The 72,089-nt window shown below is 43.0% G+C and overlaps 1 protein-coding gene across 1 annotated transcript; it reads right to left on the bottom strand.

Annotated features, from left to right (window-relative positions):
- Nucleotides 1-21,733: 21,733 nt before the first annotated feature.
- On the bottom strand, nucleotides 21,734-60,047 carry LOC126344799 (alpha-1A adrenergic receptor-like). Its single transcript, XM_050002053.1, has 4 exons — nucleotides 60,027-60,047; nucleotides 59,721-59,963; nucleotides 32,846-33,247; nucleotides 21,734-21,775 (listed from the first exon to the last, which is right to left on the bottom strand). Exons 1-4 carry the CDS (start codon nucleotides 60,045-60,047, stop codon nucleotides 21,734-21,736), a joined length of 708 nt encoding a protein of 235 aa, XP_049858010.1.
- Between the last annotated feature and the right edge of the window lie 12,042 nt (nucleotides 60,048-72,089).

Genomic DNA, 72,089 nt, shown 5'->3' with positions numbered 1-72,089 from the left:
TTGAAATTGAGGAAATTTGCGAAAATGTTGCACTCCTGTCACGTTGAACGATTCTTTTCAGTCGTCATTGGTCCCGTTCTTGTAGGATGTTTTTTCGGCAGGAGCGATGTCGGAGATTTGGTGTTCTACCGAGTTCCTGATATTCACGGTACACTCGTGATATTGTCGTACGGGAAAATCCACACTTCATCGCTACTTCGAAGGATCTTGCTAGCTATATACTTGGGCACCGACTATAACACCACGTTCAAACTCACTTAAAACTTGATAACCTGCCATTGCAGCAGCAGCAGCAGTAACCGACCTAGCAACTTATATAGGCGTTGCCGAGCGCAGCGCCGTATGCTGCCTATTTACATATCTCTGAATTTGAATACGCATGCCTATACCAGTTTCTTTGGCGCTCCAGTGTATCTGTTACAGTATTCACAACGCTGTATTTGATAAAAATATCCAACCCTTTCGTACTAAGTTGCATATTCACAACGATCTGTAATCCAGACACAAGATAAGCCATGTATATTACACTTTTAATACAAAATAATCACGAAATCACTTTCCTGATAAGTAATTACTCTGCATTGCTCAGATACTAGCTCCAGCACGCAACCACACGTGCTGCCTGCGAGGTGCCCTATTCACGACCTGCTTGCTATCTGCAAGGATATCACACAATAACAAACTCACTGCCAGTGCCGATCGCTTTTTCGACAACTGTTCGTGACTACGTAACAACGCAAATGTTTTTCTTATTTTACGGAGGTTACTGTTAGATTACTTTACCAAGTTCACTGAAGAGTGTCCTTTCACCCTTCCACTGTTTCTAATTTGATGTCTCGTTTGATTGATAAATCGTCTAGAATAAGCTGGTGACAGATATAATTCACAGAAAGGAAAATTGGTGATATCTAATATAAATATCTGTTTGAGGTAGGAAATCTAAAGGAAGAAGAGAAGCAGTTGTCATCTTGCAGTTGACCATGGAGGCAAGACAGATTCGCACAATTTTTCGACCTAAGGAATGCAAATGCGTTGAGCAACGAAAAATGGTGCCAGATTATTGAAATTCTCAGAGAGTCAGGTATAACCTATAGGGAAAGATTATGCACAATGCATAGATGAAAGACCATGAACGAAGTGTTCGGATTAAAAAGGGTGAAAAGCAGAGATGCAGTCTCTCTCTTCTACTATTCACCCTGAACAAAAAAGAAGCAATGACGGAAATAAATGAATGTTAAGGGATAAGAGATAACAATCAACTTAGTGTAAAAGTATATATTTGATAAGATTTTCTGACTACATTGCTATCCTCAGTGAATATGAGGTATAATTACAATTTGTGTCGCTTTGGATCTGAGGAAATTCTCTCTGGATTCCAGCGGCTATCTGATTTGGTGAAGGCTGCCGGTCTTGCTTACGAGATGAAGGCAGAGCTCACCATCTGCAGCATCGTTGACAGAACCGACTGCGGACCTTTGGTGCAGAGCCGGGTGGAGGGTCTGAATCAGAGGCTCAGACGGTTTTGCGACCGTATTGGCTGCAGATTCCTTGACTTGCGCCATAGGGTGGTGGGGTTTCGGGTTCCGCTGAATAGGTCAGGAGTTCACTACACTCAGCTGGCGGCTACACGGGTAGCGGAGGCTGTGTGGCATGGACTGGGCGGTTTTTTAGGTTAGAAGGCCTCGGGAAAGTACGGGATGGGCTGCAATGTCAAAGGGTGCTTGGCAATTACAGGACGTGCTTGGATCAAGGAACAGTCGGAATTATAGTTGTAAACTGTTGTAGTTGCGCTGGAAAAGTCCCTGAGCTTCAAGCGCTAATAGAAAGCACAGAAGCTCATATCGTTATAGGTACAGAAAGCTGGCTAAAGCCTGAAATAAGTTCTGCAGAAATTTTTACGAAGTCTCAGACGGTGTTCAGGAAAGATAGATTAGGCAGAATTGGTGGTGGAGTGTTGGTGTCTGTCAGTAGTGGTTTATCTTGTAGTGAAGTCGAAGTAGAAACTCCGTGCGAATTGGTGTGGGTGGAGGTTATACTTAACAGCCGAATTATGTTAATAATTGGCTCCTTCTACCGACCCCCAGACTCCGATGATACAGTTGCGGAACAGTTCAGAGAAAGTTTGAGTCTCGTAACAAATAAATACCCCACTCATACGGTTATAGTTGGTGGGGACTTCAACCTACCCTCGGTATGTTGGCAAAAATACTTGTTCAAAACCGGTGGTAGGCAGAAAACGTCTTCCGAGATTGTCCTAAATGCTTTCTCCGAAAATTATTTCGAGCAGTTAGTCCACGAACCCACGCGAATTGTAAATGGTTGCGAAAACACACTTGACCTCTTTGCCACAAACAATCCAGAGCTGATAGAGAGCATCATGACTGATACAGGGATTAGTGATCACAAGGTCATTGTAGCTAGGCTCAATACCATTTCTTCCAAATCCATCAGAAACAAACGCAAAATAATTTTATTTTAAAAAGCGGATAAAGTGCCACTAGAAGCCTTCCTAAAAGACAATTTCCATTCCTTCCGAACTGACTATGCGAATGTAGACGAGATGTGGCTCAAATTCAAAGATATAGTAGCAACAGCAATTGAGATATTCATACCTCATAAATTGGTAAGAGATGGAACGGATCCCCCGTGGTACACAAAAAAGGTCCGAACGCTGTTGCAGAGGCAACGGAAAAAGCATGCGAAGTTCAGAAGAAAGCGAAATCCTGAAGATGGGCTAAAATTTACAGACGCTCGAAATTTGGCACGTACTTCGATGCGAGATGCCTTTAATAGGTTCCACAACGAAACATTGTCTCGAAATTTGGTAGAAAATCCGAAGAAATTCTGGTCGTATGTAAAGTACACAAGCGGCAAGACGCAGTCAATACCTTCGCTGCGCAGTGCCGATGGTACTGTTATCGACGACTGTGCCGCTAAAGCGGAGTTATTGAACGCAGTTTTCCGAAATTCCTTCACCAGGGAAGACGAATGGAATATTCCAGAATTTGAAACACGAACATCTGCTAGCATGAGTTTCTTAGAAGTAGATACCTTAGGGGTTGCGAAGCAACTCAAATCGCTTGATACGGGCAAGTCTTCAGGTCCAGATTGTATACCGATTAGGTTCCTTTCAGATTACGCTGATACTATAGCTCCCTACTTAGCACTCATATACAACCGCTCGCTCACCGATAGATCTGTACCTACAGATTGGAAAATTGCGCAGGTCGCACCAGTGTTCAAGAAGGGTAGTAGGAGTAATCCATTTAACTACAGACCTATATCATTGACGTCGGTTTGCAGTAGGGTTTTGGAGCATATACTGTATTCAAACATTATGAATCACCTCGAAGGGAACGATTTATTGACACGTAATCAGCATGGCTTCAGAAAACATCGCTCTTGTGCAACGCAGCTAGCTCTTTATTCGCACGAAGTAATGGCCGCTATCGACAGGGGATCTCAAGTCACGGGCGCTATAGGTGTGTCATAGAGCATCACTGTGTAGTTTCCTGCTATAATTCTGACAAGGTACGATCCTAGAAGAGTCACTGTTCATATCGCTTCCTCCTACTGTACTTCGCGAAAAGACCTTGAAGATTAAATTGAATTCGAAGTCACTTGGAGGCATGTAAACCACCACCCTAGATAGTTCGTCAATGGGACAGGAGAGGATGAGTGGCTGTGGTACTCAAAATTCCCTCCGCCTACACCAAGAGCTGCGCCGATCGCGTAAGTTGCCGGTGCCACGGCCCACAGATATCCGGCCGCTGTCGATCACCGCAGCCCGCCGCTCGAATCTTTATCGGAGGACTTGGTGCGCATTTCTGCGTTTGAAATACAGGGCACGAAAGCGCGATGGGCAGGTTGACTGTGGGACAGGTTTCGTGTAGTGGTTCCAGGATGCGAAATTTGCGCGACGTGTGCGGGCCAACAATGAGACGACGATTGTGCAATTACTGCTGCTGGCGGATGGAATAGCTTCGGAAATGGTGCGCACCTTGGCTCGGATAAATCGCTGGATCATGAAAAAGGAAACTGATCTAATTCGTTTGGTGAGAAAACCCGAAACTGTTGTTCGACCAAGATGAGGTGCCATGTGGTTACTGTTCATCGAAACTGCGTCCGACGTTACGTTACTGGAGCGAAGTTAAATTTAACTGTTTCAACCTGCCGCCTTGCCTTAACCATGTACGTGCAATAGAATTTACAGTTGTAAGCAACTCCTTCAAATAGCTTGGCCTCAAGTACTGTCTCCTACCTATATCTCAAATCTCACTCACGCCGTTCTGTATTTCTCATTCTTTGCTACGTGATACTTTATTATTTATATATTTGTGGTATTCTGACTATAAAATTTTATTTAGGCCCCTATGTCCTTGGGCTGCGCCAGTGCCAAACAGTTTCTCATTCTGTGTTCTAGAATGAGCTTCCAGGTATCCTGTATGTTCCGGTGGTCTGTGATAGGACTGATGCCCGTGAGGAGCCTGAGACCGATTGTAATAAGCTGTAACCCAAGAAATATTGAAACTGTAATATTTGATCCATTCAAACCACCACCAATTGTGGTGTTATAGTGAGTGTTTTTGTCTTCCGTAATGGATTTGTACCCCGAATCTTATTAAATCAGAATTGTCTAATAATTTTAGTAATTAATTTTCAAGTAACCCTTTAATCATTGAATTTATTGTCTTTGAGTACATTATCTCTGCAATCTCTACTTTCATTTATCATCACTGCATTACCTTATTAATCTGAGTCGTTCAGCTCAACTCAGTTACACTACTGGCCATTAAAATTGCTACACCAAGAAGAAATGCAGATGATAAACGAGTATTCATTGGACAAATACATTATACTAGAACTGACATGTGATTACATTTTCACGCAATTTGGGTGCATAGATCCTGAGAAATCAGTACCCAGAACAACCACCTCTGGCCGTAATAACGGCCTACATACGCCTGGGCATTGAGTCAAACAGAGTTTGGATGGCGTGTACAGGTATAGCTGCACATACAGCTTCAACATGATACCACAGTTCATCAAGAGTAGTGACTGGGGTATTATGAGGAGCCACCATTGACCAGACGTTTTCAATTGGTGAGAGATCTGGAGAATGTGCTGGCCAGGGCAGCAGCCGAACATTTTCTGTATCCAGAAAGGTCCATACAGGACCTGCAACATGCGGTCGTGCATTATCCTGCTGAAATGTAGGGTTTCGCAGGGATCGGATGAAGGGTAGAGGCACGGGTCGTAACACATCTTAAATATAACGTTCACAGTTCAAAGTGCCGTCAGTGCGAACAAGACGTGACCGAGACGTGTAACCAATCGCACCCCATACCATCACGCCGGGTGATAAGCCAGTATGGCGATGTCGAATACACGCTTCAATTGTTCGTTCACCTCGATGTCACCAAACAAGGATTCTACCATCACGATGCTATAAATAGAACCTGGATTCATCCGAAAAAATGACGTTTTGCCATTCGTGCACCCAGGTTCGTCGCTGAGTACACCAGCGCAGGCGCTCCTGTCTGTGATGCAGCGTCAAGGTTAACTGCAGCCATGGTCTCCGAGCTGATAGTCAACGCTGCTGCAAGCGTCGTCGAACTGTTCGTGCAAATGGTTGTGGTCTTGCAAACATCCCCATCTGTTGACTCAGGGATCGAGACGTGGCTGCACGATCCGTTACAGCCATGCGAATAAGATGCGTGTCATCTCGACTGCTAGTGATACGAGGCCGTTGGGATCCAGCACGGCGTTCCGTGTTACCCCCCCCCCCCCCCCCTGAACCCACGATTCCACATTCTGTTAACAGTCATTGAATCTCGATCAACGCGAGCAGCAATGTCGCAATAGGCTACAAAAGTCGGAAACGTGATGGTACGCATTTCTCCTCCTTGCACGAGGCATCACAACAACGTTACACCAGGCAACGCCGGTCAACTGCTGTTTGTATGAGAAATCGGTTGGAAACTTTCCTCATGTCACGTTGTAGATGTCGCCACCGGCGCCCACCTTGTGTGAATGCTCTGAAAAGCTAATCATTTGCATATCACAGCACCTTCTTCCTGTCGGTTAAATTTCGCGTCTGTAGTACATCTTCGTGGTGTAGCAATTTTAATGGCATGTAGTGTATATTGTAATTATTTTGTTATTAACTAAATTATGAATAGCAAATATGCACCTACAAGGCCGCAATTAAGTATTTAATTTATTAAATTACATCTTGTATCACTGTCTGAAATATTGCATTAGATCTTTGGGCATCTGCGATTTGCTAAATTCAATTTTTTCTTTAATTGGCCGCGATACTGCCTTGATAAATTTATTTGGATATCAAAGAATTTGGTATAGCTGCACAGAGTGACAGATTTCCTTTATCTTAATAATGCTTGCTTTGAGTAATTGACTAATATTAAATTTTCCTTGATTGTCTTTCATTGCTGCCTTGTATGTTTTTAAATTAACTTCAAAAACTTTTCACTAATTGTAAGTTAATTAGTGCCCTACAGCTGTTGCAGTGAACGGCTTATGTAACTGTTCCACATAATCATTTATTATTTATTATTTATTTTTTACTGCTGCTTTAATAAAGTATTGCGAACAAAACTTGAGAAAATTTCTCTTTACACCTTCTGATGCAGTCCTCCCACTCAGCAGCCGATTGTCCAATTGTCCTGGGGCCAAAGTGGCGCATGGTTTCACACTATAAAGTGAATTGTGAAGTGTAAATGTAGAAATATAAGTAACACAGGACGTTAGATATAAGTATTCTGAGATGAAGATAACGATGTATGAGAATAAATCATGGTGCGCTGCATCAAACCAGACGGAAGACTTTAGGAAAGGCTTACCAGCATAATGCGATCCCGCAGGAGAAGCACATTCTGGGTATATGACCTGACTAACGGCCCACCACATGGCAAAAGTCTTTGAAACAGGCCAACAAACACAGAAGTTTCTCTGAGCCAGCACCACCGCTGAGTCGTTGGACATTTTAAGTTCAAGGTTTGTTTGTTATCATGATGTAATCTGCAGTGAGGATATGTGTGTGGGATCGTTTAATTTTCACTCAAACTGTGGTTAAGGTAACCCTCACGTCAATAACTTTGCGTCGTCGTTCCAAATACTATACAGGGTGCCTCCTGCGGTAGATCAAGGCCTCTTTTATAAACTCTTCTATGGTGTCGGTTGAAACACTCTTACAAAGCAGAAAGGTCCATTATCATTTCGAATGCTTAGTGCATTGTGTGATGGGGTAAGCTATCGCCAGCACACCAGCCGGCAAGGATAAAGCATGAAGATCAGTTAGAAGGCACTGGAGCAAGAGCACCTATGACGACAGAGGCCAGAGACGCACCCGCGAGCAACGCGCCGGCAAAGCCCTCTCCACAGCACGTATTTAGGCAGCTGCCGCTCACCAGATAGCCTCACTCAATCAACCAGTTTGGCGTCTGTCAGTTTACTCGCAGAGCAGGTTTAGTTTGTACTGAGCTACGACAGCACATGGAGACCAAATTAGTTACTATAGCAGGGCTAGTGTACCTTAACCAGTATTGTACTTTACTAGCAGTAAGAAACTAAAGTTTGTAATAGCAAGATTACCGATATTGACGTTACATCAGTTTGCAAAAGGACTATTACTGATGAGGTTGTACCACTAAATATGGACTCTATTCATGTTAGGTAAATGTTTTCAGTTCATATAAGGAAACATATTAATCCACATGTGCACTTGTGTTGTAAAAAGAGGATACCAACCACACATAACAATGTCCTCTCCCTTGCTTTCTTGCAGTATACCAATTCCTGGTTATGCGTTCAGTGCACTTTCAGCTTCTACTGTGAACGTTGTGGGTTGGCATACAGGCTGTTGCATTTTTCCTCCAAGAGATGGGCTAATTCTCAGTGGGTGTGAATGGAAACGTGGATCATTGGTTTTGATGATGATGGAATTTCCCCTGGAGATGAATTGCTGGATTTACAATGATGGTATGAAAAGAATAAATGTCACTGAGGAGTGTCTTCGGGTTATAGGAGTTTCGGATTGCATGTGCTTAATAAGAACGAAAAGGAAGGCACTGCTTTTCGAGGTTATGGATTGATTTCGGCTTGCATGCCATCGGTGTATGATGGGGTTAATTAAGTCCTTTTCGTTTTACCTTGGCGCTATCTTCTACTGGGCTTTATGTTGGTCTGATAATAGGTTTAGTTTTGAGAGTGGAAGGGAGTTTGTGGGATGTCTGTGTCCCAAGGTAACAGGTGTTGTTGCTGCCAGAGTTGTGGCTGCTCTAAGTGATGACGTGACTGTTACTGTTGCTGGCGATGCTGCGGCTGGCGTTACTGTTACGATGTTACGGCGGATACTGCGATATCTGGTGATAGCGCTGCTCGCATGTCGGCAGTTGGTGGCATTGTGGATGATGCTGGAGTGTTGTGGAGAGATACAGCGAACCTCCAACCGTGTCCTCATTTTTATGTCTTGGTCATCATAGTGCAGTGCGGCGGTGAAGATCTCGTCTGTCCACAAAGGATGACTTTAACCTCTAGGTGACGATGAAGACTCACAAGGGATGTAGTAACATCACTGATATTTCGATGTGGTGGGGGAGCGGTTTTGATAGATTTCAGATCTAGAAAAGTAGCTTCTAGCAGTTCGATGATAGAGTTAAGGGACCTCAACACCTTTTTGATAACGTTTATGTTTGTCATTAAGGTATATAACTGCTGTCATAGTAGACTCCTACAAGAACAACATTTCACCCTCATCAGTGAGTAAAGAACATGTACGAAAACATAAAAATCTTGGGTATATTCCATAGCACATTGCCCTCAAACGGTGAGTTGATACTGTCCAGTCTACAATGAACAGCAGTTGAAAGAAATGCCGACAACAGCCATCACTGTCTACCTATAGGTGCAGTTCGTGGTGCCTAATTACAATGCTGTACCTCTTTTGTCGGCTAGTTTAACCATATCATCCTAAACCAGTTTAACTTGCACACATGTATATTTCAGGTTTACTTCAATTTATGTAATAGGTCATTATATAAAATGGAAGTCAGAACTTTATAATTTCCTTCATTGAAATTTAGAACCACCACAAGATTATAAAAGATGTAAGCCACCATTTAATAAAACACATGCAATTTCAAAATACGTGTGCACTTATCTGTTTCACTTAGACCATTCAATTTCATCAAATATTCATTTGAAATTAAGTACAAACCTTATCCTATGTAATTCTGTTTGGTCACTCAACATACTGTTCAACTATTTTCTTAGCATGTGTGTGTATTTCTATTTTCTCTTGTAGAACCCAAATATTTGCTTCCTTTCTTGTATGCAGCATTTGTAGAGCTCTGTGAGCCTATGAAATATGTTGTCACTGTGAAATTATTGCTCTCTGTCAACCTAGTGTGCTCTTTAAACCTGGTGTTTAAATTATGTCTAATCTGTCCAATATAAAATTAATGGCATCTGTTACAGTTAATTTTCTAGGTCCCAGGCTTTAGAAATATATCCACCAGTGATCTAGCTATACAGCTCTCCACAGCAATGGGAATACATTTTGTCCTCATCTTTGAAGTAATTGTACATTGTTTTCCAATACTTCCAACATCTCATGTACCTTGACCTTCCTTAACTGCTTGTATTCAATTAAAATGATTTTTGAATATTCATACAAGTGGTACATTCGCACAAAGGTTGGATATGTCGCATTGCACACATTTAATACTTACTGGCCAGCTACCGTCTTGAAATATATTAACTGTCTCTTGTGTATGGTGAACAGTAAGTACAAAACTCTTTAAATGAGTTGTTTATTTTCTTGCCCATTGTAAAATGCCGGTCTATTGATAGTATTTATGATTGGTCTAACTGGGATATCCTCTTTGTGACTTACAGTTTATATCCTGAGTACAGGGGTCCTAGGATTTATTATCATACTTTCTCACACCGTTATCAGATTATACAAAAATTGCACTTTTGAGTTAGTCGTGAAATTTATTAGATGAGTATGGTTTTATTTTCGTGATCTTGTTTTTCTAGTATTTATCCTCATTGATATTTTCCGTTCTGTTACCTTTTTCAGTCTCCGCAGTTACTGCCTTACTGAGCACTGTTTATTGTTTGTATTGTAACTATTAATGTCTCCATGGCATGTATAGCTGACAATGGCTGGACGAATGTACGCTAATCCCATGCTCCTCCACACTGCATCCAAATTATGCCATCTAGCAGAGGATGACACAACAGCCAGTTAACATGGCGTGATTCTCTGATCCTGATGGAGCATTTACTTTCTATAGGGATTATTTACGCACAAGCATCCATTACGTGAAAAACTTTGAGAAATTTAGGCTGGTTTGGTGAAAATTGTCTATAGTTACCTCAAAGGACGAAAGAAATAAAGAAAGTGTGACCTACTTGTATAAGGGCAGGACATATTTCAAAAGATAAGAAGTTTATTTACTCACGAGATAATACACTGATGGAAAAATGAAGCTTCATGCACACCTTGAGGAATCTCAAGTATTCCCGTGCCAGAGGAACACGTTGATTAAAATCTGAGCCTTATTATTTCCATTATTTGAAGTACAAAAGAAAACCATTTCTGCATATGTATGTGTGAGTACATGAGGGCTATTGGTGTGCCTATCATTAATGGAATGTGTGAGGTCGGTATCAGAATGCAGCATTCCCAGAGGACATTCATGTGCGTTTTATCGCTATTCTTTGACCTTTGAGAGATCTCGAGTTTCCATAAGTCAGTTACAGACGACACCATACAGCAGACAGAGACTCGTGTAGTATAGAGCCAGAGTCAATGTATATTAAGAAGCCTTCTGTGGTGTACAGCGATGGGTCTCGCTGCCGTTTGTGGCACTCAGATCGATGGCAGTTTCACTGTAGACGATACGCTGAATGGTCACAGGAAGCAGAGATTTTCTAGACCCATACCACTCAAACTCCTGGATGCATGTTTTAGGGAGTTATTAGATATGACAAAACGATATTTGGTAACTCTTAAAGGGAGATTGAATGCCCATCACTATGAGACATCAAAACTAAACCCTCTTATTCTATAGTTCATGACCAAGTTTCCAAACGTCGTATTTCAGCAAGGTAATGCAAGACACATACTGCAGTTGCACTACAAATGTCTTGAGGAACGTACAGGCCTTTGAGTGATCTGTCCGATCTCTGTCTTTTCATCCGTAGAGCATGTTGTAATGTGATGAAAAGATCTATTCTTTTGTACTTGCACCCAGCCAGCAATAATCATGAACTGCCACAGCATCTGTTCTAGGTGTGGCAAGAAATTACTTAAGGTGATATTCAGCTGCTTTTTGCTTCCATGTCACAACGAATACAAGGGGATGTTCATACCCTTCGTGGCCACACCGTATGCTGTTGTTGATGATGGGCATCGGGAAACGTTCAGCGGAGATACAGAAATAAGCATCACACAGAATCTGACACTCAATGTGAGACATATAGGTATTTCCTGAGTGAATATGTTTTATTACGGAGATATATACACTCCTGGAAATGGAAAAAAGAACACATTGACACCGGTGTGTCAGACCCACCATACTTGCTCCAGACACTGCGAGAGGGCTGTACAAGCAATGATCACACGCACGGAACAGCGGATATACCAGGAACCGCAGTGTTAGCCGTCGAATGGCGCTAGCTGCGCAGCATTTGTGCACCGCCGCCGTCAGTGTCAGCCAGTTTGCCGTGGCATACGGAGCTCCATCGCAGTCTTTAACACTGGTAGCATGCCGCAACAGCGTGGACGTGAACCGTATGTGCAGTTGACGGACTTTGAGCGAGGGCGTATAGTGGGCATGCGGGAGGCCGGGTGGACGTACCACCGAATTGCTCAACACGTGGGGCGTGAGGTCTCAACAGTACATCGATGTTGTCGCCAGTGGTCGGCGGAAGGTGCACGTGCCCGTCGACCTGGAACCGGACCGCAGCGACGCACGGATGCACGCCAAGACCGTAGGATCCTACGCAGTGCCGTAGGGGACCGCACCGCCACTTCCCAGCAAATTAGAGACACTGTTGCTCCTGGGGTATCGGCGAGGACCATTCGCAACCGTCTCCATGAAGCTGGGCTACGGTCCCGCACCGCACACCGTTAGGCCGTCTTCCGCTCACGCCCCAACATCGTGCAGCCCGCCTCCAGTGGTGTCGCGACAGGCGTGAATGGAGGGACGAATGGAGACGTGTCGTCTTCAGCGATGAGAGTCGCTTCTGCCTTGGTGCCAATGATGGTCGTATGCGTGTTTGGCGCCGTGCAGGTGAGCGCCATAATCAGGACTGCATACGACCGAGGCACACAGGGCCAACACCCGGCATCATGGTGTGGGGAGCGATCTCCTACACTGGCCGTACACCTCTGGTGATCGTCGAGGGGACACTGAATAGTGCACGGTACATCCTAACCGTCATCGAACACATCGTTTTACCATTCCTAGTCCGGCAAGGGAACTTGCTGTTCCAACATCACAATGCACGTCCGCATGTATCCCGTGCCACCCAACGTGCTCTAGAAGGTGTAAGTCAACTACCATGGCCAGCAAGATCTCCGGATCTGTCCCCCTTGAGCATGTTTGGGACTGGATGAAGCGTCGTCTCACGCGGTCTGCACGTCCAGCACGAACGCTGGTCCAACTGAGGCGCCAGGTGGAAATGGCATGGCAAGCCGTTCCACAGGACTACATGCAGCATCTCTACGATCGTCTCCATGGGAGAATAGCATAGCAGCCTGCATTGCTGCGAAAGGTGGATATACACTGTACTAGTGCCGACATTGTGCATGCTCTGTTGCCTGTGTCTATGTGCCTGTGGTTCTGTCAGTGTTATCATGTGATGTATCTGACCCCAGGAATGTGTCAATAAAGTTTCCCCTTCCTGGCACAATGAATTCACGGTGTTCTTATTTCAATTTCCAGGAGTGTATTATCTAGGACTGTTTCGATTTAAGGTGTTGTGCTTTCTAAATCCTGTTGTGACATATGTCACACCTAAGACATATTCTATCTTTTGAGTGTGTTTAAGTAAATTTCTGTTTTCTTAAAAGTGGTGTACGCTACGTCTAAGCTATAATATCTCGTTGGAGCTTGTTTAAACATATTTCTGTTTTCATAAAGGTGGCGTATGTCATGGTACACATCACATCTGAACTTTTGAATATTCATGTATGCTAGACCGTCGAAGACTTTAAGGTCAATGGTCTGGAAATTATTGTAATTTTGCACTGTTTCAACGGGTTAGTGTGATTAATGTATTAATGAAAGAAATTTTTATCGTTTAGTAACGATTGTTAATGCTATGCTGTTGCTATTTGTGGGTCAGTACCTTCCCTCTCTCCTCACCATTACCATGTGACATATTAAATGTTTGCAAAGACAGATCGCGAGATAATGGGACGACATGGATAATCTCCAGCATACAACCGCACCGCTGTTCTAATAGTACGGCGATGATCGTTATAAACGATGAAAGCTGTGTGTACATAATTCTATAGATAATTTGCTCTTTTTTCGACGTCTGAGAACGGGCATGTTATATTTGTATCGTTTAGTTATGCGCGTGCAGCCTCGTCAGAGATGTCGCACGGCCCAGAGCCTAGTTACATCATATTGGTTCTGCGAAGATGCGCAGGTGTTTAGTGCTGATCGCAGGGAGAGGAGATAGAGTTGTAACGGAGTTTCGTGGCAGTGATCTTGTACAGAAAGGAAGCAGGACTTGCTCCCGTTGGGAATTATTTTATTGATATAATGGAAGATATTATAACAAATAGGTTATTATCTTTATGCATTAAGTGAGATGGATTTACTAATATAAATACTATTTTGAGAAGATTGACATTTAAGGTAATGAATAAACATGTTTTACGTTATTGAGGAAGCATTTAGAACGATATTCTTGGTTCAACACAGACATCGAAATCAGGAATTTCTTGCTACATTTATGAAGTTTTGTCACAGGCAATGATAACGGATTTGAAAAAACGAAAACAATTTAATCATTTGTACGAGGACTTTTGGATTAGAATAAATTTTCATGTTGAGTTACGTTTTTGCGTTTCTCCAGTGTTGATCTTATGTAACTGTAATTTGTAATTAAATATTTTCTTATTGCTTGCTAAGCCTTCAACGGAGAAGTTTTGTAAATGGAATACTATAAAGAAATTTTTAGATGAATGTTTTCAATATTGTTCCTAGAGAAGAATTTTTTTAGAGATAACTCAGATTATCCTACTCCATTTTCCAGCTTCCATTACCTGATGAACATTCTTTCTTTTATAATGGATAAATATTACGAAAACCCAGTTTTCATTGCACATATTTAAAAGATCGCATTGCGCTACAGCAATGCTCTGTATTAGTAGCAGTTCAGAAATTGAGACGTGCCTTTTCTTCCTTTTCTACGAGAATAGTTGCACGGTGTCTTCCATTGCGACACAGGAAAGTCATCTACAGGAGATAAGAGTTATCAATTTTACACGGTCAAAGAACAGTGGAGTTTAATTATACTCGTTAAACTTCAGAAAGACAATTTCCTTTAAAAAAAGTTTTGGTTCAGTCGGGTCATATTTCATTTACATTCTCGCAGTCAGATTTGCTCTTCCTTCTCGCAAACAAATTTAGTTCTTAACTTTAATCATGAAGTTAGCTTATGTACAAATTCAAGTAATGGAATTTTTTTGTAGTCAACAGCTTACGTTAATAAAGAGACAACACATTCGGAAATAGACAATCCAGGAATAATGCAAACAGGTTAAAGTTCACATACTCTTATTTATCTTTTTTATTTATTAAAATAACTTGCTTTTTCGACAGTCGCGTAGATTGTGAATGTCTCAATAGCTTTACAACCAAATTATCTGATTGCTGGTGCAGCAATCAGAACAAAAAATTATGGGTGACAAGCGTACAAGAGTCATATCTGAGTATGATTACTTTAGATGCAAAAAAGCCGAGATCTGTGGAAACTCTTACCCTGACGATTAAAAAAACGGTAAAGATCACTTGAGAACACCAGAAAATTGCCCATATTGTCCGCTATAACTTGGTGAAAACCGCATAACGATATACATGGTGAGTCACTAACTATTGCCACCAAGAATAATTCCGAAAGTATGATAGGAGCTCAAATGTTTGAGGGCCAAAAGTTGCTTAGGGCAACGGGGGCCATAATATGACGTTGGTTTTTTATTTCTAGGTGGGCTCACTTCAGAGATATGAAGGTCAACTTTTTTTAATGGGACGCTATAGTTTGGTACTTATTTTCTGATAGCGGCTATCGAGACGAATCCAATGATATGTAGCAGTAAGGTCTTTGAAGGTCATTGATGGTCAAAAAGGTGGCATGAACGTCCAAGTACAGAAGATGTTCGAAGTGATGACAATTGGTATCAATACAGTGCTACAGTCTTCTTATCATGGATCGAGTGCTATTCCTCATCACTTCGGTACTTATAGAAGCACATGCTCTGACAATTCTCTCTCGTATATAGTGCAAATAGTAAATAATGGCGGAATACAGCGTATCCATCTAACGTGCCATTGACATGTAAACATCATTCGACGTTTTCGCAATACAATACTAATAGGAACGGTAAGACAAGTATCTTCTCATCAAGCGAATGTGAATTATTTGTTTCTTCGAAGAACAAGTCGATATGCTTCTCATTTACGGAGAATGCCAACGAAATTCAGTGAGAGCTAGAGACTTATACGCTGAAAGATATCCTCAACGTACTCAGCCCACACGTCGTACATTTAAATATGTGTATGATAAATTGAGAACAACTGGCTCTTTAACGCATCGGAAGCATACGGAGCAAAGGAAAGTTACTAACGAAGAAACGGAAATTAGTACTCTTGCCACTGTGGTTCGAGATCCCTGTATCAGTTCGCGTGAAATCGAAAGGGAATCCGGTGTAAGCCAGGGTAGTTTTGTTCGTGTTCTGCATCGGCATATCATACTTACCATATCAGTCTCCACCAAGAATTAACCGGTACGGATTGTAAGCTCCGCATTGAATTCTGCCGATGAGCTCCTCAACTTCAGATTCAGAGGGATGATACATTTATTAATTTGATTTTATTTACTGACGAGGCTACATATACGAACCATGGAAATGTTAATTTTCATAACATGCATTAGTGGGTAACTGAAAATCCATGTTGGTTGCGGCAAGTTGCACGTCAAAAACCGTGGTCGATGAATGTATGGTGTGGGATTCTGGAGGACAGAATTACAGGACCCTATTTCGTCGAAGGAACACTTAATTGTAGGCTGTACACCACATTCCTGCAAGGAACATTAGAGGTCTGTTATTGGAAGAAATACCTTTAGGAACAAGTGACAGAATGTGGTATCAACACGATGTGTGACCGGCACGTTTTTCGCTGATGGCTAGAAATGAGTTGCAGAGACAATCCCCAAATCGTTGCATTGGACGCGAAGGAGATATCTCTCTTAACCGACCCCACCTAGTAACAAAAAACCAATGTCAAACTAGTATTTGGCCCCCGTTGTCCCATGCAACATTTGTCCCACAAACTTTTCAACTACTATCATACTTCCGGAATTACTCTAGGTGGCAATAGTTAGTGACTCACCCTGTATTTATTCATTCTGAATAAGCTCACAGGACAAAAAATTTCTTAACCTAGTGCGCACGCACAGACGGATCGTTAAGCGATTAGATACGGAGCAGCGCTCGAATCACGTGCTCAAGTGCACTTGCTCTGGCTCTACTTGAGCGGTAAGAAGGAGCGGTTAGTGAGACAATTATGTTTCAATCTGACGTTTTACGTAAGGGTGGGTATATGTAAGGACGTGACAGAGTGGAAAAAAGGGCAATCGTGTTTTTTCATTGTCAAGGCTATGTGGTTTGTGAAGTTGGTGATGATTCTTAGTGTATGATGCTGTTTGGTTTGTGGGGCGCTCATCTGTGCGGTCGTCAACGCCCGTACAAACTCCCAATATTTACACAGTCCAATGTAGCCACTGACACGAATTATGATGATGAAATGATAAGGACAACACAAACACACATTCCTCGGGCAGAGAAAATCCCCAGTCCGGCATGGAACTGAATCTGGGACCCCGTGGTCCAGAGGAATCAACGCTAGTCACTAGACTAGTTTCTTAGTGGACCGTCCAACCATGCTGCAAGCAGCGGTGTAACACACGTAATCATGAAACACGAAATCAGAATTGTGGTCGGAGAAAGACCCTGACGGAGAGGGTCGGGAGATGCGTTTCATGGCTCGTGAATCAGAATCGCCTCCAAACTCAACAGGAATTGCTACAGGCAGTATATGAAAGTCCAACCCCACTTGTTCCCGAGAGGACATTGCGACAGCTTCACGTTCACTGATGCAGAAAAAATGCTCTTTGCCCTACCCCACCCTCTTAGACGCTGATTTTCTTTTTACTGCCTAAAAGCCCGTATGTTCTTACTCACGGTAACCTATCTGGGTACTAAATTTAATTGCTATCGGCTCAGCGGTGTAGTCGTGAAAATGTAACAGACGGAATTACTTTCGCAGTTAATCATATGAGTGTTTAAGCACGGATTAAACACGTTGAGGATTGTATAAGCATTGTATTGAATCGTATTACGTATAATTCATCACTCAACAAAAGCATTTTTTAAAAATGATGAAGCTCAAAAGTGAAAGAGTAAATAGTTTTCCCAAAGAGTAAGCATTTTCCCTAATCCGCGTAATATTATTCAATCAATGAATAACTTGTACTATACACACTATCTAAATTAGCCTATGCTCTTCCGCAGGGTTTAAGCAAATCTCCATAGCAGATTCGTTGAGATAGGTTTAGAGACAAAGACGTAAGAGACAAAGTTAGCGTCATTTTTATAATATAAGTATGGATATGAGGATTTTAATTGATTTATTGAAGAATTAAATTCATATTGAGGCAATATATGCCTAAAACCTTAAAGAAACAGATGATGAAATTAAATCATTTTCAAAGGGAAATATATAGCGAGCTTATAAGTTCAAACTAAATGCTTGAAAAATTTTAGCAGCGTGTTATTACACAGTAAATGGTTTCACATATGTTACAGCGGAAGGAACCTTCTTTTTGCTCGTCAATGTGTACAAAGATCTTACGAAATCGATAATGTTATAAACTATAATTCAAACAAAAGTCTGCACATGGCCGATCAGAAAATGGGTGGAAAAAGTTGTGATCTACATTGTGGAGGAAGTTAATATTCCGAGGACGGTCATAGCAAGACAAAAACAAGTTTTTGGAGACCCAAATGTATCACTACAAGGGATAACCAGAACTCAACTAACGGAAGTATCGCCATGAGACAGAAAGCATATGCACCAGCCGGAGGTACGTCAGGGCACGCTGTCATCTTTCCCTCTTCTAAACGGCCACCTCGCTTTACAGCAACGAGCAAGTGTATTTCGAAGCCAGTCATGCGTACTGTAAAGGCACCTTTAGAAGCTCACAGCGTAGAGGTCGCGAGTGAAACGAAACATAAATAGCCGGAAGCTAACCGAATGCAGAGACAGAGAGTGGAAAAGGCTTGCAGCCACCAGCAGAGAAACAATATTGTCGGTGCACGGCGACTTTCATTGAAACAGAAATTGGCTGTAGCGAGACTCCATTTGAAAGTAAATATAAACAGTTCGAACAATGTACTGGTAGTTTAGTGTCAAAAGGTTACATACAGTTTGTATCTACCAGTATATTATCTCTTCTCTTTTTTCTGTCTCCAAAGTGGCAGTAAATCAAAATCGTAATCGAAATATGAAATATATTTTACCACCTACGATAAAGTAAGACAAACGGTTAGATTATTCTCTGCACATTCGCTAGTACCTCATTTGAAACACGGAGAGGAAACAGGAGAACTCAGTTCTAGTTTGTCATTGAAAGCAATAAGATGCTTTTTGTTAACAGGCCCGCCATTATCAGATATCCTCAATTGCAAGGACGAAATCTAGAAGCAACGGCGTAATTAACTTTACTATAAAAGAAGAAATGTATTTAAATGCAAAAACATACTAGGAATAATATTAGGAAGGAAGGAAAATAAAAACACTAAGGTTATTTGAAAAGTTATTCTGTGTCTTCTATATGCCGTTAAAATAAAAGAATTTTATATTTCCAGAAACATATTCCTCCCCATAGACCGAGCACACTGGACTCGCATTCGGGAGGACGACGGTTCAATCCCGCGTCCGGCCATCCTGATTTAGGTATTCCGTAATTTCCCTAAATCGGTTCAGGCAAAGGCCGGTATGGTTCCTCTGAAAGGGAAAGGCTGACTTTCTACCCCATACATCCCTAATCCGATGGACCAATGACCTCGCTATTTGGTCTCCTCCATCAAATCAATCCAACCCAACCTCCCCAAGGACTACCACCCTAACGTAGGAGGGGAGGTTTGTATGTCGCAATGATCCAGTGGGCTACATCAGTGGGTGCTACGCTCCTGGTAGGGACACCCAGGCCAGATTGGTCACCAGGTGAGAGAGCAGACAAAGAGTAGGCCCCCAAGGCTTCTTCTGTTTGCGTACAGTATCGAGGGCAGAAGAGGGGATGTTCCCAGAATGTTGGCTACAAACAGTCTGACTCATACTGAACCGCTGAATTAGGCATGGATAACCATCTGCTTATGCGGAAAGGAACTGGATACTATCAGGAAGCACATGGTAGCACTCTCTTTGTATACTAATCCAGAAGCTAAACTTCCCTTTAATTGGGTCTCCGGGATGGAGTTACAACTAGATCAACTATAGAAGTTTTGAAGAAGAATGAAGAGGGAAAGAGAAAGAGGGAAGGGAAGTTAAGGATTGGAGCATGGATTGTGCTCACACTACTGCAGGTCAGCTAACCGGAAAACGCCAAATAGTAAATGAAGTGCTGACTGGGTGTATTAGATACGTGTGGAGTGAGATGAGAGAGTAAGAGACAGCTGGACAGCGGTGAACGCGGGATTAGTCGAGCGGTCGAGGGCGCTGCAGTCATGGACTGTGCGGCTGGTTCCGGCGGAGGTTCGAGTCCTCCCACGGGCACGGGTGTGGTGTTTGTCCTTAGGATAATTTAGGTTAAATAGTGTGTAAGCTTAGGGACTGATAACCTTAGCAATTAAGTCCCATAAGATTTCACACACATTTTTTACTGGTAGCTATGGTGTGGCAATTATCATAAGAAAACGGCTGATGAAAAACGTACTGAAAGTAGAGTACACAGATGAAAGACTGATGATGATGAGATTAACTTATTGACTTATTAAGTTGTTTAATTTTTTCGCATATATTTTACGAGACCAAAAATGATCATTTCACAATGCCAAAATCGCTTTCGTTCATCCATTGATCATCTTCAGAACATCAAGGGATAAAAAGAAGAGACAAATAATCTTTATAGAGTCTATAAAATCAAAAAGACAGGACAAAGAGTCGTTATAGATTCTATAAAATCTGCTAACCAAAGACATCATTTTTTAAATCCTCTAATTTATTAAATTAATAAAGATCACCGCGTCAGAGTTGTGATTTTATTCAATGCATTCAATTACTGTGATATACATGTCGTAAGTTGCTGAAAAATTTAGAATTATTCAAGTGTTTAGATGGGTGCATTGGGACTGTGGCTGAGCCGTGTGTCTGCAATACTGTCCCTTCCAGGACTGCTAGGCCATTAAGTCATGCAGGAGAGCTTCTGTGAAGTTTGGAAGGCACTGGCGAAAGTAAAGCTCATGAGACAGTTTTGGATAGCTCAGTCGTTAGAACACTTGCAGAAAAGTTACTGGTTTCGAGCCCATGTGCGACGCGTAGTTTTAATCTGTCAATTAGTTTATTTTAATTTATTTCTGTGAGAATATAGTCCATTAAATAGTGTGTTTGTGTGTGAGTGTGTGTGTGTGTGTGTGTGTGTGTGTGTCGAAATATTTAAACTTGTGGGTGTGGGGAGGATATAGTGTACGCAACACCCTCTCCCAGGCTCAGATTTCTGCCATCGGTAGGTCGGAGGAGGGGGGCGGGGCTGTAGAAGTTGTAGTGTTTTAAGCATTTCTGTTTGCATTGGTGTGTATGTGTGTGTTCAGCAAAGATGGCAGCGATTAAAACCGGACCCTTCTAGTAGTAATGTGCTGATCATGAAACTGAATATTAAAGGATTTTCTTAATATTTATCTTCCTGACCAAAATGTGCCTACCATGTTGGTCCAGTATTTGTTTAGTAGTTATACTTTGTCTCAGTAACACACTTTCCCTAATTTAATTCACACTGCGTCGTACTACCTAGCGCCTATAGCTGTCATCGTCCAGTCAGCAATTTAATAATATTTTAATACGTATATTAGAATCAGTACGGAGAAATCGAATTCACAATCTGAATCAGACTTCACAGTACAAATGACATCAGTCACGTCCAGATGTCTAAAAATTATAATTTGTTCTCCGTGGTATTACTCGTTACCTATTCCACGTTTTACTACAGTTAACTTCTGCATTTAAAGCACCATTGCAACAAAACTAAATTATCAACGACTTTAGCGATGGGATGCGAAGTCTATGCTAGGAAAAATGGACAGTTTTAATAACAAAGAGAAGAGTCGAAAACATAGAGTGAACAGAGATTAACTAGGTACTTCTTGACCTCAAATGTAATATCGTTAACACAAAAAAGCTCTGAGGCATTATGAACTAAAGGGATATCCAGTTTTCAATTCTCCAAATAACTGCATGAAAGAGTTTACACAAAAACACAGTATTCTCTGGTGAAATTAATGGCAAGTAGACAAATTTCATCAGATTAAAGGATGGAACCAGAGAAGACTGTACCGTATCATCCACATTTTTAACATACTGGCACACAAACACACACACACAAAACGGCAACAGCGCCATGTTTCAAAGTTCCTTTTGCAAGCAGACGATTTTACTCTGTTGAAAGGAAAAAAAGAGGACTGCTTACAGAAGGGAATCTGTGTCCTGTGGAAAAAAATGACTCTGAGCACTATGGGACTTCACTTCTGAGGTCATCAGTCGCCTAGAACGTAGACTACTTAAACCTAACTAACCTAAAGACGTCACACGTATCCATGTCCGAGGCAGGACTCGAACCTGCGACAGTAGCGGTCGCGCGGTTCCAGACTGAAGTGCCTAGAACCGCTCGGCCACTTCGGCCGGCTCCTGTGGAAAACTTTTAAGGAATGTTAAATGAAAATATTAGCGAAACCAAACTATAGAACAAGAATTAATTTTGGGAAATGAACGAATGTTGCGAACAACCAAAATATATAAATTATTTATAATTATTTGTTACGAAACAGCCTATGACTACGACGAAAGGTTTCGTAGAAAGTTGCAGAATGTCGCAAATATCGAACTCTAAAACACAATCGGTAAGGTTTATAATGCAACAACGTTTCACGAGGCTACTTAACGTGAACGACTTTTCTTCTAACTTCTCACTTGGGGGGGGGGGGGGGGGCGTATTTCACCGGAGATTTCATGCATCGTTGCTATGTGATGTACCTCTGTCAACATTCAATTAGAAAAACATTCCCATTGGTTCTATATATGACGTCAAATATTCTTTTGTTTTTAAAAAGGCCGTTTTACAGCTCGTGCTGTAGAGTGTACGCTTTCTAGTTTATATCTTGTATTCTAGGAGAGTGATGTGAGCTTTATATTCTCATTGGATGTTTATACTTCGTATCTGTACACAAAAATTTTTTCAAAAAGTAGCTTAAATAGTCGATACATTATGTCCTCAAAATAATCCGGACAACCCAAAATACATGCGTTTTTATATTTGGTGTATTGTCCTGCCACCTTCTGCCAGGTACACCATATCAGCGACCTCAGTAGTCATTAGACATCGTGAGAGGGCAGAACGGGGCGCTCCTCAGAACTCACGGACTTCGAACGTGGTCTGGCGATTGGGTGTCACTTGTGTCATACGTCTGTACGCGATATTTCCTCACTCCTAAACATCCTTAGATCCACTATTTCCGACGTGATAGTGAAGTGGAAACGTGAAAGAAGCACAAAAGCGTACAAGCCGACCTCGTCTGTTGACTGACAGAGACCGCCGAAAGTTGAAGAGGGTCATAATGTGTAATAGGCAGGCATCTATTCAGACCATTACACAAGAATTCCAAACTGCATCAGGATCCACGGCAAGTGATAACAGTTAGGCGGGAGGTGAGAAAGCTTGGATTTCATGGTCGAGCGGCTGCTCATAAGCCACATATCGCCCCGGTAAATGCCAAATGACGCCTCTCTTGGTGTAAGGAGCGTAAACATTGGACCACTGAAGAGTAGAAAAACGTTTTGTGGAATGACGAATCACGGTACACAATGTGGCAGTCCGATGGCAGGGTGTGCGTATTGCTGCCCAGTGAACGATATCTGCCAGCGTGTGTAGTACAAATAGTAAAATTCGGAGGCGGTGGTGTTAGAGTGTGGTCGTGTTTTTCATGGAGGGGGCTTGTACGCCTTGTTGTTTTGCTTAGCACTATCACAGCACACGCACCTTCATGCTTCCCACTGTTGAAGAGCAATTCGGGGATGGCGACTGCATCTTTCAACATGTTCGCGCGCCTGTTCATAATGCACGGCCTGTGGCGGAGTGGTTACACGACAATAACATCCCTGTAATGGTCTGGCCTACAAAGAGTTCTGACCTGAATCCTATACAACCCTTTTGGGATGTTTCGAAACGCCGACTTTGTGCCAGGCCTCACCGACCGACATCGATACCTCAGTGCAGCACTCCATGAAGAGTGGGCTGCCATTCCCCAAGAAACCTTCCAGTACGTAATTGAACGTATGCCTGCGAGAGTGGAAGCTGTCATCAAGGCTAAGGGTGAGCCAGCATCATGCTGAATTAAGGCAATATAGATGGAGGGCACCGCGAACTTGTAAGTCATTTTCAGCCAGGATTCCTGATCTTTTGATCAGATAGTGTGTTACGCCAGAGAGGTTCTGAAAAGAAACATTGCCAGTGGTGTTTTCGTTCCAGTGGGCATTTTAAGCTAAGCTAATGAGAGAGTCGGGTGTTGGCTATGCTACTGAGCCGATGAAAATAGACTCCAGAGCAAAGAGATAAGGAAACAGAGGATGAATAGTGAATCATGTAAAGATTAGTTGGCCAAGTGAAGAATAGAGGGTAATGTTGTTGCTGCATTGCTTGCTTGTGCGTAATTGTGATGTGTTTAAAAAACATAATATCCTATGTGGTGTGCCTACTGTAAGACCTTTGGTACACACAACATCAGATTATTTAACTTGTCACTCTAACGAAGTAGGCGAGTGTCAGCAATATTTTTCGTGGCGTGTTTATCTTCTGCCGTTAGGTTAGACGATAGAAATGCCACTTGCACGCTTAGAGTAGCAGATTGACGGTGACCAACTTTAAACAGGACTTGATTAATTTTCACACACATTTATTAAAATAGTAACAAGCATAATCCTTACGTAACTTGATTCTGGATGCTGTTTACAATTGACAATCTGAAGTTCCTTTGGTATTGGTACGTTAATCTTATTCTCACATATCTCTGATACTTGACAAAGCGTCTATACATTTATCTTTATGGCTATATACAAGAATATGATAATCTTATTAGGTGCAGACTGAAAATTGACTATAGACTGGTGCAGACAAATGCACACTGGTACAGACTGGTGCAGACAAATGCAGACCCATACAGACTAATGCAGACTGACTGATCGGAGGTTTGTACACTCGTTATAATACCTCGCGCATTCAGGTATCACTGCGCGAGTGGGATCCGTGAGGAGAAAAGGTTCTATGTTATCAGCAATCTCGTTGGCTGCGTTACATATTAATACGTGGATCGGCGGAAGCAGAATTTGGTCCGTCTCTAAGGCAGCGCCATCTCGTAGTGCGGAGACGAACGAGCACTACGCCTGCGCTGTTGTACTTAGCGGGCCGCGCTCTAGTGGGAAAGTTGTGTACGCGCTGACTATGCGGAACTATGTACACAACATCCTATTGGTTTGCGTTAGTTAGTTCGTTGTTCAGACAAGAGCAGGTAAATTTATCAGTTCACATGGCCAGCACTGAGAGGTTATAGATTTTACTACTCCTTTACCATTTTCAGAAATTAAAAATTAATTGCTTGACACAAAAAATTGTTGTGAAAGATAAGCTTTTGTAATGATGGTTGTGATAGTTTGACAATGAGTTTCAGTAATACCATACAGTTGTTTCTAAAGCTCATTTACGTCAATTATTTAGCTAATTCAGATTCCACCAACGAGTCCTCATAAAAGAATTTTCGCGTTTTCTGTTTATGTGTGTAGCCGCATTGCACAGAGCAGAACAGTTTCTTATAAAGTAAATCATGATTTGTTTGTAATAGTTACACGTCCTTGCATTGGACTGCGGAAGGCTTCTTCCCTATTTAACTTGCTCGCTGCTGTCATGCATATTTTATGTTCATCACCCCAGCAGTGGTGAGGTCCCTTTGCGACAGGTAAGGCATATGAAATTTCTTAGAGTCAGTTTTACACTTTAGTCAGGTTACAGTTACATAATTCAGTTTGGTTTGCTTTCCAAATTACGTTATCAGGTCAGTTTAGGTAAAATTCAGTTCAGATTTCACATGCAGACAGTCTTATTCTCAAAGTGCAATGTTATATTTGCGTGTGTATTATTCAGTATTTGTAAATTTAATTAGTCGGCTTACGAACGAAAAATTTACAGAGCATTTTTATGAAAATATTTTGGTGATTTGTTCTTTAAAAGTCTGATCAGTAGTTCTATAGAGCATTTTGTTTCTTCTGTTAGCTTGTTTGTTGTAATTGCAAGTTATGTATTGTGACGCCATGCATTGAAGCACTGCTCACGCCTGCGAAATACGTAGATACACAGTATAGCTTATTTACTTTACAGGTTTGTTTCCTAATCACTAGGGCGAATTTAATTAAAAATACGGTTATAGAGCCTCAGTTTTAGCGACTCATTTATTAGATAGCGTTTCCGTAATTGCACTATTTGCGTCGTTTAGTACTACAGGAAACAAAAAATAGCAGTTCAGTTCACAAAAATAGACTGGTTGAAAAGGTACAAAGGATTAGCATGTCCCTTCTCTCTCTCTGTCTCTCTCTCTCTCTCTCTCTCTCTCTCTCTCTCTCTTTCTCTCTCTCTCTCGATCTCACTCTCTCCAGTAGTGGTACTACTCGATTCCTCGTGAAGAAGGTGTGTGTACAACTGTGTCATTACACCTTGAATTATTTTTTTGTGCTTTTACAGATTGATACTGTCCTCTTTCCCGCTTGTTCGGTTATTCGTTTTATATCTACGGAAGCAGTGTTTACTGAAGTACAACGAATCAGATCTGCGTTCGCGGATAAAAGACGGTGCACAACAATTCAACCAACAGAAGAAGCTAAACCCATACACAGTTTCTTCCATCTTAGTTAAGTTGTTTATGAAGCAAACGTGAGATTCTGACAGTGATCCGTACCTCGAAAGCTGCATCCAGTTGTTGCTAGAGAGTAACTGCTGAACACAATGTGTCACATGAAAGAGACGAAATATTACATAGACAGATAATCTGGCCGCTATTTGAGAACTTAACTGAACATAAATGGCACGACCAGTTCAGATGCCTTGAAAAGTCAGTGACAGCTGAACGCAGCCTTACCAATTTCGGTATCGCTATCAGACAGCAGTATGGAAGTCGTGACTATTGGCACCCTACCGATGGCGCTAACAGTGCGAGTCTGCAACCGCCGCAGCAATAGTCTCTATTGCAAAGACTTTATATGGGATAAACCAGTTCTAAACCAACAAACTTTCAGAGGCGGTGGTGTGAACCAAAACAAGAAATGGATGTCTAGTAAACACGGGCTCGGAAGAGCACATTTAAAGAGCTAAGAGCATTGTTGTTTCAGAGGCGGAGGTATGGACCAAAACAAGAAATAAATGCCTACTAAACACGTGAGTACTTGTTCATCTTCACTGCTGCGAATAATATCTCTTCTACAGAACAAGTGCCCACAGATCTTGAAGTATGCACTTTACATCCATGTTTTCTACACTTATTTCCTTGTTTTAGTCCACACTACCGTCTCTGAAAGTTTGCCTGTGGAGTTCTGGTTCCGCCTGTATGCAGGCGCTGTATATAGGCATACCTCTGATCTGTTTTGGTGACCCCTGGCAGCGATCTGGTCAGTAAACCTCCGGCTTTGCATTGTACAGTCTTTTAAGCCAAATCATCACTAGGTGTTACACTCTCCAACGCCCATACACTGTATGTTGTCATAGTTAACACGAGCACAGGAATCGTAGCGAAACTTTTGCTACCTACTGCTACCTCAATACCAATAGTGAAATCAAAGACACAACCACGAAAAAGAGCAGGGTCTTTAAATGTTTATTTATGTAATATTTAGTGCTGCTAATAAACCAAACCTTCAGTCTCGTTACCTCCTAAGAAGCCATGGGGATTATGTCACTTCGAATCTAGGAGTATGTGTCACTTTATACATGAAGTATGATCTGGTATTTCTGCGTCAAATGATGTTCAGCATTCGGAAATTATACTTAAACATTCAATAAAACAATGTATAGCTGTAGTCGAGACGCCATAAAGCGCATCCCCGACAATTCGCAGCGCTGTTGCCAGCTTTCAATTACGTAGCGCCAAAGGCTGCAGGTGAAACAGTAGGCATTGCCGTAGACACGTTTACAAAATCGCGTTACGTCATTGGTTGAGGTAGGCCCGCGAAGCTGCCGAGCGCAGCCCACTTGCAACTGTCAGGGATAAGCTTGCGGCAACTCAACTATACTCACTATAACTTTACACTATTTTATTACACTAACAGTACTAATGAATTACTTTTTCCACTGTTACGTTGTTGCGTCCAATGGAACTTTCTGACACGAAATTGTGTTTTTGCTCTCCGTGTGGTATGGACACTTCGTCAAGAGGAAAGTGTTTCTGGTATGACATCGGTGGTTCGATACCCACAGAGTGACGCTGTGTAAACATCTAACACCTCATCCCCATCGGTCACATCAGGAGCCAGTTCTCCTGGAATGTCCCGGGAGAACACGGCTGAAGATACCCGGTCCCGCTCTCTCAATTATACCTCCTCCACCAGCCGTTTGTGAGAAATCATTGGCTCTTGACCATTCGCATCGATAGAAAAGCCTCGTGTTGATCTTGTCATAATTCCTTGTGATTTTTTTTTTCATCCGCAGTGGTGGTTAGAACTTGCTTGTCCGTAACATCTAATGAAATGTTTTAATTGCGTTCACTTCACTTTCTTGGTCGACATTCCCTGTATTTAGTTTTTCGTAGTTTTTAACGTATATTATTCACTAAAGTATTAAGCAAGAACCACTATTTTTCGTTATGGATTATACCATATACAACAAATGATTTTAAGTCCATTTCCTGTCTAAATGCAATGTATTGATCAGATTCAACAAAATATGGTTAGGTGTGTCTGTCAATCAACAATATACACACATAAAAATAAGTTCTGCATCACCCCAGTTTCCAGAACTCCTGAAGATGGACGTTGATTGTGGATATTGTATCACATACACAGTCCCTTTCACTGTTCAGAGATGTCACTAAACCAAAGATGTAAACAACCATGCACGAGCAGCGCCTATTAGACGGAGGGGGTCCGCCAGTCATTCCACCAGGAAGAAGGTACACGGCTCGTATTGTCTGTAGTTCAACCATGCCTAGACGGTCAATACCGCGGTTCGATCGCGTCGGTATTGTTACTTTGTGCCAGGAAGGGCTCTGAACTAGAGAAGGGTCCAGGCGCCTCGTAGTGAACCAAAGCGATGTGGTTCGGACATGGAGGAGATACAGAGAAAAAGGAACTGTACATGGCGTGCCTCGCTCAGGCCGTCCATGGGCTACTACTGCAGTGGATGACCGATACCTACGGATTATGGCTCAGAGGAACCCTGACAGCAACGCCATCATGTTGAATAATGCTTTCCGTGCAGCCACAGGACTTCGTGTTACCACTCAAACTGTGCACAATAGGCTTCATGATGCGCAGTTACATCCACGACGTCCATGGTAAGATCTACCCTTGCAACCACTACACCATGCAGTGCGGTACAGAAGGGCCCAAAACATGCCTAATGGACCACTCAGGATTGGCATCACGATCTCTTCAATGATGTGTGTCTCATATGCCTTCAACCAGACAATCGTCGGCGACGTGTTTGGAGGCAACCCGGTCAAGCTGAACGCCTTAGACACACTGCCCAGCGAGTGCAGCAAGGTGGAGTGTCGCTGCTGTTTTCGGGTGACATTATGTGGGGCCGACGAACGCCGCTGGTGGTCATGGAAGGCGACGTAACGGCTGTACGATACGTTAGTGCCTTCCTCCAAGCGATAGTACAACCATATCAGCAGCATACTACTACATCGCGGGACTAGGGTGGACAGCATGTTCTCCAGACATGAACACTATCGGACATGGTTCAAATGGCTCTGAGCACTATGGGACTTAACTTCTGAGGTCATCAGTCCTCTAGAACTTCGAACTACTTAAACATAACTCACCTATGGACATCACACACATTCATGCCCGAGGCAGGATTCGAACCTGCCACCTTCGGTCACGTGGTTCCAGACTGTAGGGCCTAGAACCGCTCGGCCACCACGGCCGGCTATCGGACATGCCTGAGATAGATTGAAAAGAGCTGGAGGACGTGACCCACCTACCGGCCGGCCGGAGTGGCCGTGCGTTTCTAGGCGCTACAGTCTGGAACCGGGCGACAGCTACGGTCTCAGGTTCGAATCCTGTCTCGGGCATTGATGTGTGTGATGTCATTAGGTTAGTTAGGTTTAATTAGTTCTAAGTACTAGGCGACTGATGACCTCAGAAGTTAAGTCGCATAGTGCTCAGAGCCATTTGAACCAACCCACCTACCGCTCTGAGGGATCTACGTCGATTCGCCGTTCAGAAGTGGGACAATCTGGACCAAAAATGCCTTGATGGACCTGCGGATAGTACGCCATGATGAATACAAGCATGCATCAGTGCAAGAGGACGTGCTGCTAGGTGTTAGAGGTACCGGTGTGTACCGAAATCTGAAGCTCTACCTCAGGGTCTCACTGTATGGTGGTAGAACATGCGGTGTGTGGTTTTCATGAGCAATATAAAGGGCGGAATTGGTGTTTATGTTGATCTCTATTCAAATTTTCTGTAAAGGTTCCAGAGTTCTCGGAACCTAGGTGATACAAAACCATTTTTGATGTGTGTATTTTACTGTACAGGGTGGTCAGAAACAGTCTGAGGGTACATTGTGCAGAGGAACATAGTTAAGAAAAAATTCGATACGTTGCGCCCTTTGCAAGTTAATTATGGTTGAAGTTCAGGCAGTCGCCAGCTTAAGTTCAAGCGGTCCACCAGATATAATTAGTGTCAGTTGTTGTCATAGAGTAGATGATAACACACGAGACTTCTCGGCCTTTGGCGTCCAATGTCCAGTATTTGTATGGCTCTATTGCTCGGTTCTAGAAAACCAAGCGAAGCACGCGTCTGGTGACACTGTGTCTGGCGGGCTGCTTGAATTTGCGAGCACAACGCTAATTGACTCGAAAAAACAGACACGTCTTGCAGTTTTTCCTTAACAATTATTACTCATTGCGATCTACACAGCTACACTCCTAAGCTTCTCAGACTGTTTCCTGATCACCCTGTATGAAGGCAAGACCTCGTTTAAGGTTATTAGTAATAATCTCCTATAGTTATTGACCGATTTACTTCAAATTTCCAAACGATACCCTAGTAAACATTCGGTCCGATATATGATATATATTTTAATACATAAATACATTTATCTATATTAATACATATGAGACGAAATGTTGTTGAACGTTGTTTCTAAAAATCTCGAAAAGTTCTTACCGGTTTACTTAGAATGTTTTCGCGACGCTCCAATAAACACAGACAGACGGCGGCTATATATTTTTAAAATGTATATAAAAGTAAATATGTCTACTAGAGCTCAGTGCGAAAATTTGAAGTAAGTTTGTCAATAACGTCACGAAAGTTTTGCTAGTAACCTTAAAGTCTTGCTTTCATACAGGCTGATCAGAAACAGTCTGAAAAAGAGAAAAGTTGCTAGCAAAGATCTCGAAAATTTCTACAAAGAAATAAATAAACGATTCGACAAACGTATGTAATGTATTTTAATGTAAATCATACATATAAATAAAGAAGAAATACTACTACAAAAATCTCGGAAAGATCCTTACCAATTTACTTTAAATTTTCACACGATACTCTGATAAATATCCGGACGGGCACCGGCTGTATATTTTTAACATATATAATATGTAAACATGTATAATAGGGAACCTTTCTTAGCAAAAATTGGAAAAGTTCTAGACCTATTTACTTCAAAATTCTACACGACCCACTTATGAACATGCAGACATTTATAAGCTGTATGTTTTTTTAACTAACAATGTGTAGGATTTTTTCCTGGTGGGATAGTTTTAACTACGGTAACAGGACTTTTAAACCAAATTGTTTCTCCTTATATATCCTACCCTGTGCACCAATGATCCAAACAGATTTATCCATTCATTTAAATAGTTCAAATTCCGATCAAGGATTCGTTTTCAATAACAATAAACAAGGCTCAGCGTCGGAATGACGGGGCGGGGGGGGGGGGGGGGGGGGGGAGATTGAGAGAAAGAAGGAGAGGGGAAATGACGTTGAGAGGCGAAGGAGGAGATGGACGGAGAGTGAGGAATGAGGAAATGGAGTGAAAATGTAGGAGGAGATGACGGACAGAGAAAGGTGGGTGAAGGAGATCAGGTTGTAGGGCTACATCCATTGTCCATACATATTTAAAAATTGCGAAGCATTGTCGGGTTCGTTAGTTCTGGATAATTACACAGCATATGGGGTATGTCCCGTCAAAACAGTATCATCCCTTTGGAGAAGCGTACTCCAGCTCTGGAGTCAGGGCAAACAGACCCCATACTACCAGGGCTGTCCAGAAAGTAAGTTACGATCGGTCGCGAAATGGAAACGACTATGAAAATCCGATAAAGCTTTGCATCGATGTGTTGGGCAGTGTCTCTAGTATGACTCTAGGTATAATAATGTCGCTCTTTTCATTCCTGAACTCTAAGTGAGTGCCTAAAGATGTTATAGAAAGTAGTGTCTCCCGCCAAGTACGAGGGCCTGGTGAGAATTTTCCCCTGAAGCTATGCAACGAACATTACATAACTGTCGTGCGGTTTCTTCTGCTAGACAATTCTGAGCCTCATTCTGTAGGGGCAATGAAGATGTTCCTGTATCGTTTCAATTGGAAATGTTTGGTTACTCATAATAAAGCCCGTAATTGTCTCCTACTGAGTTTCATCTCTGCTCAAACGAACCGCTGGCTATGAAGACAACTTTACAGACAACGAGCTTTAGGCCAGCGTAGAGAATTGGTGGAAAGCACTGGCGGCTGCCTTCTATGATGAGGGTATTGGAAAGTTGGTACAACGCTATGACGAATGTCTGAGTCAGAACGGCGACTACGTAGAGAAGTAGCTGAAAGCTGTAGCTAACTGTTACAAATGAAACATTTCTGATTTTCACTGTGATTTTCATTTCGCGATCAATCGTAACTTACTTTCTGGACAGCCCTCGTATCAGCATCAGTGAATGAACGCAAAATCCGTACCAGTGGATGACCGCTTGCAGAATAACAGTGGTTCCATTGTGGTATTACAGCAAATGTTCATATTTAAAATGACCAGTGAGGAGGGCGGCCGGCCTACCTTGCCGTCGGCGGCGTCGTGGGCGGCGAGGGTGCCCCTGCGGGAGCCGGGCGCGCCCATGTGGACGCGCAGCGTCACGGCGGAGCGGGTGGTGCGCTGGCCCGCCTGCAGGAAGGCCTCGTGGCGCGCGGCGGCGCGGTACACGAGCGCGTACAGCGCCAGGATGACGAGCGCGGGCAGGTAGAAGGAGCCGGCCGCCGAGAAGATGACGTAGCCCAGCTGCTTGTTGACGTGGCACTCGCCGCTGCCGCCGGAGGCGTCGCCGTCGCGCCAGCCCAGCGGCTGCGCCACGCTGATGGCCAGCGCCAGCAGCCACGTGGCGGCGATCAGCGCGCGCACGCGCCGCCGCGTCAGGATGCGGCCGTACGACAGCGGCCGCGACACGCCCACGTACCGGTCCACCTGCGGAGCACGGCGCGCGGCGCACGGCACTCGTTATGACGTAGCGTTTCCTGACCGCTCCCGTGTGCCCGTCCAGTTCGTTGTTGTGCATGTCAGGGCCAACTTCGGTAGCAGGGGCAGGTGGATTTTATCGACATGGAGTTAATGGATCCAATCTTTCCCTAATTTTCTTAACTGGGTTATCTGTATGACCATCTTTTTAGAGATGGTTGCGGGACTCGGCTCTTCGATACAGGATGTCAAATTAAACACAGTCTACTTTCCAAACTTGTTTTATTTGGATACCAGTCTCGACGTTTTACTACGCCATCTTAAAAAAAAAAAGGTTTCACTATAGCTAAAATCTACCAATACCAGTATTGCTGGCCCCTGTTTTGATAAGAATCGAGGCAGAATCGTCCTATAGGTTGGTCAGGGACATGAAGATGACGTAGTAAAGCGCTGAAACTGGTAGTCAAATAAAACAAGTTTGGAAACTGGACGGCTGAAAAGTGTTTAATTTGACGACCTGTAACTGGGTTATGGTCTTAGCTTACTAAGCTGTCTTAAGGGAGAGTGTGTGTCCCCTCATTTGTCGGTTGACTCGTCTGCTGACCGATTCACTTGTATACGGGCGATGAGCTCACAACACGGTTCACAGTTCGGGTGTTTCGGTTCCACCAGTGAGCCTCTACCCCTCAGGATCCCGATACATACGCGGGCTGATCCGCCACCCCTCTTCCCAAGCAGGTCAGGTCAGCCCCGACTTGCTCGCCTGTGTAGCTGTGATGGGCTCATGTCCAGGTCTGTGATCCAGGTCTGGCCATTCCACTGGTGAGCCTTTACTTATTGTGCTGACTGTTACAAGCCAGGCAACACCTCGTCAGTACAGCCAGACAGAATTTGCCAAGTAGTCGCCGGAGTCCACATAACGCCAGACAAGTTGCGACTGTGGTTATAGAGTGAGTCAGTGGACCAGACAGGGTGTGAATGGGTGCCTTTACACTAACTGCTACGCGCCAGGCTACACTCCGTCAGTACAGCCAACTACTCCATGAAGTGGTCGCCAGCATCCACACACAATCAAACAGTTCGTGGCTATGGTTAGCGAGTGGGTCGCTCGACCGGTCACGCTGTGAATTGGTGCCTGTGTGTCCCACGATGGCTGGCCTCATTCCAGGGAAATTCCAGTAAAGAGGGCCAAAAATGCCAATGGAGTTCTATTCATAAGGGTGAGTAGTTGAAAGAGCTAAATAACTTCTTGGAATTATCTGGATGCGATATAGAGGAGTCGACCTGCAATCGGCGCGGGATTGAATCAGCAACTTGTTATCGATGTAGGGCAGAGACTGTGTTTTGTTGTATTCAACTGAAGACAGGAGTTAGTGATCCTCTGTGATCAACGAAGCTACGTTTCAAAAAGACTCGAAAGTGAGTTCCTGCGTGCAGCCGTGGAATTCTAAGTCCTCCTTCAAGTTTCTATGCGATTGTTGTCTTCCTGTGAAAGAAGAGGTATCTTGTTTCAGAGCGAGTAGCCGTTAATTATCTGAAGGTAAGGTTCTCTGAACAAAGCCAACACGGAAAGTTTTAATTCACGCAAATGAATTCCATTTCTTTCTGGGGAAATTTGAATGGCGTGTTTTTGATGGTCTTCTCACCTTTTGAATTTTAATTGCATTCCTACCAATTTTATTTTAATATTATCGTCGAGCCGTTTAGACTCAAAAGAACGTGGTATGTTGGCTGCTAGCGATTCACTACCTGATGAAAAGTATCTATGAACTTATTAGACGACATTAATATGAGCTGTGCACTCTTCGCTTTTTAACGGCACAAACTGCTAGAGATACTTTCAGTAACGTGTCTCAATGTGTGAATAAGTGAACCAGAGAATAGTGATGTAGGACCCTAGTGTCAGGTGCGTAGTCGAGGTTCTAACTCAACCCACAGGCGTTGAGGTGGCTTCTGGTCGCGACTCTGGGCAGGCATGTCTATTTCAGGAATGTGCTTTAGGTGCAGAGTCATTCTTATAGAAGCAGTCATCACATCTGAACTGTTCCTCTACTGTGCACAGTACACAGTGCTGTAAAAACTATTCATATCCTTGCGCTCATAGCGTTTTCTTACGTGCGGTAAGAGAACCACACCCCAACCACAAAAATACCCCCATATCGTTACACAATTTCCCCCATACTTCACTCTTGTCACTACACATTATAGCACGTATCGTTCTCGAGGCAGACGCCACAGTGAAAGCCTTCCTTCGGATTCTCACAACATACAGCGTGATTCATCACACCAAATTTCTCGTATTCAGTAAACCACTGTCCAGAGACGTCAGTCTTAACAACAGCTGTAGCGTCGCTTAGCACTGACTTAAGAAATGTGTGAGTTATGAGTAGCTGCTCGACGATTGTACCCCGCCGTTTCCAGCTCCAGACACAGTCATGTGCTGTCTGGACTGTTGGTAGAACTTTGGGACTTACGAGTTATTACTTCCACTGATTTCATAAGACTTAACAACCACCCGCCACGTTGCCTGACGGTCGCTGTCCTTAAGTACATGAAGTGGACGTGGTGTTGATTAAGCTCCAGTTGTTCTTTCCTGTGTGACATCACAATCACGTTACCAGCAGTAGATTTAGCCATCTGTAAAAGGGCTGAAATGAAAATGTTTCTTAGGTGTCATCCAATTATAAGCCCACGTTCGATATCACTGTCCTGTCTGCACAACCCAGTCTGACTTTTCTGCTACTCCGCTAAGAGCACAACAGCCCCTGACACCCCTTTTATATTGGCAGCTCCACCGCTTGTGGCCTTTAATGGTCAATCAGTTCGAGCATTACAAAGTGATGTACCGATACTTTTCATGACATAGCGTATCCCACTCCACTGGTAAAATCCTACAATCTTTCTGAAAGTAGTTTGGTTGTAATGGAGCATTAATTATTGATTATGGAACAGTGAGAAGTTTACTACTGTCCGGGGGTCAAAGAGAGGCAGTTGACCCATACTTAGGCTGATTACATAGTGCGCAAGTGCAGATAATTTATCTGGATCCGCCAATATAAGATTAAATATGCGTATCAGTAGCTCGCGTAATTACACTCCTGGAAATGGAAAAAAAGAACACATTGGCACCGGTGTGTCAGACCCACCATACTTGCTCCGGACACTGCGAGAGGGCTGTACAAGCAATGATCACACGCACGGCACAGCGGACACACCAGGAACCGCGGTGTTGGCCGTCGAATGGCGCTAGCTGCGCAGCATTTGTGCACCGCCGCCGTCAGTGTCAGCCAGTTTGCCGTGGCATACGGAGCTCCATCGCAGTCTTTAACAATGGTAGCATGCCGCGACAGCGTGGACGTGAACCGTATGTGCAGTTGACGGACTTTGAGCGAGGGCGTATAGCGGGCATGCGGGAGGCCGGGTGGACGTACCGCCGAATTACTCAACACGTGGGGCGTGAGGTCTCCACAGTACATCGATGTTGTCGCCAGTGGTCGGCGGAAGGTGCACGTGCCCGTCGACCTCTGACCGGACCGCAGCGACGCACGGATGCACGCCAAGACCGTAGGATCCTACGCAGTGCCGTAGGGCACCGCACCACCACTTCCCAACAATTTAGGGACACTGTTGCTCCTGGGGTATCGGCGAGGACCATTCGCAACCGTCTCCATGAAGCTGGGCTACGCCCACACACCGTTAGGCCGTCTTCCGCTGACGCCCCAACATCGTGCAGCCCGACTCCAGTGGTGTCGCGACAGGCGTGAATGGAGGGACGAATGGAGACGTGTCGTCTTCAGCGATGAGAGTCGCTTCTGCCTTGGTGCCAATGATGGTCGTATGCGTGTTTGGCGCCGTGCAGGTGAGCGCCACAATCAGGACTGCATACAACCGAGGCACACAGGGCCAACACCCGGCATCATGGTATGGGGAGCGATATCCTACACTGGCCGTACACCTCTGGTGATCGTCGAGGGGACACTGAATAGTGCACGGCACATCCAAACCGTCATCGAACCCATCGTTCTACCATTCCTAGACCGGCAAGGGAACTTGCTGTTCCAACAGGACAATACACGTCCGCATGTATCCCGTGCCACCCAACGTGCTCTAGAAGGTGTAAGTCAACTACCCTAGCCAGCAAGATCTCCGGATCTGTCCCCCATTGAGCATGTTTGGGACCGGATGAAGCGTCGTCTCACGCGGTCTGCACGTTCAGCACGAACGCTGGTCCAACTGAGGCGCCAGGTGGAAATGGCATGGCAAGCCGTTCCACAGGACTACATCCAGCATCTCTACGATCGTCTCCGTGGGAGAATAGCAGCCTGCATTGCTGCGAAAGGTGGATATACACTGTACTAGTGCCGGCATTGTGCATGCCCTGTTGCCTGTGGTTCTGTCAGTGTGATCATGTGATGTATCTGACCCCAGGAATGTGTCAATAAAGTTTCCCCTTCCTGGGACAATGAATTCACGGTGTTCTTATTTCAATTTCCAGGAGTGTATTTTTGCCCGCCACACGCCGCCGAGAGTGCGTGGATTTTGGCCGTCATCGCGACCTTGAATTGGAGCGAGCGTGACAAAGGCTTTTAGGACTGACGAGATGAACCTTCTACTCTTAATGTTAATAACTACATAAAATTTTTCAGGCAAATATCGAGACAAAATGAAATATTTGACAAAATTTTGGCGTCGTTCTTATCAACATTTAGTGGATACCGTTCCGATATTTGGAGAAACAACTCCTGCAGAAACTACTAGCAACTAACAGACGAAAATCACTCTTGCATTTCTTTTTGGGTCAATAGTTTATTCGATAATTAACATTAAACGGTTCTCGTTTATAGGAATGACCTTAAGCAGCCGGTTGTGGTTGGAACAGATAATCGCGTACCCCTGACGGAAGAGGCACACGCTAAGTTCTCATACAAAGAAAAATATGCCACATCCCCTCGAACTCGTTCGCTAGTTACCGCTGCTTGGGAAAAACCAGAGGAAGTACAGAGGTTCCATTGTTACCATCAGTTTTCGGTTGATTCAAGAGTGAAAACTTTCAGCATGTTCTAATCAAGGCGATTCGTTCAGACAATGCGGCCCTCATGAAACTCTTAAAATGAAATCATTTTATGTATAAATTAATTTGTTTAATGTTCTTCCGACTTGTCATTTATGTTCGTCATAAAAGTAACGATAGTCGATGTATATATTAATTTATGTAAAAGATTGTGAGTAGCTTCAGTTTCATTCAGCATTATCTGTGCATGATTTGAGATTCTATACAGATCAAAATATCGCTATGTATTATACAAGCAACGTGAATATATTCACCGCTTGGTTTCGGAGCTCTTACAGTAGCAACATTTGTAAATAAAATTATTGGCTTCAGGTCTACCTGTTATGCAATCAACTGTTTTTTATATAAACGCAATACTTTTTCAGCATCTTTGTGGCGTCCTCAGTGGTTTTTTATTCTATTCTTAATTTTTTCTGTACTTCTATATATATGAGGCTCTACAAAGTCAGGATGGTGTTTTTGACTCATAGAGTATCTTTCAGCGCTAATAAAACATGATTATCAAGTTAATATTGTCGCAGAAGAAGCTGAGTAGTACAGTCGTCATAGCATAGTGGTTGTGATGCTACACTGTTTCATGGAGGGTCATGAATTCAAAACTCACCTCAATTGTAAAATATTAATTCTATATTCGGTTAGAGGACATTCTAAAAGTATCCAAAAAGATCAAGAATAACTGTACCGGAATGTTCTGTAACTGCATATATAACGTATGTTCCGCGCTCTTGTACGTGCAATTGCTGAATGGCTCAAAAATGGCTCTGAGTACTATGGAACTTCACATCTAAAGTCATCAGTCCCCTAGAACTTAGAAATACTTAAACCTAACTAACCTAAGGACATCACACACATCCATGCCCGAGGCAGGATTAGAACCTGCGACCGTAGCGGTCTCGCAGTTCAAGACTGAAGCGCCTAGAACCGCTCTGCAACACAGGCCGGCAACTGCTGAATACAACTTCGTTAAGTGAAGTTAGTGTTCGTCATTCATCTAAGTACACCTTCTTCTAAGTGTCATTATTCTGGTGGATGGTTCAAATGGCTCTGAGCACTATGGGACTTAACATCTATGGTCATCAGTCCCCTAGAACTTAGAACTACTTAAACCTAACTAACCTAAGGACATCACACAACACCCAGCCATCACGAGGCAGAGAAAATCCCTGACCCCGCCGGGAATCGAACCCGGGAACCCGGGCGTGGGAAGCGAGAACGCTACCGCACGACCACGAGATGCGGGCATTCTGGTGGAGGCGCTGGGTATTGGAACATTATCGACGACACAGTGGCTCCCACCAGGCCCCGACAGAGCCGGCGTTTACGTGGCGAGAAACCCGAGTTCGAGTCATATTCAACAGATCGCAATCTGTCGGAGACAGAAGAACAAGAGGACGTTACGATGACAGAAACTGTGTGCCACCACATGCAACATTCTTCCGGGTTCTCCGGTGACGATGGCCAAGATCCAAACTAGTGGCTGGATGTATATGAGCGTATAGCCAGATTTAACAAATTGGAAAACACCTTGTGTTTGGCTAACGTATTTTTCTACTTGGAGGGCTCTGCCAAGCAATGGTATGAGAACAACGAGGAGAAGTTCACAAGCTGGGAAGTATTCCAGGCGGAACTGCGCAAGTATTTCGGCGACACACAACGACAGAAGTGCAAGGCTGAAAATAAAGAGCAGGGCACAGCGTCTAGGAGAAACGACAGCATCCTACATTCGAAAAAGGGTTGGAGCTGTGTAAAATAGTGGATCCTAGAATGAAGGATGAAGATAAGGTTGCACATCTAATGAAGGGTGTTGCCGAGGACATGTATCAAGCCCTAGTCCTGAAGGAGGTTTTGACATCAGACGACTTCATAAAATATATATCGAGACAATGCATCAAAAAAGAATTACACGCAAGAAGTTTGAACGCCTTCCTAACGTCGTATCGATGTCTGTGATGGAGGAAGAAACTGACTTCACAAGTGTTCTTCATCAGATAGTGAGAGAGGAGGTTCAGAAGGCACTTGGATAGCACTTCGAGTAAAAACACCAAGACACTTCAAGAGGTCATAAGGGAGGAAGTGGAACAGACATTGAACCCAATCTCTCGTCCTTTATTTCCCTTTAAAACGGTGAAAAAGTCGAGACCCAAGCGAAGTTACGTTCCTAGAATGCCGAATGGGTATCAAGGAAGAATGACGTCTGGAGGACTCAGGGTAACCAACCAGTATGTTTCCACTGCGCGCGACCGGAACATGTGGTGTGCTATTGTCGGGAAAGTCGGCGGATATTTGATGACGCCCGCGCCAGAAGATAGCAGACCGACCTTAGCCGACGACAACTCCGGGACGACGAAGATGGACAAGAAGATGTGGCTGCAGGACGACGTAGGTCACCATCGCCGTAAGCTAGCAGTTGGAGAGGACACTCCACAATACACAATCAGGGTCTCCATCACCGTTTAGAATCTCCACCTTCACAATTCTGTATTATTCCAATCTCGTGTAGCGCGCGGAAGGAAGGAACGAACACCTATATCTTTCCACACGAGCTCTGATTCCCGTTATTTTATCATGGTGATAGTTTCGTCCTATGTAGGTCGATGTCAATAAAATATCTAAATCGTGTTTCCATTTTTTCTTTTGATCTTACGATGATTTCATTAGACGATAAACGACAGCGTCATCTGCATACAACCTTATACGGCTGCTCAGATGGTGACCCAAATCTTTTGTATAGATAAGGAACAGCAAAGGGCCTATAATTCGTTCTGCAATTTTTTATGATGACTTCATTAGACGATAAACGAGAGCGTCATCTGCAAACAACCTAATACGGTTACTCAGATTGTCTCCCAAATCGTTTGTATAGATAAGGAACAGCAAAGGGCCTACCCTGCGGAAAGCCAGAAATCACTTTTGTTTTACTCGATGACTTTCCGCCAATTACAACGAACTGCGACCTCTCTGACAGGAAATCACGAATACAGTCACATAATTAAGACGATATTCCATAAGCACGTAATTTCACTACAAGCCGCTTCTGTAGTACAGTGGCAAAAGCCTTCAGAAATACAGAATCACAGTCTGTTGACTGTGTGTCAATAGACCGTTTTCTTCGAGGTAATTCATAACGTTCGAACACAATATATGTTCCAGAATCCTGCTGTATATCGACGTTAATGATATGGGCCTGTAATTTAGTAGATTACTCATACTACCTTTCTTGAATACAAGTGTGACCTGTGCAACTTCCAGTCTTTGGGTAATGCTCTTTCGTAGAGCGAACGGTTGCTTATGATTGTTAAGTATGGAGCTATTAAATCAGCATACTCTTGAAAGGAGCATAATTGGTATACGGTCTGGACCCGGAGACTTGCTTCACAACTCCGAGGATATACACTTCTACAATACTCATTTTGGCAGCTGTTGTTTATTCAAATTCTGCATTATTTCAACTGGTTCAAATGGCTCTAAGCACTATGGTACTTAACATCTGAGGTCATCAGACCCCTAGACTTTGAACTACTTAAACCTAACTTACCAAAGGACATTACACTCATCGATGCCCGAGGCAGGATTCTAACCTGCTACCGTAGCAGCAGCACAGTTCCATACTGAAGCGCCTAGAACCGCTCGGCCACAGAGGCCGACCTGGATTATTTACTTCATCTTCTTTTGTGAAGGCATTTAGGATGGCCATATTTAGTAACTCTGCTTTGGCAGCACTGTCTTCGATAGTATCTCCAGCCGTCTTTAGGTTAGTTAGGTTTAAGTAGTTCTAAGTTTTAGGGGACTGATGACCTCAGATGTTAAGTCCCATAGTGCTCAGAGCCATGTGAACCATTTTTTTTCGATAGCATCTCCATTGCCGTCGCGCAGAGGAGCCATTGATTGTGTCTTGCCGGTAGCATACTTCACGTACGACCAAAATCTCTTTGGAATTTCTGCCAGGTTTCGAGACAAAGTTTCGTTGTGGAAACTATTACGAACATCACGCATTTAAGTCAGCGCTAAATTTCACGCTTATGTCAGAGATCGCCAATCTTAGGGTTTTTTCATCTGTTTGTTTCGTAGTTTCTGCAACAGTGTTGTGACCCATTTTCTGTACCAAGGAGATTCAGCTCTGTCATCTTTTAATTTATTTAGTATAATGTTCTCAATTGCTGCCGATGCTATTTCTTTGAATTCAAGTCACATCTGGTCCACACTTCTATTGTTAATTGAGGAGTGGAGATTGTCTATTAGGAAGGATGAGGAGGAGGATATTGGTGTTTAACGTCCCGTCGACAAGGAGGTCATTAGAGACGGAGCACAAGCTCGAATTAGGGAAGCATGGAGAAGGAAGTTGGCCAGGACCTTTGAAAGGAACCATCCCGGCATTTGCCAGGAGTGATCTAGGGAAATCACGCAAAACCTAAATCAGGATGGCCGGACGCGGTATTGAACCGTCGTCCTCCCGAATGCGAGTCCATCTCAGGAAGGCATCATGCGAATTTTTGCCTGCTTTTTTGAATTGGTATATTTTTCGTTTATTTTTGGATGATTTGGGGGTTATAATATTCAACCTCGCTGCGACAACCCTGTATTCACTAATCCCTGTATCCGTTTTGATGCTCGTTATTAAATCAGGATTATTTGTTGCCAAGAGGTCAAGTGTGTTTTCACAACCGTTTGCTATTCGCTTGGTCTCATGAACTAACTGCTCGAAATAACTTTCAGAGAATGCGTTTAGCACAATTTCGGATGATTTTTTATGCGTACCTCTGGAATTAAACATGCATTTTTGCCAACATATCGAGGATAAATTAAAGTCACCACCATAATCATATGTGTCGGGTACGTGTTTGAAATCAAACTCAAGTTTTCTTTGAACTTTTCAGCAATCATCTGAATTGGAAGGTCGGTAAAAGGATACAATTCTTATTTCATCCCGATCGCCGACAATGTCCTCTGTCCATACTAACTCACATGTACCATCTACTTCAATTTCGCGATAAGATAAACTACTTCTAATAGCAAAAAACATGCCACCGCTAACCCTTTTTAGCCTATCCTTTCGGAACACTGTTAGGTTCTTCGCAAAAATTTCGGCGGAGGTTATCTCCGGCTTTAGCCAGCTTTCAGTGACTCTAACGATTTGAGCATCAGTACTTCCTGTTAGTGCTAGCAGCTCTGGTACTTTCCCAACAGAGCTACGAGTATTTACAGCTGTTGTACCGATGGTTCATGTATCTACATTCTTCCTGTGTTCGGCCTGTACCCTTTGTGAGTGAAGTCCTTTGTTTTCCCGAGACCCTCTAAAAAAAAAAAAAAATGCCCCGCCCATGCTACAAGTCCGTGCTACCCGTATAGCCGCCTCCTGCATATAGTGGACTCCTGACCTATTCAGCGGAACGCTAAACCCAGCCACCCTTTGCCCCAAGTCGAGGAATCTGCAGCCTACACGGTCGCATAACCACCTGAGCCTTTGATTCATACCCTTCACTCAGTTCTGTACCAGAACTCCGAAGTCGGTCCTGTCGACTGTGCTGCAAATGTTCAGCTCTGATTTCATCTCACAAGCAAGACTGGCAGCCTTTAACATTTCTGTAGGCCGCTCGAAACCAGAGAGAATCTCTTCCTATCCAAAGTGATATACATTATTGGTACCAACGTGAGCCACCACCTGCAGTTGGCTGCACCCTGCGGTCTTCATGGCATCCGGGAGGACGCGTTCCACGTCTGGAATGACTCCACCCGAATTGCGCACGGATTGCACATTGGCTTTCTTCCCATTCTTGGTGGCCATGTCCCTAAGGGGCCCCATTACGCGTCTAACGTTGGAGCTCGAACTATTACCCTCTGTGATTGTCCCAATCTTGCAAGCTGGGAGGATTCCTCTGAAACAGGAAAGACGACGGCATCTGGCTTAGCAACAGTGTCATCCACAGACAGCGTCTGGAACCTGATTTTCAGACTAACTGGGGAAGCCTTACGTGCAATCCTCTGGGAAGTGTTTCGCCACCTGCTACGCCCCAGGGCGACCTTCCACTCGACCACAGTGAGGTGTCAACCTCAGTGTGAGCAATAACTGGGTTGGACGCTGGTGATGGACTTCTGTTGGAAGCCCACGACTGGCCCACAGCAGCATTGCATATCCACTGCAGCCTCAAGCTCTGTAACCAAAGCCATCACAGCCTGGAGCTGAGTGCAAAATGTGACCATCTCGGCTCGCATCTGCACACAACTATCCATGTTAAAGACCATGGAGAACTAAACCACCCAGATAAACGGACTATCATCACATTCTGCGGAACTCTACTGTAGACACTGACGAAAATACAGGAACAGTGTCTAATAAATTAGGCCACGCGGAATGGTCACGCAGTTTGAGACGCCATGTCACGAATCGCGTGGGCCCTCCCACCAAAGGTTCGAGTTCTCCCTCGGGCATCGGTGTGTGTGTGTGTGTGTGTGTGTGTGTGTGTGTGTGTGTGTGTTTGTGTGTGTGTGTGTGTGTTGTCCTTAGCGTAAGATGGTTTAAGTAGTGTATAAGTCTAGGGACCGATGACTTCAGTAGTTTGGTCCCTTAGGAATTCATACAAATTTAAACATATTTAATAAATTTGATTAATACGCAGAGATTCACAACCCTAACTACCGAAGCACTCAGGTGAAACCAAATAATTCACCCCTGATTAGGAACTTGTAATATGTTACAAAATCAGTTTACTTTCCAATGCAAACTAAAATGTGAGAACTGTGTCTATCAAATATTAAATTAACACGCAGAAACTCAAGAAACTAAACTATTAAAGCGCACAGATGATATTATAAAATTCGCTACTGGTTAGTAACTCGTAAAAGTCACAAAATCGGCTACTTCCCTGTCGCTGCGTCTTTCTCGGCCGGCTGTTGCTGCCTGACTCCTGCTGGCAATCACAATATACTAACCATTGCAATTTACGAAACTCTCAATTCTATATAACAGTAACTATTTACCGAGCACCTGCAGGAAATTATAATCTGTTCATAAGTCATCTAGAAGCTCTTTTGGGTTATTTAACAGGAAGAAACAAAGAAAGTTTGATTGCTCGAGACTTTAATACAGATTTTCTAATGCAATGTTCCAGTAAACATTTACTGCAGTTCGAAATATTGTCTTCCAATCAAACGCACACTGTAAACTTTCTAATTAGGATCACTAAATCCTCAAGGACAACCATTGAAAACATTTTATAGACAAGCCAAAGGAACAAAATCATATCATAAAACCTGTAATAAATGGACTATCAGATCATGACATGCAGCTCCTTGTTTTAGACGTAAATTCTAAGCAGATTATCAAGACCGCTAAATCTGAGCACAGGAAAGTAGTCAGTCAACCAAAAATTCAGTGTTTTAGAAAACTATTCAAAGATATGAACTGGGAAGATGTTTATAGTGCTCATGACATGAATGAAAAATATAACAGATTCATGAACAATGTCAGTACCATGTTTGAAAACTATTTTCCTCTAAAAGTTACTCAAATTAAACAGAAGTCTAAAATAAAACCATGGATTACACAAGGAATACAGATTTCCTGTAAGACAAAAAGGAAAATGTATCTGTCGACCAAGAATATCTCCAATGCTGATGATTTAGCTAAATACAAGAAATACTGTAAAATATTTAAAAAATAATTCAGACATCTAAACAAATGCACTCTGAGAAAAAGATAGCAATATCAGGGAACAAAATAAAAACAATATGGGATAAAGTGAAAGAGGAGACTAGTAGAACCAGAAAGGAACAGGAGCAAATAGCATTATGGGTAGATGACACATTAGTAACCGATGGGCATAGTGTGGCAAATCTATTTAATAAGTACTTTACATCCGTTACTGATAGAATGGGATTGTCAGGATCAGTAAATAATGCTCTTGAATATCTGAAACTAGCCTTTACAAATAGCTTCAGGTGCATGAATATGTCACTCACTTCAGCAAAATAAATAACTTACATAATAAAATCTTTAAAAGCAAAGCATTCTAGTGGTTACGATGAAATATCAACAAAGTTAATTAAGGCATGTTCTTGTGAGTTTAGTACAATTCTAAGTTATCTGTGTACACAGTCAATTATAACTGGGACATATGCTGACTGGCTAAAATATGCAGATGTTAAGCCTCTATTCAAGAAAGGGGTAAACAGATACCATAAAACTACAGACCGATTTCACTCTGCCAGCATTCTCAAAAAATTTTGAAAAAGTAATGTACAGGAAGCTTCTCAACCATCTGACCACAAATAGCATATTATCAAGAACACAGTTTGGATTTCTGAAGGGTTATGATATCGAGAAGGCTATTTACACCTACAGTGAAAATGTACTTAATTCATTAAGTAACAGATTACAAGCAGCAGGTATTTTCTGTGATTTGTCAAAGGCATTTGACTGTGTGAACCACAACACCCTTTTAAATAAATTAGAATTCTATTGTGTCACAGGCAGTGCTGCAAAATGGTTCAAGTCATACCTCGCGAACAGGAAACAAAGTGTGTCAGTGCAAGGGACTAGTTAATTAAGTCATCAGTCATCATCTGAATGGGAAGAAATTACATGTGGTGTCCCACAAGGACCCATCTTAGGGTCATTGCTTTTTCTTGTGTACATTAATGACCTCTCATCTGTTACACTGCCAGAAGCAGAATTAGTTTTGTTTGCAGATGACACATGTATTGCAATAAATAGTATGTCGAGTGTAGTTATAGAAAGACTGCTAATGATATTTTCATGGATATTAATAAATGGTTTAAAGCCAACTCACTGACATTAAACTTCTAAAAGACTCACTATATACAATTCAGAACCTGTAAGAGGTTTCCGCCCACCATATGCATAAAGTATGAAGAAGAGCAGATAGAAGAGGTTGACAGTCTTACATTCCTGGATTTACAACTTGATAATAAATTCAGTTGGGAGGAGCACGCCACAGAACTGCAGAAACGCCTTAACAAATCTGTATTTGCAATTCGAATGTTACCTGACATAAAAATGAAAAGGCCTTTCCCTACTTTCATTCCATAATGTCATATGGTATAATATTTTGTGGTAACTCTTCAAGTCAAACAAAAGTTTTCAGAGTCAAAAAGCGTGTAATACATACTATTTGTGGAGTAAATTCACGGATGTCATGTAGAAACCTCTTCAAAGAACTGGGTATACTAACTACAGCCTCTCAGTATATTTACTCCTTAATGAAATTGGTCCTAAATAATATATCTCTTTTTCCAACAAAAATGATCTGCACAAGGACTTAAAAGCACTTACTTTAGTTCAAAAAGGGGTCCACTACTCAGGAACACTCATCTTCAATAATTTACCAGCAATCATATAAAAAATTTAGTTACAAATAAAAATCAGTTTAAAAGGAGCCTGAAAGACTTACTAGTGGCCAACGCCTTCTACTCCATTGACGAATTTTTTAATAGAAACAAATGATGTATTGTATATATTCATACCATTAGTATTGTTATTTCAGCTTTTTAAAGAAATTAACGTGTTCCACATCCATGAGGATCTCCTCAGGACGGATCTATGGAACGAAAAACTAATCTAATCTAATCTCGAATCTGAAATTTGTGAGACGCCACTTTAAAAGTACAAACTGGTGTCTATTACGTGCAAGAGAGCAAAAAACAACGTGTTCGATAGACTGTTATTCATTATGTAACCACAGAACATACGTATTCTTTTTAATGATAGGTTCTGAAATACAAGAATAGCTGGTCGTCCCCAATGCACATTCAATTTATTCACCAGCATCAGTTAAGAGAAAGTAAAAAGTTATCAGTATGTTTTCAATAACAGACGAGAGATGAAATCATTCCAACATTTATTCATATAAATAACAGGCACACTAGACTTATTCACTGAATTCCAATTATCATACCCTACAAACACGTAATATAAGAACACACCTGCTATAGTAACTCAGGCCAATCACTCCACGTGGGATAGGAGAAACCAGATAATGCATGCCGAAATCCCTAACTAACCCACGGAGAAACGACTGCTTTTATTGTACGGATGACGGGAATGCACAAGGAAAATGAGGGTACGCTACACGCACAAGTTTGTCTAGAAACCTACATGCATGCCCTCAACGTGGCTGTACTCCCAAAGGAACGATCATTAAACCACGCCAGTTTCACTCGCGAATGGCCAGGACTGACAGTGCAGCACTATTGAAACAAAGCTGACAAGCAAAACGAGCACAGTAGGGCCCTAAACGATCAGTCACGCGTGTTGATTGACAAAGAAATCTTGGTAAAGTCTGAGGAATTACAAACACTAATTGACGGGCGTAATATTAGATAGGTAGCTGTTAAGTTAAGAAGAAAACACTGTAGCGATGTACTTAACACCATGAGAAACATGAAACACTCTTTGGTACCACGTGCAAACAGTCACAAAAGGTAGTTGGCTTAACTATGAAAACTGCCCTTGAAAACTATCGGAAAGTCTGGAACGACATTATTTAAACACTTTAAGAACCTGTTTGAAATATAGGACCCATCTAACCACAAGTAGAACTACAAAGCGACAGTGAATGATTTACTTAACCAAAAATCGTGAAACACTTGAAATAAAATAATGCACTGTTGTTGTTGTTGTTGTGGTCTTCAGTCCTGAGACTGGTTTGATGCAGCTCTCCATGCTACTCTATCCTGTGCAAGCTTCTTCATCTCCCAGTACCTACTGCAACCTACATACTTCTGAATCTGCTTAGTGTACTCATCTCTCGGTCTCCCTCTACGATTTTTACCCTCCACGCTGCCCTCCAACGCTAAATTTGTGATCCCTTGATGCCTCAAAACATGTCCTACCAACCGATCCCTTCTTCTAGTCAAGTTGTGCCACAAACTTCTCTTCTCCCCAATCCTATTCAATACCTCCTCATTAGTTACATGATCTATCCATCTTATCTTCAGTATTCTTCTGTAGCACCACATTTCGAAAGCTTCTATTCTCTTCTTGTTCAAACTAGTTATCGTCCATGTTTCACTTCCATACATGGCTACACTCCAAACAAATATTTTCAGAAATGACTTCCTGACACTTAAATCTATATTCGATGTTAACAAATTTCTCTTCTTCAGAAACGCTTTCCTTGCCATTGCCAGTCTACATTTTATATCCTCTCTACTTCGACCATCATCAGTTATTTTACTTCCTAAATAGCAAAACTCCTTTACTACTTTAAGTGTCTCATTTCCTAATCTAATTCCCTCAGCATCACTCGATTTAATTTGACTACATTCCATTATCCTCGTTTTGCTTTTGTTGATGTTCATCTTATATCCTCCTTTCAAGACACTGTCCATTCCGTTCAACTGCTCTTCCAAGTCCTTTGCCGTCTCTGACAGAATTACAATGTCATCGGCGAACCTCAAAGTTTTTACTTCGTCTCCATGAATTTTAATACCTACTCCAAATTTTTCTTTTGTTTCCTTTACTGCTTGCTCAATATACAGATTGAATAACATCGGGGAGAGGCTACAACCCTGTCTCACTCCTTTCCCAACCACTGCTTCCCTTTCATGCCCCTCGACTCTTATGACTGCCATCTGGTTTCTGTACAAATTGTAAATAGCCTTTCGCTCCCTGTATTTTACCCCTGCCACCTTTAGAATTTGAAAAAGAGTATTCCAGTCAACATTGTCAAAAGCTTTCTCTAAGTCTACAAATGCTAGAAACGTAGGTTTGCCTTTTCTTAATCTTTCTTCTAAGATAAGTCGTAAGGTCATTATTGCCTCACGTGTTCCAACATTTCGACGGAATCCAAACTGATCCTCCCCGAGGTCCGCATCTACCAGTTTTTCCATTCGTCTGTAAAGAATTCGCGTTAGTATTTTGCAGCTGTGACTTATTAAACTGATAGTTCGGTAATTTTCACATCTGTCAACACCTGCTTTCTTTGGGATTGGAATTATTATATTCTTCTTGAAGTCTGAGGGTATTTCACCTGTCTCATACATCTTGCTCACCAGGTGGTAGAGTTTTGTCATGACTGGCTCTCCCAAGGCCGTCAGTAGTTCTAATGGAATGTTGTCTACTCCGGGGGCCTTGTTTCGACTCAGGTCTTTCAGTGCTCTGTCAAACTCTTCATGCAGTATCGTATCACCCATTTCGTCTTCATCTACATCCTCTTCCATTTCCATAATATTGTCCTCAAGTACATCACCCTTGTATAAACCTTCTATATACTCCTTCCACCTTTCTGCCTTCCCTTCTTTGCTTAGAACTGGGTTGCCATCTGAGCTCTTGATATTCATACACGTGGTTCTCTTCTCTCCAAGGGTCTCTTTAATTTTCCTGTAGGCAGTATCTATCTTACCCCTAGTGAGATAAGCCTCTACATCCTTACATTTGTCCTCTAGCCATCCCTGTTTAGCCATTTTGCACTTCCTGTCGATCTCATTTTTGAGACGTTTGTATTCCTTTTTGCCTGCTTCATTTACTGCGTTTTTATATTTTCTCCTTTCATCAATTAAATTCAATATTTCTTCTGTTACCCAAGGATTTCTAGCAGCCCTCGTCTTTTTACCTACTTTATCCTCTGCTGCCTTCACTACTTCATCCCTCAGAGCTACCCATTCTTCTTCTACTGTATTTCTTTCCCCTATTCCTGTCAATTGTTCCCTTATGCTCTCCCTGAAACTCTGTACAACCTCTGGTTCTTTCAGTTTATCCAGGTCCCATCTCCTTAATTTCCCACATTTTTGCAGTTTCTTCAGTTTTAATCTACAGGTCATAACCAATAGATTGTGGTCAGAGTCCACATCTGCCCCTGGAAATGTCTTACAACTTAAAACCTGGTTCCTAAATCTCTGTCTTACCATTATATAATCTATCTGATACCTTTTAGTATCTCCAGGGTTCTTCCACGTATACAACCTTCTTTCATGATTCTTAAACCAAGTGTTACCTATGACTAAGTTGTGCTCTGTACAAAATTCTACTAGGCGGCTTCCTCTTTCATTTCTTAGCCCCAATCCATATTCACCTACTATGTTTCCTTCTCTCCCTTTTCCTACACTCGAATGCCAGTCACCCATTACTATTAAATTTTCGTCTCCCTTCACTATCTGAATAATTTCTTTTATTTCATCGTACATTTCTTCAATTTCTTCGTCATCTGCAGAGCTAGTTGGCATATAAACTTGTACTACTGTAGTAGGTGTGGGCTTCGTATCTATCTTGGCCACAATAATGCGTTCACTATGCTGTTTGTAGTAGCTTACCCGCATTCCTATTTTCCTATTCATTATTAAACCTACTCCTGCATAACCCCTATTTGATTTTGTGTTTATAACCCTGTAATCACCTGACCAGAAGTCTTGTTCCTCCTGCCACCGAACTTCACTAATTCCCACTATATCTAACTTTAACCTATCCATTTCCCTTTTAAAATTTTCTAACCTACCTGCCCGATTAAGGGATCTGACATTCCACGCTCCGATCCGTAGAACGCCAGTTTTCTTTCTCCTGATAACGACATCCTCCTGAGTAGTCCCCGCCCGGAGATCCGAATGGGGGACTACTTAAACTGAACTCAGAAAAGCTTGTAAAATACTTCCTAGGTACCCTCAACAGTCTAACATCCTTGGAACCCATTGGTCATTCTCAGCAGAACAGAAAAATCTTACCCAAACAGTCTTGCTCCCACCAGCCCCGAATCCCAAAGGAAACTGCAAAACATGTGACGCAGTGCCAACTTCTGCAAATAAAGCCTCTTGTCTTCTCTAGCCTGCTATCTCCATTTCTGTACACAGAGCCAAAGATATCCGGTTTACGTCCTTTGCAAATCAGGGAGATTATGAAAGTGTCCAGCTGATGGCTATAACTACTGTTACAGTTAAATGCAAAAAAGGGACCGGATAAACATGCTGATAACCTACAAGTGTCAGTCATGTCTGTCACTATTTCTCATATTTTACTCTCTTCAACTAGTGGAATGTTTAATATCTCAAACAGGCCACAATTCCGCTGACACGTTTCAGACTACTCTGCAAATCTAAATGTGTTTTTTCCCTGTATTTAAAATAAATGACATCTTTTGTTTGTGTGTTAGGAAAATCTATTTCTAGGTGAGCAGGCAATTGTTTGTTGCATGACATGGTATGGGAAGGAAGAGTGGGCGAGGTAGACTGCACATGGCCTATAAATACTGATGTAAAGCAAACAATGGGGACGATTCGTGCTGAAAAGAGGACTTCACGATGGATTTTTCTGGAAAAAGCTATTAGTTTGAAAAAGATGAAGCTACAAGCATGTTCTACTCCATCACTAAAATTCGTGAGATGCAGAGCGATACCAGCAACAACTGATGTGGTAGTACTGTGTTGTAGCTACTTTTGCCTAGGTGGATGATAGTAGCACCATCAGAAACAATTAATTATTTCGTTCTGATTATAGGCTACAATAACTGTGGTGTCACCGCCAGACACCACACTTGCTAGGTGGTAGCCTTTAAATCGGCCGCGGTCCGGTAGTATACGTCGGACCCGCGTGTCGCCACTATCAGTGATTGCAGACCGAGCTCCGCCACACGGCAGGTCCAGAGAGACTTCCTAGCACTCGCCCCAGTTGTACAGCCGACTTTGCTAGCGATGGTTCACTGACAAATTACGCTCTCATTTGCCGAGACGATAGTTAGCATAGCCTTCAGCTACGTTATTTGCTACGACCTAGCAAGGCGCCAGTATCCGTACTATTGATATTGTGAATCACGTACCATAAAGAGCGGCGTTCTCCATTAATGGATTAAAGTTAATTATTCCACCAGCTACGTCCGTTTTTCTCAATTCTAATTCCCTTGTCATGTTCCAGACCTCACGCCAGCCTGCGTGAGCTGAGACGCGTGCATTTCGGCCTCCTTTAGAAAAACACGGTTGGCTCTCCTGCCAACCACAACAAAAACCTTTCCAACTTTTGTTTGGAAATTCATTCGATGTAACTGGTTGACATTGATAACGTGAAGATATTTAATCAAGCGCATAACAATTTTAAGACATACATAGTAACATATATACAGTAACTTAATCCTCAGTTATCGCACCTGCACGTTACAGTAGTTTACTTTATTAATTAAGATATATTGGATTTGATGACACTGCACTTGCGTTGTTGATTCACAAGCTCTTATTAGAAGTTTTATGTCTTTTTGAACAATTGTAATCGGATGATTCTACGCTTCAGCTACTGTGGTTAACTTGTGCTGATAGTAATAATATGAGTATGGATGTCTATTTCTCTGTGTACCAGAACTAATTTTCTGTGTCAAATGATACTGCTTTGGACACATGGACCTACTAACTGCGGCTGTTATGGTACTGCTTCCTTCAAGGATTGACGTTTGACTGACGGAAGTTGGCTGTGATTAGTTTGATAAGTGTTAGTTCATCTGATGCAAGATTCGGTTGGGTGAAACTTTTATGAAGATTAAGAGGCGTTTACAGTCTTTACCACAACTACAGTTTTATTATTAATTAATACAGAAGGAGATAATCATGATCAACAACGTGTCGTGTGCAGAGAAAGTAGCTTAGCTGTACTAATCCGGCTGCCTGAGATTTAGATACATTCGATCACAAACCTAAACAGTTAATTTCCTCCATAGGAATGCAAAATGCAATTTAAATAGACATATTACGTTATCGAATTGTATTTTCGAATTTTGAGCCTGGGCCGTCTATATTTTTTCTGCAATCAGCTATCTGCATACGTCAATACATATTTTTAAGCTTTTCCTTCATTCCTAATTTTATGAGAGAACTTGCTGGGTATAGGTTCCGCCTTTTATGTAAAACACTGTTTTTTTCTTGTTACCCAAACAAAAAAGGCAGGACCTATGTCCAGTAAGCTCAACTGCAAACAAGGAAAAAAATATAAGAGCAGCAAATCCAAGAGACGAATATTTAAGGGAGAACATGTTTTCCTTTCCACCTGACTGTACGTCGTTCTGATATTTCTAGCGTTCCTTATTTTATTCAATTATCATACCTCTGTGAGATCCACCTATGCTTTCATGATGTGGCTCTTACACGAGACACCACTAATAACTTAGAACGCCAAGTCCCTAAATCCAGTGGAAATATTCAAATGGCGTTAAAAAAGCAATATGTCAGAATTATGATATGTCTTTTTAAACAATTTAAATTTCATATTGTTTTAAGTTACACCAGTGGTCAATCATATATATAATTCGGTGAATCTAATTGACATTTGGAATCCCCAACAAATTATTCGTTTTCCTCACGAGGATATCATGTTTATAATACAGGGTGAAAAGTATTTAAACTGACAAACTTTGGAAGGTTGTAGGGGACATCAAAACAAATATTTTTCCCTAATGTCATTTTTTCCAATGAGGATTATTTAAAACGGTGGAGGCCGTATTACGCTCTTCAGTTGTAGGCAACTGCTGTCCACCAGTGTACTAGATCATTGTCTCTGTTTACTAATGGAGCGATACACCTGGAGTGAGTACACTGATACGGTTGGTGCGTACTACGTAGCGCTCCACAACGGACGAGCTGCACAGGCAGTTTATCAACAACAATTCCTAATCGCCGTATCCCGCATCATACGACCTTTACTGCTGTGTACCAATGTCTGCGTGAGACCGGGTCATTTAGCATATTACCTAGAAAGGGACGCCGTCGCACGGTAAGAACGCTGCAACCTGAGGAAGCTGTCTTGCAGCATGTGGAGCGGGATCCCTCAATCAGCATTCGTGCAATTGCACGTAACATGAGCACGAATCAGACGAATGTAAGAACAGTCCTTCGAGAGCAATTGTTATGTCTATTTAACTTACAATGTGTCCGTATCTGCTACCTAGGCCATTAAATGGCAGGCACTATTACAATTTTCTCGCCAGAGCATTGCTAGAATTGCTGGAAGACGTCCCGCTCCCTACAAGACAACGCATGTGGTTCTAACATGACGGGGCGCCAGCACATTTCAGTCGTTGTGTTCGTCAATACCATGGCCTGCTCTATACTTTTTTGTGTGGTGAGAGATGCGCAACATTGCTTACGCAATTCCTGTTGCATCAGAAGAGGATCTGGTTGCCCGGATAGTAGCAGCAGCAGGAACAATTCAGCATACTCCTGGGGTTTTTGCCCATGCCAGACAGAACATGATCCGACGTTGTAACCTTTGTTTACGTGTCAATGGAGAATTTTTTGAAAATCTACTATAATTGAAATTGGGTTGTCTTAATGTGTTGCCTCTTGGTCATAAAAAAATGCAAAAGTGGTTGTTGGTTTAATTAATTTGCTGCCAGGAAATCTTCCTCTACCGGATTAAATACTCCTCATAGGAAAAAATGACATTAGGGAAATATATTTGTTTTGATGTCCCCTACAACATCCCAGAGTTTGTCAGTTTATATACTTTTCAACCTGTATACCGATTGAAGTGAGTTAAAATGAGGATGGAAAGGCTAAACAAATTACCAGAAAAACGATAAAATAAAACCAAGCAGAAGATTATTGAGATGTTTATCAAACGACTGTGTTTGACCAGAGAATTTCGAAATTGAAATCGTATTTCGTCTAGGCAAAGTAGTTTGAGAGTTGATGTATCTTTATCGAAGTTTTAATTAATTAATATTAAGTAAAAAAAGGTACTTCAAGTAGTAAAAAATCTTGTGATTGATGTAGCAAAACCAGGAGAAACGCGAGGGAACGTTTTTCAAAATTACATTCAAAACACCTTATCTGTTGCAGAAATTAATTCATTGCTTTAGTTGGACCCTTGGCCTGGACATAATGGTACCTCTGTCCTTAGTACTATGACGACGAGACTGTTAATATAATTTGGATTCCAACCAGATTTAATAGTTTGATTCAGCCTCTCTATAAAAAGGTTTCTTAACAGTGTAAAGCTTTCTTCAGAAAACTGTCAAACAATATGTCATTTCAGGTTTATCAGAGGTAGAGTATTGTTAAACTTTAGTCATTTGCGCATTGTCAGTTTGCATCACTTCATTTTACGAATTTTATCAAGTATGCTTGCTATGCAGCACAACATGCAGAACAAGGCTACGATCGTTTCTTAATCCATACAAATCCTGTCTGAAGAAACTAGAGATTACTGGCTGAATGCATTAATTTTTCTTTTAATAATTGTGGCTGGTGTAAGGAAAATGTTTTTTGTCATTGAATAGACACTTCGCATTTCTGTGAGGACTACAGGGAATTAACAAGCAGCTGTTCCGTTTTTAGTAAAATATACATTATTTAAAAATTATCATAAGAACTGTTCTACAGGAATTGTTATTAAATATTTAATGTCACAAATTGAAGTCCTGACTGATAGAATTTGTCTGTAATATAGTATCATACACTGCCTTGATTTTGTTTCCTCTACTAGTCTGCAACAATTTATCTCATGATATGAACTTATCCACAAAATTAATGATCTGAGACATTTTTGGTGTAGGTTAAGTGCTTAAAATTCGCGTTTGTGCAGTTCAGGAACCAACTACGGAAACTAGAAGCACACGAAGAAAGGTGATGATGTAAATACTGATAAAAATTATGAAACAGATAATTTCAGACAATTTTGTGCAGGGCCACAAGTATCTGTAACGTTACGTCAGAACCAACTGCTATTAAGTAAAAATTTTAAAGTAGTTTTGATCAAAACCAGCTGATTAGATGTAGGTCCAGGGATTGTACTGGATCCTAGACTGACAAGAAATGCAGATAACTGAATAGAATAATATTACAAATATCAATCTGTTAGGCACACATTAGTATACTTCTTGATAACGTCTTCTTCTCTACCATATACAAGGTGGTGGGAGATTCCCGTTACAGACTTCTAGGACTTGTAGAGGGGAGTGAGTACATCGTATTTTGAACAGGAACCCATATCCGGAAACGTCATCCAACGAGACTACAGAGCGTCAAAGTTGTAGGCGCGGGCGTCTGTAAATGTACGTATACACGGGGTGATTCCGTGGTGATGTTACAGACTTTCTAGGATGATGGAGAACGATAAATGTATTAATTTGAAGTAAGGATCCCTGTACCGAAAACGAACGAGTCGAAAGTTATAAACGAAAACTCTTCTGATTCGTCTGACAGTTGAATACATGTACCGGTTCTTGTGTTGCGAAGAGTGTAGGGCTGGTAACTTTCAGTGGTGGTAGTGTGGACAAAAAAGAGAAAAAATGTCCAATAAATGTGAGCTCTAAAGAGCGTACCTTAACAACAATGAACACTTTCTCAGTAGTGGAGATGTGTTTCACACTAGAGAAGATGAACGAATGGTCATAGCTCCTCAGGAATGCAATTTAGAGCCCACGCTTATTGGACTTTTTTTTTCGTTTTCGTCCACACTGCCACCACTGAAAGTTATCAGCTCTACACTCTTCGCAACACAAGAACCGGTTCATGTATTCAACTGTCAGAGGTATCAGAACAGTTTTCGACTCGTTCGTTTCCGGTACAGGGATCCTTACTTCAAATTAATACATTTATCGTTCTCCATCATCCTAGAAAGTCTGTAACATCATCACGGAATCATCCCGTGTATACGTACATTTACAGACGCCCGCGCCTGCAACTTTGACGCTCTGTAGTCTCGTTGGATGACGTTTCCGGACATGGGTTCCCGTTCAAAATACGATGTACTCACTCCCCTCTACAAGTCATAGAAGTCTGTAACGGGAATTTCCGACTACCTGCATAGTAACCTGCATAGTAACGGGAATATCCGACTACCTGCAGAGTAGAAGTCAGTGTTGCTTTGACTCTGCACTTCTAACATACATTGACTTACAAACACAGATTTGCGGCAAAAATCATCATAGCAAAACAGATTTCATGTACTATTTCATTAGTAGATGAGAGGCAACGTGTTAAATGGAATCTTACAGTTGCTGAAGGCAACATTCACCTGGAAGATGGAAAGTTTTCCAGTGCTCTCACAGAAGAGGAGTTACATCTACACTACTGGCCATTAAAATTGCTACACCACGAAGATGACGCTTTACAGAGCAATCACACAAGATTGCTGCCGGTGGCAACACCTATAACGTGCTGACATGAGGAACGTTTCCAACCGATTTCTCATACACAAACTGCAGTTGACTGGCGTTGTCTGGTGAGACGTTATTGTGATGCCTCATGGAAGGAGATGAAATGCGCACCATCACGTTACCGACTTTCATAAAGGTCGGATTGTAGCCTATCGCGATTGCGGTTTATCGTATCGCGACATTGCTGCTTGCGCTGGTCGCGATTCAATGACTGTTAGCAGAATATGGAATCGGTGGGCTCAGGAGGGTAATACGGAACGCCGTCCTACATCCCAACGGCCTTGTATCACTAGCAGTCGACATGATAGGCATCTTATGCACATGGCTGTAACGGACTGTGCAGCCACGTCTCAATCCCTGAGTCACCAGATGGGGACGTTTGCAAGACAACAACCATCTGCACGAACTGTTCGACGACGTTTGCAGCAGCATGGACTATCAGCCTGGAGACAATTGCTGCGGTTACCTTTGAGCTGCCCACAGACAGGAGCGCCGGCAATGGTGTACTCAACGTCAAACCTGGGTGCACGAATGGCAAAACGTCATTTTTTCGGATGAACCCAGGTTCTGTTTAAACAATCATGATGGTCGCATACGTGTTTGGTGACATCGCGGTGAACGCACATTGGAAGCGTGTATTCGCATTTCCATACTGGGGTATCACCCGGCGTGATGGTATGGCGTGCCATTGGTTACACGTTTCGGTCACCTCTTGTTCGCACTGACGGCACTTTGAACAGTGGACGTTACATTTTAGATGTGTTACGACCCGTGCTCTACCCTTCGTTGGATCCCTGCGAAACCCCACATTTCAGCAGGATAATGCACGATGGCATGTTGCAGGTCCTGTACGGGCCTTTCTGGATACAGAAAATGGTCGACTGCTGTCCTGGCCAGCACATTCTTCAGTTCTCTCACCAATAGAAAACGTTTGGTCAATGGTGGCCGAGCAACTGGCTCGTCACAATACGCCAGTCACTACTCTTGATGAACTGTGGTATCGTGTTGAAGCTGCATGGGCAGCTGTACCTGTACACGCCGTCCAAGCTCTGTTTGACTCAATGCCCAGGCGTATCAAGGCCGTTATTACGGCCAGAGGTGGTTGTTGTGGGTACTGATTCCTCAGGACCTATGCACCCAAATTGCGTGAAAATGTAATCATATGTCAGTTCTAGTATAATATATCTGTCCAATGAACACCCGTTTATCATCTGCATTTCTTCTTGGTGTAGCAATTTTAATGGCCAGTAGTGTACTTTGTAAATAAAAATTGTACAGTTTAGTGTGTACAACATTGAGTGTTGATAGGAATGTGTAGGTCGGTGCTCACCGAGATGGCGCAGAGTGAGAGTATGGAGGCGGTGCAGCAGAGGACGTCCAGGGCGGTCCACGTGGTGCAGAGCGCGGCGCCCAGCGGCCAGGCACCCCAGAGCTCCCTGGCGGCCGACAGCGGCAGCACCGCGGTACCCAGCAGGAGGTCCGCCACCGCCAGGTTAGCAACGAGCGCGTGAGTCGGCAGCCGCAGCGTGGGCGACCTCGCCACCGCACACACCACCAGCAGGTTGCCGCCCACCTAGCAGGGACCACACCAGTGCACAGCGTCAGAGTCGCCCTTAACCAGTGAAGGTATAAGTACAGTAATTAACAGCATTAACATTATTCCAGTACAGTAATAGTTTAATGTGTTTAAATGAAACTATTTTATTTAGTGCTCTTGTAATAGATGTTATAAAATATAATTGCCGGCCGTTGTGTCCGAGCGGTTCTAGCCGCTTCGGTCCGGAACCGCGCTGCTGCTACGTTCGCAGGTTCGAATCCTGCCTCGGGCATGGATGTGTGCGATGTGCGTAGGCTATATATTTACTAAGATGGTATCTGTCCGAAAGAACAGATACCATCGGAGACCAAGCAGCTCGTTAGAATGAAATTACAATGAAATGATCACTCTTAGTTGCTTACGGACGTTGACATACGTCAACGGGGACAGATGGAAATCTGTGCCCCGACCAGGACGCGATCCCGGGATCTCCTACTTACATGGCAGACGCTGTATCCATCTGAGCCACCGAGGACACAGAGGATAGCGCGACTGCAGGGATGTATTTCTGGCACGCCTCCTGCGAAACCCACATTCTCAACGTATTGTCCCGCACTACATTCGTAGTGCCCCCGCCCATTATACTCATTACTCGCGGCGCGTTGCCGATTCCCGTAAGAGTTCGGGCACTGTTTGTGCATTCGCACCGAAGAAGAAGATGGTCAAGTGGCCGGTGAGCCTTAACTATATATTTACTAAGATGGTATCTGTTCTTTCGGACATGACAATACGTTGAGAATGTCGGTTTCGCATGAGGCGTGCCAGAGATAAATCCCTGCGATCGCGCTATCCTGTGTGTCCTCTGTGGCTCAGATGGATAGAGCGTTTGCCATGCAAGCAGGAGATCCCGGGTTCGCGTCCTGGTCGGGGCACAGATTTTCATCTGTCCCCGTTGACGTATGTCAACGCCTGTAAGCAGTTAAGGGTGTTCATTTCATTGTAATTCCTTAGGCTAGTTAGGTTTAAGTAGTTCTAAATCTAGGGGACTCATGATCTCAGATGTTAAGTCCCATAGTGCTCAGAGCCATTTCAACAATAAAAAATAATTCTTATATTTCTAAGTAATGGACTGGCGAAACGATTACGTCCAGTAACAACTACCAAACCCACTCCACCTATTCTATCTAATGTAAAGCAAAATTGTCAGATGTTAAACCGCAATTAATTGTTCCCGTTTGCCTTATAGATACTTCTGCCATCCAAACATCTCCTTGCACCACGGCCGGCTAATGTGCAGAAGTGCTTAGGTACACACATCTGTGTCAGCGGGCAAAGCGGAACAACGACATTTGTGACTAGCCAAGTATACCAAACGAACGGCGACAGTTCTGCTTCCTTGTTTACGTTCTACCAGGAGGACCGAAACACACCCAGTCTCTCTTTCCTCTGGTGACTGTAGCCTTAGGTGAGACGTACTGAGAAATGACAAGCATTGCAAAAGAAAAGCAAAGAAAGGGAGATCTGTGTTATCATACTTTGAAACACGACTGGGAAGTGCAATTCTCCTTCACAGCAGTAGCTGAAACTTCACAGTGTTTGTTGTTCCGCAGAATAACAGACGGCTAGCGCAAGTTCACGATTGCAAGACACAACAACTCATTTCATAAAGAAGAGTGCAGTACACTGAATACCGGAGAATGGCAATCGAAATTAGGTGCGCTTAAGAAAATGGATGAGCGCCATCAACAGCATTTTAATGTAAGTCATAATAGATACCTCTTGAACTCTTCGTTTCTTGTGTAACATTCGTTTCTGTTTTACTGTACGACGTACTGTTTTCAATTTTCCCCAATGACATACAGTACATTCGCAGTGAGAGCAAGTTTCAAAATTACATTAACAACAGCAAGATCCGGGATGCCTGCTCCCGAAGGGGAGTATGTAAGAGACTGTACCATTGATGCTGCAGAACTTTTGTGTCCCACGAACGTGACAGGTTTCGATAAATCGGCATTTCCAATCAAACAGTGACACTTTTCTAAACATTCACGGTGGTGTCTGTTTGATTTATATCGTGTCTCCCTACCACTTTCGCGCAACGACGCTCTGAGCGTGTTTTTTAGGGAATTGACTAGTTTGAACCTGGGATCTGTTGCTGGTAAGGAGACGCCAGACCACACATGACATGTAGAATTCAAAAGAGTTCAGTGAGACTAGCGATGATATAACCAAATACTAACTGATATTAGCGTCTGCTCCACTGCTCTCCCAGTAAAAGAATTTTAATACTAACTAAATTTAGTGGAAATGGTTCAAGGCTTTCCTATTTTTAGTTAGCTGGTAAAATAACGTCGAAAAAGCAGTAAAGTTTAACATAGGAAATTTTATTCTACTCTCAAAACATTGTTTATAAATTGCACTATTGATAAAAGTAAGTGTTTTAATACAGGATGGTAAAAACCAACTGCGTTCAACAAAAATGTGAACGAATATTCCCTAAATGGGTTTCCAAGTTCTACAATCGATCGAAGGATGACCTGTGCCATATCACATCTATAATCTAGGTTGAATTTAAGTTTCACAAAAGAAAAAACTATCAAAATGGTCTACAACTGTCAAAATGGTCTACAGTACCCTCAATTATCTTTAATTGCTTATTTAACTTGTCGTAAATTACAGTGGCTGATGTGGCTTCTCAATAACTATATAAAAGAAAAATCATCGTGTTTCAGATCTTTTCTTCAAGTGGCAAATGTGAACACCATGAGTTTTAATTAACGATCGACACTAGTATTAAGCACAAAGGGGGTGTAATAGATGAGACTTCTGCAGTTCTGAGTGAAGCCTTATGCGCTCAAAAATGCGGCATCGCATGCGTTTGTTACCTTGTCGGTGTTTAAGCAGCGTCAGGGCGGCAGCGGCCGGCGCAGCAGCCATCCAGCTCGCCGTCTCGGAACCAACTCTCCCCTAACTTCTCCTTACTACAATTTACCGAAGTTGGTTTAAAAAAACTATTTGGCTGTGTTTTAATCTGACCAATCAGGGTCTCAATGTTAACCTTAAGCTCCGCCTACAAAAATTCTGTCTATCCAAAGAGAAACGTTATACTTTTCGTGGTGGGGCAATGTTTTTAAAGTTTGCAACGTAACAGAGACGCTAAAAAGTCTCACGCTAAAACGTGCGGGTGGTGTGGACCTTTTAGCGTTATCGTAAGATCTATACTGTTCATCTGGAGGGCTCTATCTTTTAACATGGGCTGGAGGATTGTCCTAATGTAACAGACACGCGAAAAAGTCTCACGCTAAAACTTGCGGGTGGTAGTGGCCCTTTTTGTGTTATCGTAAGATCTATACTGCTTTTCTGGAGGGTTCTAGTTTTTAACATGGGCTGGGGGTTGTCCTTGACGTACCTGAGACGCGAAACAGTCTCACGCTAAAACGTGCGGGTGCGGAGCCCTAGTGCTTAGCTGGAGACGTGGATGTCCGTCCTTTATCGTAGGGCCTTCTAGCTTAACACGGTTCTGCTCTCGGCTTCTGTCCTCGTTTCTCCCCTTGGAACTGCGTCTGCCTCACTGTGGGAAGGTACGACATGCATTTAGGCATTCTTGTGTTAGTCTGTGGTATTCCATTTGCTCACTCGTTACTTGTATTACTTTGGTTAATTTAATGTCACGATTTATTTGGAGCTATGTGACATACTAGTAGATTTGCTTATTATGTCAGGGTTTTCATGGAAGGTGTTGGATTTGCCTGACACCTTACAACGACGTATAAGCGTCGTGGCCGGCGGCGTGCACAGCCAGTTAATAAATAAGGCTAAGGTGTTTGTTGCTTTCTCTGTTGCGTTGGATGAAGCAACAGACAGATACAGGTCAGGTATTGGCATACATACGAGGTGTCGATAACGTTCTGCGTGTAGCAGAAAATGTTCTGGACTTAGTGCCTTTGAAAGGGACTACGACAGGTGTAACTAATTCCAAGCTGTCGAGCAAGCGATTAATGGTGTCGGTACGGATTGGAATCGGTTAATCCTAGTGACCACGGAAGGATCACCGGCAACGCAAGACCATCAGGGGACTCAAAGCACTGATGCGCGAAAAGCTAGGACGCGCAGAAAGACATTGCATGGAATTCACTGTATTCTACATCGAGAGGCGCTTTGAGCAAAATCTGTAGCTTTAGAAAACGTCATGCAAATTGTTGTGGGTACTGTAAACTATCTGAGGACACATGGGCTTCCGCATCGCCAGTTTCGGGAGTTCTTGGAGGAATTAGGAAAGGAGGAGGACGCGTATCTTACTATAACGAAGTACACTGGACCAGTCAAGGTTAAATGCCGAAAAGATTTTTTGATTTACGTTCGGCCGTACACATCTTACACGAGAAGGGAAAGAGTGAAGCCCCTTGCTGAATATCAGACATTGCATTTCTCGTGGACATTATGACTCACATGAACAGCCTGAATGTTGTTTCGAAGGTGAAAATAATTTAATTTCTGATATATTGGAAAAAGAATCTGCTTTTGAAAGGAAGCTTGCTCTTTAGGACAGCTAACTATCGTCTGAAAGCATTGCACATTTCCATACCATACTTTTGGTCCACGAAAGTGTTCGATTTCAGGAATACGTCTCAATAATTGTAAACATAAAGGAGAAATTTATAGCACGATTTGTAGACATCACTAGTGTATCTCCTATCATTCGTTACTTTGCGCGGCCGTTTTCAGCATGAGCTGGAGATACTCCGAATCGTCTACAGATAAAATTGAACGACCTGCAGTGTAATACACGGATGAAGGACAAATTCTTTGCAGTACGAAGTACAAAAGAATTCTACGAAAAAATTCTACAGCAAAAATTTCCACTCCTGCAACTGAAGCTGCTAGAGATACGTCCATTTTTGACTATACTTGTGTGTGTGAAGGATTTTTCTCCATAATGAAAATTAGTAAATCAAGATTTCGATCGACTATCAGTGACTAAAGTCTTCGAAACTGCTTGCGTTTTTCAATGTGGGGTGCTTTTGTGCCCAACATTAACTTCATCGTTTCTCATCATCGATGATAAATATGAATCGGATTTCTTTCTATTTTTAACTTAAAATTGTTATTTACTAACCGTTCCTCATCCTCCTCTACGTTACATAGGCGAACACAGTTATTTGAAAAAATTGGTATTAAACTGGTTATTCAAGGTATACTTACACGCTTAAAGATTATCCGTTAATTATTGAGAGACATATTTAACACGCTTGCCATGGAAGATACTTAGGTACAACCAGTCCGCCGTAGTTATGCACCTTTCCCACGATTGCATTGCACGCTGTGAAAGAAGCACAAAGGTGCCCCAGGTACAGTGTATTCCAGCTAGTGGGTAAAGCGAAGCGGCGACATCTGTGTGTAGAGACATATACTAAATGAGTGGTGACGGTTCCGTTTTCCCGTTTACATGTCTGGTAAGTGTACACACTGTGCCAGGAATTTGCACACGTGCAGCAGCTCCGCACGTGTGCAGAATTTCTGGCCGGCACTGCCCTATATCTTGTGCCCTATCCCACAGATATCACTTGCTTTATAACCATAGTATGAATTGCCTTTACATCAGTCTACTTCCAATTTGAATGTCACAGAGCCAGAACCAAGTTTATTTCACCTTCTGTTGCTTCAGCACCATAGTTTGAATCTGGATAACCTCGGTAAAATTACAGCTCCTTTCCTACTTCCAGACTTTGCCCACAAACACAATGCTGTATTGTCTCATAATTTCTGGACGTGTCCAAACTTTCTCCTATATACACAATTTTTGTAACATCCAACAGCAACCAGTAACAGTATTGCTCAAATAAAGTTAGTCAAAACTGAATTTTACGCCCAGGAGCTAAACATTCTTAACAGAGTCCCGATTGCGCTGCACACAGGAGACGAATGGAAAGTTAATAGAATTTCCTGCTTTTTTCCTAGAAAATGATTGGCGTAAACTGCTGATACAGAGGAAGGCTTCATATTTGCCTGTTTCTTCTTGCTGCTATCTGTATTTCACACGTGAAAGCTCTAGACGTAATACGAATCTCCCATTCAGTGCCGAGAAATGACCCATGGATTTCTCAGCTGTTCTAGTTAACGTTGTACGAAAAATCTCCTCAACTTAACGAACAAATTCTCCACCACAGTATTCCATAGTAATGTCATTCTTTAGAACACCAGAGAGTTTCATACTTGTATTGCACTTATCCAAGTACAGCATATGTACTGACGGGAACCGAGAGCTACCAAACTTTTACTCTAGCAGTAAAATGCTTGTGAGACATATTCATTAAAAGTTCATAGTTAGGAGAGCTTGTTTTCAGTTTTACTAAATTAACCATAACTACAGAGCTGAGTCAAATAATCATCGCAGAGAAACCTACGCGCAGCTTATTGCCAAATTTCGTGCTTTGAGGGAGATCGAATCTTTAACACGAGGGACACAGGAGCATGATATCGATGGATCGCACGGACAGTTGGCTCAGGCGAAACGACTGCAAGACGAATGGTGGCGAGATGGACTGATGGAAATATTGTGGCAAGGAGAATAGGCATGGATTCTTCGAGAAGGACTGAGCTCAAGAAATAAACTTAGGTTTTTCGACTCGCCCTGACGAATGGATGGATGGTCACAAACGAAATCTGGTTAGAAATTACAGGTAGAGTGTTACCGAGAATCGTAGAGTCAGACTTCTGTAAGCTGGGCTGAGATCTCTAGTCGCCTTGCATCAGTTACCGTTGACACCGTACCACCGACAACAGAGACCTGGTGTCGAGCCGAAATCCACTAGGACACTGATTTACATCCTGTGGTGTTCACAACTGAGTCTCGCTTCAGTTTCTGGTGAACAGATCGACACCAATGTGTCAAATGGTTCAAATGGCTCTAAGCACTACGGACTTAATATCTGAGGTCATCAGTCCCCTAGACTTAGAACCACTTAAACTTAACTAACCCAAGGACATCACACACAAACATGACCGAGGGCGGATTCGAACCTGCGACCGTAGCAGCAGCGTGGTCATGGACTGAAGCGCCATGAACCGCTCGGCCACCCCGGCTGGCACCAATGTGTCCATACTTGACCTGGTGAAAGATCACGACAAACAGCGACACTCGAGACCCATACCTCTCCAACTCCTGGAGTCATTGTTAAGGGAACGGCGGTATACGACAGAATGACCGATTTCGTAATTGTTGAAAAGAGACTGAATGTTCGTCTGCATGTGGCAAAAATTTTAAACCCTGTTGTCTCACCCTTCATTATCAAATTTCCAAACATCATATTCCTTACAGTACTTGTATTGATGTGACGGGAAGACAATACTTTCATATCAGCCTCCAAAAAGCAATATTTATGACATGATACTGCACGTCTTTCAGTCATGAAAAGAAATTCCTCAAGATAACATTGAGAGCCTGTTAGGTACCGTGCTACAATGAATACAATTGTGTCTTCGCACCTGTAGAGGTCACGTCCCATGTTGATACTGATGATGGATATCATTTCCGAACAAAATGAAAGTTTAGTCAGTTAATACCCATAATGTGATGGACATTCCCAAAACGATAAATACAGCACTGTGCATCACGATGTTACACTTCCCATTGTAATGGTACTTGAATTACGTAACCATTACGGCACCTCACCTCAACCTATCGATGCCAGCAATATTCTACTGTGTTTCTGTAAAATAGTTAACATATTTCTGTGACAACATTCAGATTTGATTTCATTAATGTAGAGGTACTTCGATACATCGATATGTATATATTGCAATGATATTACTCTTATGTGTATTCTTTCTTTTGTCACTATGATCTTTGACGTACTTGTAACTCCGATTTTTGGGCGTGTAAGCGGTTATTAGAGAGTCAAGTTTTGGTCGTCATGTTAAAAAGACGCAAATTGTAGTCAGTTTATGAAATGTGAACTTTAATAGTGAGGAAGATATTTTCAACTATGTTTCATATTGTGAAGTGATGTTTTGGGACAAGTTACGTGATATTGCAACAAAAGTTATAAAAAAGAAGTGTAACTTAAATTCGGAGTGCTGATTACTTTTTGCATCACCATTGTCCTAACTTGAAAATGTTTAATCTTCAAGAATGGTTTATGAAACACATCTATAAAACTTTTGAATATCGCAGAATCGTAGAATAACACCTAGACCTCTTTGCATCTGATCTTGGAATTATCACTATCTAGATTTTCAACGATTGACCCATGAGTTCACAACGAGAAAAGCGTGGGAAACACGAAAAGATGAGTGCCTAGTTTATCCATTATTTCAAGAATGACTTTATTAACTGTGCTCTAATGACACCTGCCACATAATATAACATTGTTGTTGCCCGAAAATGCAATATTTAGCAGCGTGAGCAACACTACAATCATAATTAATTTTTGACCTTTGTTGTGGTAGGGTTGTTAGACCATTTCCGTCAGTGAAGCAGTCGTGACTTTAGTAGGCTCTCTAAATTACTGCGAAGCACAACATAGGAGGTGCCATGCTAAAAGATTAACAAAATCGAGTTTTGCATTTTAGTTGGAGCAGAGCAGTGGAGTACTCACTGTGAGCGCTATGAGCAGCAGCAGCGCGCCACCCTCTGCCCACAGCAGCAGCGCCGCGCCCGCCGCCTGTGGCATCGGCTCCACCCCCGGCCACATCCCCGTAACGTCACCTGACGCAGCCTCCTCCGGCAGCCGCCATCCTTCCTGCGAACAGCGGTACACAACACACAGACCATCACCCCGTAGCTCCGCGTGCCAGCACCACGACCCGTCTTATCAATCATACACTCCTGGAAATGGAAAAAAGAACACATTGACACCGGTGTGTCAGACCCACCATACTTGCTCCGGACACTGCTAGAGGGCTGTACAAGCAATGATCACACGCACGGCACAGCGGACACACCAGGAACCGCGGTGTTGGCCGTCGAATGGCGCTAGCTGCGCAGCATTTGTGCATCGCCGCCGTCAGTCTCAGCCAGTTTGCCGTGGCATACGGAGCTCCATCGCAGTCTTTAACACTGGTAGCATGCCGCGACAGCGTGGACGTGAACCGAAAGTGCAGTTGACGGACTTTGAGCGAGGGCGTACAGTGGGCATGCGGGATGCAGGGTGGACGTACCGCCGAATTGCTAAACATGTGGGGGCGTGAGGTGTCCACAGTACATCGATGTTGTCGCCAGTGGTCGGCGGAAGGTGCACGTGCCCGTCGACCTGGGACCGGACCGCAGCGACGCACGGATGCACGCCAAGACCGTAGGATCCTACGCAGTGCCGTAGGGGACCGCACCGCCACTTCCCAGCAAATTAGGGACACTGTTGCTCCTGGGGTATCGGCGAGGACCATTCGCAACCGTCTCCATGAAGCTGGGCTACGGTCCCGCACACCGTTAGGCCGTCTTCCGCTCACGCCCCAACATCGTGCAGCCCGCCTCCAGTGGTGTCGCGAAAGGCGTGAATGGAGGGACGAATGGAGACGTGTCGTCTTCAGCGATGAGAGTCGCTTCTGCCTTGGTGCCAATGATGGTCGTATGCGTGATTGGCGCCGTGCAGGTGAGCGCCACAATCAGGATTGCATACGACCGAGGCACACAGGGCCAACACCCGGCATCATGGTGTGGGGAGCGATCTCCTACACTGGCCGTACACCTCTGGTGATCGTCGAGGGGACACTGAATAGTGCACGGTACATCCAAACCGTCATCGAACCCATCGTTCTACCATTCCTAGACCGGCAAGGGAACTTGCTGTTCCAACAGGACAATGCACGTCCGCATGTATCCCGTGCCACCCAACGTGCTCTAGAAGGTGTAAGTCAACTACCCAGGCCAGCAAGATCTCCGGATCTGTCCCCCATTGAGCATGTTTGGGACTGGATGAAGCGTCGTCTCACGCGGTCTGCACGTCCAGCACGAACGCTGGTCCAACTGAGGCGCCAGGTGGAAATGGCATGGCAAGCCGTTCCACAGGACTACATCCAGCATCTCTACGATCGTCTCCATGGGAGAATAGCAGCCTGCATTGCTGCGAAAGGTGGATATACACTGTACTAGTGCCGACATTGTGCATGCTCTGTTGCCTGTGTCTATGTGCCTGTGGTTCTGTCAGTGTGATCATGTGATGTATCTGACCCCAGGAATGTGTCAATAAAGTTTCCCCTTCCTGGGACAATGAATTCACGGTGTTCTTATTTCAATTTCCAGGAGTGTCGATAGGGTGACTCGGGGTATTATGTTGTATTATAACAGATGCATTTGTGTGCTTGAGCAACAGCAAGGACAGTAATTCTGTCGTGTTGGCCAAACTAAAAAGGAATGTCTACTAACCGAACAAAGACACTGAGCCGTGGTAAAAATTGCTGTTTTGAAGAGCGCGCCGCAGCGCGCAGTGTGAAGCAGTCGCCCTCCGTTTCTGGCAGTGGCGCCGCTGTGGCAATCGCATCTTTGGTGTCTCCCTCTGGTGGGAAAGGGGAAAGGTTGCCTGTTCACGTGCATTTAAGGTGCGCTATGAGCTCGCCAGTGGGTCAGTCTGGGTCAGTCTCTAGTCCCCGGCTTGCTAGTCTGTCTCTCGTCCGTATTTGTTGAACACGTGGTGTCTGTCTGTCGTTCGGAGTGCTAGTATGTCTGTCGTTCAGATCAGCTTTAAAGCCGGCAAAATGAGAGTATTTCCACTCCGACAGTAAGAGAACTCAGCGAGCCGGTCGGGACTTAGTTCCTCCATCTGAGTCTGCGCGTTAGGCCGCCAGTCTGTTCGAGTTTGCTCGGGCAATAGTCATTGCCGATTGGATCAATCGTTAGTCGGTCGCGCACTGAGGCACAAGATGACTTGTCCGTCTTGAGCGCCGGCGCATGTGAGGTCGCCACGTGAGCCAAGTGGGCCGCGGCGTATAGCGAGGGGTAGTGGCCGGTGGCCGGTGCGAGCTGCGACGCCGTGAGACGGGAGATCGGCGCGCCTTCCTGCGCCCGTTGTAGACGGCTGGTAGCGGACGGTTCGGGAGAGTGATTTGGGGGTGCTGCGGCAGGTCTTCTCGAGAAATCGCAGTTTATTAGAAGTTAAGGGATTGGTGATATGTTGTGTCATTTACTCTTGTTAAATTCTACTTGTTTTCTTGGTGAGGTCACCAGCCGTTTTGCTTTGGGGTCGTTCCACCATTCTTCTCCGTTTGCCCATCCGTGGGAAGGTGGTTGTTTTTCCGTTGTACCCTTGTGGAGTAGAGGAGGCTTAGAGCAACCTGCGGTTCGGGTTGTTCGGTAATCTCCCTATCAATTTACCGTACGTTAGTAGCTGCCTCTGTCATGTTTGTCGGATTTGGTGTGTTAACGAATTTATTGCTTGGAGTGTAACGGCCTAATACCTGAAATATGTTTTGATCTTTGGAAACTTTCATATTATTGCCTATGATCTTGAGAGGCGGTATCTGTGTACTGTAGAGCATCGTAACTATTGTTTGGCCTACCTTATAGAATTTTATATAACACTGCATTTCATGGGCTTTTATTTAAATGATAATTTTAGTATATAAAGTTGCCACCCTTGTAAGACTTTTCTTAAAAGTTAAAATCAAGTTGCACCTTCGGTGGCAAGGTCAATATTTTAATTCTTAATGTTTTGTACCATTTCCATCCCTCCTACGGGGGTTGTGCTTGTGTAAATTGTTAAAACTCTTAGTTTAAAGTTATCTGGTGTGTTGCAGATTTGCACCAATGTAGTCATTCAGAGGTTGTTGTGAGCGGGCGTAAGTACGGCCGTGTCAAAAGGGAGTGGCAAGGTTCTCTGCCCGAAAGCTCATACAGTCAAAACGTGTTTCTTTCTGCCTCTGAATAAATTGTAACTTTGATATTCAGAGGGTGCTTTCTGATTATAATTTTAAATCTGTTTCTTTAAAAAAATGCTTTTAGGCACTATTAAAGTGAATAAAATTCCCATTTGTTAAAAGGAATTTGGTTATGATTTCATCAGTTACTCCCTGGCAACTACTTTCATGCTTACATAGTGTGATTAAATGTGTTAATGTTCTTTGTGAATCGCTAGTAAATAAAATAAATTCTCAAGAATGTTCTTTGAAAATAAATCACGTTTCAGGCACAAGGACACCTATTAAGGGACACTAACATTGGGTGTGTCC

This window comes from Schistocerca gregaria, chromosome 1 (genome assembly GCF_023897955.1).
Source record: "Schistocerca gregaria isolate iqSchGreg1 chromosome 1, iqSchGreg1.2, whole genome shotgun sequence".
NCBI classification, from domain to species: domain Eukaryota; kingdom Metazoa; phylum Arthropoda; class Insecta; order Orthoptera; family Acrididae; genus Schistocerca; species Schistocerca gregaria.
Note: the sequence above shows the minus strand (reverse complement) of the source record. Positions and strands in the feature narration are given on the sequence as shown.

Excerpts from the sequence above, each read along its gene's own strand:
- LOC126344799 (XM_050002053.1), bottom strand. The coding sequence starts at position 60,047 with ATGTTAATGCTGTTAATTACT. Across the intron at positions 33,248-59,720 it reads TCTCACTCTGCGCCATCTCG|GTGGACCGGTACGTGGGCGT; the intron begins GTGAGCACCGAC and ends CGTGCTCCGCAG. Across the intron at positions 21,776-32,845 it reads ACGACGCCGCCGACGGCAAG|TTATTTGGAGAATTGAAAAC; the intron begins GTAGGCCGGCCG and ends TCTTTCATGCAG.